Source organism: Henckelia pumila, chromosome 1 (assembly GCF_033568475.1).
Source record: "Henckelia pumila isolate YLH828 chromosome 1, ASM3356847v2, whole genome shotgun sequence".
Taxonomy (NCBI): Eukaryota; Viridiplantae; Streptophyta; class Magnoliopsida; order Lamiales; family Gesneriaceae; genus Henckelia; species Henckelia pumila.
Genome location: NC_133120.1, coordinates 114,825,027 through 114,897,115, shown reverse-complemented (window position 1 = coordinate 114,897,115; position 72,089 = coordinate 114,825,027). Strand labels below are relative to the sequence as shown.

General features: G+C 33.4%; 5 protein-coding genes and 1 long non-coding RNA gene across 10 annotated transcripts; 3 read left to right on the top strand and 3 right to left on the bottom strand.

Annotated features, from left to right (window-relative positions):
- Positions 1 to 1,345: 1,345 nt before the first annotated feature.
- LOC140889063 (ABC transporter F family member 4-like) lies at positions 1,346 to 5,343 on the bottom strand. Of its 3 annotated transcripts, none has more exons than XR_012152106.1 (5): positions 5,191 to 5,343; positions 4,988 to 5,057; positions 2,413 to 4,600; positions 1,840 to 2,022; positions 1,346 to 1,373 (listed from the first exon to the last, which is right to left on the bottom strand). XR_012152106.1 is itself a non-coding variant. In XM_073296765.1 (4 exons), the coding sequence occupies exon 3, from the start codon at positions 4,590 to 4,592 to the stop codon at positions 2,430 to 2,432; it is 2,163 nt and encodes a 720-aa protein (XP_073152866.1). In that variant the 5' UTR covers positions 4,593 to 4,600; positions 4,988 to 5,057; positions 5,191 to 5,343; the 3' UTR covers positions 1,436 to 2,022; positions 2,413 to 2,429. The 3 variants fall into 3 exon arrangements, 1 of the variants encoding a protein (XP_073152866.1); XR_012152105.1 differs by lacking the exon at positions 1,346 to 1,373 and adding an exon at positions 1,436 to 1,741; XM_073296765.1 differs by lacking the exon at positions 1,346 to 1,373 and having other exon boundaries at positions 1,436 to 2,022.
- An 8,394-nt stretch (positions 5,344 to 13,737) lies between these two features.
- On the top strand, positions 13,738 to 16,516 carry LOC140875273 (uncharacterized). 2 transcript variants are annotated; one of them, XR_012148388.1, is made up of 5 exons: positions 13,738 to 13,981; positions 14,083 to 14,208; positions 14,317 to 14,369; positions 15,087 to 15,146; positions 15,589 to 16,516. It is a non-coding gene; the product is annotated as an uncharacterized lncRNA (long non-coding RNA). The 2 variants fall into 2 exon arrangements; XR_012148387.1 differs by lacking the exon at positions 15,589 to 16,516 and having other exon boundaries at positions 15,087 to 15,384.
- Positions 16,517 to 24,802: 8,286 nt separating this feature from the next.
- On the bottom strand, positions 24,803 to 27,181 carry LOC140873184 (uncharacterized). The gene is made up of 6 exons (XM_073276202.1): positions 26,665 to 27,181; positions 26,565 to 26,623; positions 25,841 to 26,466; positions 25,481 to 25,730; positions 25,376 to 25,435; positions 24,803 to 24,982 (listed from the first exon to the last, which is right to left on the bottom strand). Exons 1-6 carry the CDS (start codon positions 27,179 to 27,181, stop codon positions 24,803 to 24,805), a joined length of 1,692 nt encoding a protein of 563 aa, XP_073132303.1.
- A 9,711-nt stretch (positions 27,182 to 36,892) lies between these two features.
- Positions 36,893 to 41,426, top strand: LOC140874945 (uncharacterized). Its single transcript, XM_073278450.1, has 7 exons — positions 36,893 to 37,448; positions 37,915 to 38,178; positions 39,341 to 39,857; positions 40,150 to 40,349; positions 40,434 to 40,546; positions 40,617 to 40,757; positions 41,050 to 41,426. The coding sequence occupies exons 1-7, from the start codon at positions 36,924 to 36,926 to the stop codon at positions 41,126 to 41,128; spliced, it is 1,839 nt and encodes a 612-aa protein (XP_073134551.1). The 5' UTR covers positions 36,893 to 36,923; the 3' UTR covers positions 41,129 to 41,426.
- A 7,412-nt stretch (positions 41,427 to 48,838) lies between these two features.
- Positions 48,839 to 49,849, top strand: LOC140873176 (F-box protein At3g44326-like). Its single transcript, XM_073276190.1, has one exon. The coding sequence runs from the start codon at positions 48,839 to 48,841 to the stop codon at positions 49,847 to 49,849; it is 1,011 nt and encodes a 336-aa protein (XP_073132291.1).
- An 847-nt stretch (positions 49,850 to 50,696) lies between these two features.
- LOC140875366 (DEAD-box ATP-dependent RNA helicase 45-like) lies at positions 50,697 to 54,986 on the bottom strand. Of its 2 annotated transcripts, XR_012148423.1 has the most exons (3): positions 54,847 to 54,986; positions 51,002 to 54,673; positions 50,697 to 50,821 (listed from the first exon to the last, which is right to left on the bottom strand). XR_012148423.1 is itself a non-coding variant. In XM_073279036.1 (2 exons), exon 2 carries the CDS (start codon positions 54,601 to 54,603, stop codon positions 51,277 to 51,279), a length of 3,327 nt encoding a protein of 1,108 aa, XP_073135137.1. In that variant the 5' UTR covers positions 54,604 to 54,673; positions 54,847 to 54,986; the 3' UTR covers positions 50,767 to 51,276. The 2 variants fall into 2 exon arrangements, 1 of the variants encoding a protein (XP_073135137.1); XM_073279036.1 differs by having other exon boundaries at positions 50,767 to 54,673.
- Positions 54,987 to 72,089: the final 17,103 nt, after the last annotated feature.

Here is a 72,089-nt window from a genome sequence, read left to right as displayed (position 1 = left end):
TTATGTATCATCTTATACTTAACTTAATTGAAATCCAAAAGCTAGTTAATAATGCTTTTGATTTACCAAAAATGATTCTAATAAAAAAGTTGATGCGAAAATCACTACAAATAATTTATTTATCAACACCACTCAACTTTGATTTTTAGTTTTTCACTTTTATTTTCAAACACCACCAACTTTTGATTTTTCTTCACTTTTTGACAATCTATAAATTTAATCACTTTTATATATATATATATATATATATATATATATATATATATATATATATTTGCAAAAAACATCCTAAATAGTAATGAACACCATCATCTTAACGTCGTTAGGGCATCCACAGTGGGAGCTTTTTCAAGAAAAAGCTCCCACTTTGCCATTTGGCAGGCAAAGGACGCTCTTGAATTTTTTTTTTTTAATTAAAAAATATATATTTTAATTATTTAATAATAAGTTTTTTTTTTATTTCTATTATTTAATGATAAGCTTTCCGGATTTTTTTTTTTTTCCTTTTTTTGTTTTTGTTTTCACTTTCACTTATAATGTTATTTTTCTTTTGTTTTTTGTGTTCTTTTTTAAAAATATATGTATAATCGTTGTAATTTTTTTTAAAATACACATAAAGTTTTTTTTAAAAAATATATTAATTTCAACTAATAAAAATAATTATTATTATTTCATTAATTATAATTAATTAATATTAAAAATATACCCATGATAAATATGGATACAAAAATATATTAAATGTATAAATTGATAATATAAGATAATAGTGTGTTTTATTAAATAATAATTGAGATATTTGAAATGAGTGTGGAGTCCATAAAAAAGTTGTTTGAGGTTTTTATTATAGTGGAGAGTTAAATGAGATTTTTTGTTTTCGATGTGACGTTGATGTGGCGGGGTTGGGACCACAAAAAAGTGATGGTGGGTGGTTTACCATTGTAGATGCCCTTAAATTGCCCTAAATCTATGGGTCGATGCTCGCTCCCTGAGAAACGAACTTGTTACAAAAGTTACTTGTTCAATTAGAGACTTGTCCTCAATCCTTGGCACTTAAAACAATCTCAATGGATCATAGTTTGACGAGCACCACTCGACTTCGATTATCTGCTTGCTCAAATACTCTCCCTAGAATCACACCTTCATCGCTCGAGAAATTTATCAAGGAACACGATTTGATGAACGCCTATGCACATATTAGTCTGCTTTCCTCTTTTTTATATTGCCATTCATATAAAGAGAAAAATCCTTAAATTGTCACAGAAATCTGATCTGCTTAACAAATTAATTGGATATAACTATTGCAATATCTTCTCAATTTTTTGCCATATTCCTTCACATAAGAAATATTTTTCGGTATCTGCATAACCAAGCACCTAATCGAAAATATTTGGTTAAAAATGAATCAGCAAAGATGCAAATCATGCAATGCCAATCAAAACACAACTCAGAGATATTCCTTTTTCGGTGAAAATATTTGAAATCAAGAGAAGGATGGCGAGTACAATTTTATAATAATGATAGTAGAATAATTTGAAACCCGTCACATTTAAAAACAATCAAACAAGAAAAATTATAGCAACACAGAGAACAAAAATCTAGTTTATGAACATTTGCAGTTTCGGGTTTCTTCAGTTGCATGCCTAGCAAAATGTGATTTTTCAACCAATTTTTCTTGTACAAGAGTGCAGAGATTATCTAGCTGATGCATAACTTGGTGTCGTCCTCGTGCTATACTAGATAACTGATAAAGAGTATAGTGATTAGATATACTTTTGAGGCAAAACTCTCGTCAATAGTGTAAAGACATTGTGTGCTCTAGATCAAGAGACTGAATAGTACCTTCTCGATCAAACAACTCTCTTTTGTCAACTGTGAGGAGATTAGGAAATTTTCATAACTGGTCCAGTTGAAGAACCATTTCGTAAACCAGATACAATTACATGATTTTTTGATTTGCCTTGCAATGCTATGTTCTGTGAGCTTGAAGAAGCTAACTTGGTATATAGCTCCTCAATACAAGACCTGAAATCATCCATTTGATACATTAGAGTCGAACTTTATTGTGCAAGCTGTATGAATTATGATAGCTCCCTGTATTTCATGCACATGATAATATGAACGAAATCAACAAGATGTTCCAGCATGTAGGAAAACCGTGAATATTTTGACTGACTATTCAATCTGTTACCTGATTATTATATGGTAAATTGAGACAAAAACTGATTGGCTGGGATTTTTTGTATTCAATGATAAACAAGGATGTCACCATGTTGACTACAATACCATGATGCAGAATGTGTGCAGTATGGCAGTATAATGAGGAAATTCGATGATCTGTGCAAAAGCAGTGCAACTAATACATAAATTATCAAGCAAATTTCATGCCAATAATTTATTTTATTAAAAATATACCTGTGATATGCACCAAATTAATCATCAACCTCAGCTCTGATTTCCTTGACAAGTTCCTCCTTGTACTCCTCAAACGTGCCTGGGAAAAACTCAACAGTTCCATTCTCCACCACCCATATTTCACTTCTTTCTTCATCTTCACAAACACGTGATATAAGCCGAGAGTCATGACTGACTAGGACAACACCGCCAGTAAACTCATCGAGTGCATCTGCTAATGCATCAATACTTTGCATATCCAAATGATTAGTTGGCTCATCTAAAAGCAGAATATGAGGCTTAGACATGGATATGGAAGTGAAAACCACACGGGCTTTCTGCCCTCCGGATAATTTAACAATTGGGGTTAGATGGTTGTGGCTGGGAAGTCCAAACTTTCCAAGCTTCGCACGAACAGCCTCCTGTTTGCTGAGTCCCTCTTGATCGGGATGGAGGCGAAGCAGATACTGAACTGGTGTTTCATCCATCGTCAAGAGATCCACAAAATGCTGGGAGTATCGACCAATCCTCAATTTTTGACTCCTCCTTACTTCCCCCGTTGTTGGAACCAAATCCCCAGCAAGAAGGTTGAGCAGGGTAGATTTCCCAGCTCCATTGGGCCCTACAATTGCCACACGAGTCCCCATATCAATACCAACATCCACATTAGAGAGCTTGAAATCTTCTCGATTTGGATAGCTGAAAGTGACTTCAATTAGCTGCAACAGTGGTGGTGTCAGCTCAGTGGGTTCAGGAAAATGAAACTCCACAGTGTAATCTCTCCATTTCTGAGGAGCCTCAGGAAGAGCCTCATCTTCGTCAATCTTGCTTTTACCCTTGTTCTTAGAAGCTTCCTTGGAAGCGGTAAATTTGGCTTTATCTTTTACCTTTTCTTGCTGAACCCGACTCCCAGATCTCTTAGCAGCTTTTATCTGCTTGTCATAAATCTCAAACTTCTTGTTCATCTCTTTGCGACGCTGTTCATAACCACTTTCAAAAGCATCAAAATTTCCACGATAAAAGTGGAGTTTCAAGTCATGGAGATGAATGATTTCACTGCAAACTGTATTCAGAAAATCTCGATCGTGTGAAACAACGATGAGAGTTTTCTTCCATCTGCACAGGTATTCCTCCAACCACAGAACAGCCCTAAGGTCGAGATGGTTGGTGGGTTCATCCAAGAGTAACAGAGTAGGCTGAACAAAAAGTGCCCTAGCCAAAGAAATTCTCATCCTCCAACCACCACTAAAAGAACGTGTAGGACGGCCTTGCATATTTTTAGTGAAACCCAACCCAGCTAAAATTTTAGACGCCTGAGCCTCAGCAGCATCTGAGCCCATAAGTTGCAACTTTTCATACAACTCAGCAAGCTTCTCTCCCACATCGGCCCCATCAGACTCATCATCTTCATTCTCACCAGTGGATACAGCAGATGCATTCAAATATGCAACTTCTTCCCTAATTTTGATAAGTTCTTCATTGGCTGAAACAACAGCTTCAAGGGCTGTTTTATCATCACCAACGACCTCTTGTTCAACCAAAAGCACATCAATATTTTTGGGTACAGGTATTTTTCTCCAAGCAAGAAGCTTCAAGAGAGTAGATTTACCCTTTCCGTTGGGTCCAACCAAACCATACCTCTTCCCATGTGAAATCTTCACCGACGCATTTTTCAAAAGTTCTTTCCCACGAGCAGCCACAGAGAAGTTATCAATAGTTATATCTTTGACATTGGCGTCTGCATCATCATCACCATCAAGTACAGAAGCTCGACTGCCAATCACAACAGTAAAAGCATCATGATCATCCTTGAGGGCCTCATGTTTAGCAAATTCAGCAGCCTGAGCAGCAATCATGTCCTTCTTTTCTCGTTTCTTCAACTCTTTTTCACTGACGGCCATATCGAAAGTCTTTGTAGAACTTCTATTTTGTCTACTTAGCTGTTTGTTTGCCTCACTGAGCTCCAGCTGCTCCTCATCATCTTCCTCCTCTGAGGAAGGAAGATCAATGTCATCGGTGTAAGATGACACCTTTGGACCTGCCTTTGGTTTGGGCTTAGTAGATGTCAAGCTTGGTCCTTTCTTTGGTTTTTCAGGTTTTGAGTCCATACCCGCAAGCATCGCGGACACAGATAACTTCTCTTTACCACTTGGCTTAGCCTTTGTATTAACACCACCCTCATCTGGTTTCTTCCTTCCCATGTCCAAATCTGACAATTCATACAGAAAATTTGATGATGACCATTTACTAGTCAGATCCAATTACACAGAAAAACAATATGAACTGATTACTGTCATAAAAAAAGTTAACCATATTCAATTAGATTTAATGTTTGATGCAACGCATCGAAATGACCAATAGGGAAATTATATAGTCCCCATATCAAATTAACCACATAAACGTATCAACCAAGCTCTAGTAAGAATAAAAAGGAAAAGGGAGAAGAAACGCAAATTTCGTAAAACAGACGAGGTTTTAAGCATACCTAGCCATGTATCCACTAAGTCTAACTAATTCACATTCACAACCATAAAATCGAATCATGAGGCGACATCTATCAGAACTAGCAACAAGAATTAAATAAAAGAACACTCACCAGTCAAAAATAAGATCCCGCAAGGCTCCTTATTACACCAAAATCGTCAGATGTTAGGTATAAATCAAATCTGCAACGAATTGACAAATTACTCCGAAGATTAGTAGGTAGTAGGTACTAATACAAATTCACCTGACTTCAGATAATGGTTAAAAAACTTAAATTCAAAGTGACACGAATTCCGTAAGACTAATAAAAATTACCGCCGGAAGAGTAAGTTGCCACCGATTCCGTCGCCGACTAATTTGTTGATAATAGGATTACGTTGAAACTTGAGGGATCAATTTATAGATCTTGAAAGATGGAACCAGGGGGATTTGTGTTGCAGGAGGAAACAAATGGGGCTGCATTTTCAATTCAATACGAACAGATACTTTTCGCCCAAAAAAGTCCCATTGGGCCAGTTTATGAGCCCATGCCATAACAAAAGTTGCTTAAAAATTTCTTTACTACCTTCTTCTTCATCATCATCGTTGTATTATATCCGTGCGATTTGCGGATTATTTTCATTTTTTAATAATTCTTTTAAAAATATTGATAATAATTTAATAAATATATTTAAAATTTAAATATTATTATAAAAAAAATTAGTATACATTAAATGTTTATGAATTATTAACTTTTTAATAATTATTTAAAAATATTGATATAATTTAATAAATATATTTAAACTTTAAATATTATTGCAAAAAATTATTATAGAAAAAATGTTTATGGAATATGGGACAACGTTTAAATAGGACTAACAATTTTGTGTCAAATCCAATTTTTTATACCGGCTCAATGACTCTTACTAAAATAAAGAATAAAAAAATTATCTAAAAAAATCTTATATTATTTTAATATCAACATTTTAAAGTAAAAAATATTTTTCAAAAATTCAACATTTTTGTCATTTATTAGATGAATAAATTTAGGTTATAAATTTTAGTTATTTTAAAAAAATTTATATCCAGGTTCTAATTAAGATAGATATGAACGATTTAAAAAAAATCAATATATCAAATATTCACAATGATAATATTTTATAAAGATAAAAAAATAATATTATATAAAAAAATATTTATGCTCATTTAATATGAATATATGATAAGAGTGGTGAGAACTAATTATATACATAAGTAATACAAAACTTAAAACCATAACATAAATAAAATAAAATGGTAAATCAATATAGTTATTTAAATGTAGATTATATTTTTCAGGTGAGTCGACCCATAACATCGGTTATGTTAACATCATATCAAAATTTGAACCAAAAATTAGTATATTATCATACATGTGCTCTTGTGAGACAGTCTAACAGATCTTTATCCATGAGACGAGCCAACCTTGACCATATTTATAATAAAAATGAATATTTTTAGCACAAAAAAGTAATAATATTTAATGGATAACTCAAATAAAAGACATGTCACACAAAATTGGCTCATGAGACCGTCTTAGTGGAGTTTTTGAGATCATATATCCTATTTGTGGAAATTTTCACATATATATGAACACAAAAAAATTAAATGCAATTAGTTTAAACAAAAAAACAACAAAATTAAAAATAGTGACAGCTTCCTATCAAATTTCAATATTGAACTAAAAATTTGTATGTTATTATATATATCATTTTGAAAATTATTTCATATATGCACAAAAAATTAAATGAAACTACAAAGTAGTGATAACATCCTATAATATTTCAAAATTTGAACAAAAAAATTGGTATATTATTATAAACAATATTTATGAAAAATTTCACATATATATAAACATAAAAAATGAAATGAAATTAAAAAGAAGGATTTTCTTAAATGGCCTCTACCAAAGTTTCATAATCAATATTAGCCTTCAATTAAGTTAATTTTTCAAATTAACCTTTTAGTTATGTTCAATGTCGAGCTCACATGTAACCTTTAAATCTTTCTTCCTTCTCTCACCATAGATATCTCATTAGATTGCCTTGCAATAATATATGTTGAAACCACCATCATTGATTTTTAATTAAATGTCTAAAAATATAAACACATGCATTGCATTAGGGAGTCGCAAAATATGTTAATAATTATAAAAAAAATAATAATACATATTATTTTCACTATTCGATCAATAATGTAATTAATTATTTTTCTAAATAAGTTTTTAAAAAATTATCTTAAAAAGATGTTATTTTGAGTTTAGTAATTTTTTAAAAAAAATTCAAACCGTTATTTACTATATTGACCAGAGTATATGGATTGAATTGATTTTTTTAATCTAGGTTTAAATTTCTCTCGAAAGTTTTCATGATTTTTGCGTTGTTCGATCGTAAGGGCTACGATCGTGTTCTCGGAGTCCGGATTTCCATACCAAGCAAGAGAAAGACAAGTTTTAAATGCTTTTGAAACCACCAATTGAGAATATAAATATTTTGATATGGAAAAGATGTATGTTGATGTGTAAGTTATGTATATTGTATTGATTCTATGAACTTTTTATGAACATGATATAGAACTATGAAACGTGAATCGTTCTTGATGTTTTGGTTAAAGATTTTTGAGAAAGATGTTAAAGATTTTTGAGAAAAGATGTTTGTATATGAGAAATTTTGATGTTTGTATTTTTAGTTTAAATATTTTGAGGTTGAGGTGTTTTTGATCGAACCCTTTAAAGTTTTTAAGATTTTTCATGTGATAAATCAAGGTTTCAATGATTGAATGGTTCGTCTAAAGATTTTTAAGATTTGATGAAAAGTTAGGCGAATATGAGAATTTTGGTGTGTGTATTTTGAATGAAAAATTTAAATGAAAATCTTTTGAAGATGGTTGTTTTCGGATGAATCATTTCGAGATTTTGAAGTTTTTCATGTTTTTTATCATAATTTTCAATGAGTGAGTGAATAGCTTCGAAAAAGACCGAAAAGAGAGCAAGTTAGCGAGAGTCGCGCCCTGCCCGTGCAGGCCACAACCACACTAGCGCAGTTGCACTAGCGTAGTGGCGCCCCTGCACGGGCCATGCTTCTCGGTTTTATTCTTACGCCGTTTTTAACTCGTAAATTTATTTTTATGATATTTTATGATGTTTTAAGTATTTTAAAGATGTTCTATGCAAAAAGTTCCAAGTTCTAGCGCAGTTGCGCTGCTGTTGCACTAACGTAGTGGCGCCCCTGCACGGGCCATGCTTCTCGGTTTTATTCTTACGCCGTGTTTAACTCCTAAATTTATTTTATGATATTTTATGATGTTTTAAGTATTTTTAAGATGCTCTATGCAAAAAGTTCCAAGTTCTAATGTCAAGAACAGAAAGAACGATTCACATGGATCGGTTTAGTTTTGTAATGCATTATATGGTAGTATGTTCTCAAGAAAGCTATTTTATCTATGAAAACATGAAATGTTATGAAAGATTTATGGACGTATTCATCTTTATTTTATTTAGCATGAATGATTTTCAAGCATGAAAGAATTTCAAGAGCATGACATATCAAGTTTCAAGTTATTTTCAAGGTTCATGATGAAATGAAGATTTTAAGATATTTTTTTAAGTATGTTTCATGAACGATAAGAAGTTTTATGATGATAATGATGAAGTTTATGACCATGAAGTTTATGATAAAAAAGTATGATGATGAATGTTATGATGGCACATGAAAAATATTTTGATGTTGTATGTGCTTTTGTAGTGGCAATACGGGAGTGGTACTCCGAGATGAGCTCCGGAGGAGCCTTTCCAAATTATGTGCTCACGAGATAGAATGATACGGGGCTGGTACTCCGGGATGATTTTCGGAGAGGTCTTTCTAAATAATGAAAGTTTAAGGGTCAATGTCATATGCTTGCTGTACAACGATCGTGGTCCATGATCACGAGGACCAATTATGTGTTCTTATGATGATAGCCACAATTGCATGTATCTCATCACTTTTATATGACAAGTTTTTACTGTATGTTTATGTTATGCTATTACATTAAGTTTTATGTTTTTCCTATACGACATATGTATGTATATTCTTGTTGAGTCTTTAGACTCACTATACTTGATTGGTGCAGTTAGATTTGAGATGTAAAAGAATTAAAAGCTTTGGTGAAAAGACTGAATAGTTCTAGAGGCGAAGATATTGCATGACACAACAATTTCAAAGCTCTGACGTTTTAAAACAAGAAGTTTTTCATATGTTTATTGTTCTTTCGTTATTAAATTATTTGATGCACGACTGTTACGAGTCAGTGTTAAAGAAAAGTTTAGATTTTAGTATTTTCAACGATGATCTTGTGACGATGAGTCGGAACGATTTTAAGTTTTAACCCTTATTGTTTATTATTTTATTTGATAGTTTATGCTTTGTTTTCATGAATGTTTTAAAAATTATTTTTTCGCATTAATTTTATTTTATCGAAACTCACATTTCGTTTACTTTCCTAAGATTTTAATTGTCGGTTTATGTTTTCTTCGTTAGTAGTAGTTTTGACGTACCCGTATTGGAATCGATGGTTGAATGTAGGGTTGCATCATTTGTTCAAATATTTTTATGCACGATAGAGTCATTAGTTTTTTTTAAGTGTTATTTATAGAATTTAATTTCAAGCACGATTTATTGAACTTGCAACCGCGGTGCATGCTCTGCAACTTTATATTAGAAAAATTTCTCCACACTTCTCTGCATCCTATTTCTTGACACTCTTTAAAAATACGGGACGTCACAGAGATATTAAAATTTACCAAGTAGTAGTATTGAATTTAGATTGAGATAAAGGTAGAAAAAAGGGCACTTTAGGATTTTATAATTATGCAAGGCTATATTGTATAATATTTAATAAACAAGGCTATTTTTTAAAATAAAACTATGGAGTGGACTAGAATAATTAAATTCTCAATTAGAAATAGGGATATCATCCGATTAACTTTTAAATTTTGAACAGAAATTTTTTAATTATTATATATAATATTTATGAAATTTTACACAAATACATTTAAAAAAACAAAAAATTAATTGAAATTTAAAATAATAATATCATCCGATCAATTTTAAATTCTACAAAAAATTAGTACATTATCATACATAACATTTATTAATTTTTTTTAAATATATATGAATACAAAAAATTAAGTGAAATTAAAAAATAGTGATAATATCGATCAAATTTCAGGTTTTAAACCAAAATTAGTATATCATCATATCTAACATTTATAAAAAATTTCACATGTATAGAACACAAAAAATAAATTAAAATTAAAAAACAATAATTAACATCCAATCAAATTTCAAAATTTGAACCGAAAATTGATACATTATCATATATAATATTTATGAAATTTTTAATGGACACAAATTGGAAAAGGAATATTTTTAAATGAATATGGAAAATAACAAAATTAGATATTAATTGCATATTTATTAGCAATTATCAATTAGTGTGTAAATATTTTCCCATCGGATAATTAAGACTATTTATAGAAACTGACTTCAGGCATGAAATTCTTATTTTAGGCAAAAACTCTCTCTCTCTCTATATATAAATATATATGAGTATAATTTTGTTCTTCTGAGCAACCAACGTGAGCATCTATACGAAGAACGACTGACGTGACATTCAATCCTTGAATATACAGGATGTCACGTCAGCCGTTGCTCATGTAGGTATCCACGGTGGTTTATGAGATAAAAACTATATATATATATATATATATAGAGATTTGATCTCCCGCATCCTAGGGTGCGGGGAATCCGTGCACACCCGTGCTCAAAACAATTTCGATTGACTTAAAATTTTTACGGTATGATCGTTTCAAAAATACGAATCCAACGATATATCATATGCTACAAATTTCAATCTCGATGGTCGGAATCGTGAAGATGGTCGGAAATAAGGTTAAATGTGCAGTTTTTTGTCATCTTCACGATTTCGGCCATCGAAATTGAAATTTATAGCATATGATATATCGTTGGATTCGTATTTTTGAAACGATTATATCATGAAAATTTTAAGTCAATCTGAATTGTTTTGAGCATGGGTGTGCACGGATTCCCCGCACCCTAGGGTGCGGGGGATCAAGTCTATATATATATATATATATATATATATATATATATATATATATATATATATATGAGTGCCACCTCAACGGTGGACACATTGGTTGGGTAATCCTGTTGGGGGAATGGCTAAAGACTTGAGGCCAAGGGACTGAGGCCTCCAACAAGGGAGTGTATACGAGATACAAGTTTATTGATAAATTATTAGAATATTAATATTTTAATACTTTATCATTCCCTGTAAGCTAAGCTTGATGGACGACATTACACTTAGCTTGGAAACACAACATTAGCTTGGAATGTTTATCAAAATGTGGAAAAATTTATATCTCTAGGCATGTTGTTTTTAACGAGTCTTGTTGCACTATATATATATATAGTTTTGTTATTATGGCCACCAACCGTGTCAACCTCTGTGTCCACCAATGATGTGTCATTCAATTATTGGATGTACAATTCATCACATCCAATAAGTGAGTGCCATCTCAGCGGTGGACACATTGGTTGGGTAATCCTATTGGGGGAATGGCTAAAAACTTGAGGCCAAGGGACTGAGGCCTCCAACAAGGGAGTGTATACGAGATACAAGTTTATTGATAAATTATTAGAATATTAATATTTTAATACTTTATCATTCCCTGCAAGCTAAGCTTGATGGACGAAATCTAGAGCCGTCAATTTGGGTTAGGCCCGCCGGGTTGGCCCGGCCCGCCACACAATTTAAGTGGGTAGGGTTGAAATTTTTTCAACCTAACAAAAGGTGGGCCTAGATGGGCCAACCCACCTAGGCCCGCGACCCGTGCGGGTTGGCCCGTCGCGGGCCTGGGTTAGCCCGCGGGCCTAGAGAATTAATAATTTAATTTTATTTTTATTGTTATATATGTATTTTTTAATAAAAGTTGTGAATTGTTTTTGTATTAATTATTTTATATAAAATTTACACACCTGAAATCAATAATTAAAATTTTTATTAATATGTTTATATTAATATTTATTTATGAAATGATTTTTATAATTAATTATAATATTTTTTATTTATTTTTATTTGTTGTGATTCAACCCGCGGGCCGGCCCGCCTAACCCGCAACCCACCTTGGGTTGGGTTGGGTTAAGGATTTTGAACCCGCCAGGATGGTCGGTCGGCCCGCCATCGACCCGCTAAAAAGTGGGTTTTTGGTGGGCCGGCCCGCCCCGCCATGGGTTGGCCCATTTGACAGTTCTAACGACATCACACTTAGCTTGGAAACACAACATTAGCTTGGAATGTTTATCAAAATGTGGAAAAATTTATATCTCTAGGCATGTTATTTTTAACGAGTCTTGTTGCCATTTTTCCAACTCTAATGATACTTCCTCATCTCCAAAACAGTCCCCTAGTTGTTTTACAAGAGCTGATCCAGATTCTATATTGCCAGAAACACAACAATATTTTTCAAAAAATAATACTCCTCCACAATCTATGTTATCCAAGGATGTTCATCCCTTGACACCCTTTACTCACTATTCCTTACTGTCTAGTGACAGTATTCCATTATCTCCACAGCTTATCTTTAAGTCAAATGATCCACCATCACCTTCATCTACATTACCCATGTTCGAATTACCAGTTGTAAAACAAAATACTCATCCAATGATTACCAGATCTAAACATGGAATTTACAAGCCTAAGGTGTGACTTGCTAATCTTTCTGAAGTTGACCCTCAAATTGTCATGCAGCCCTAGGTCATACTGTTTGGAAACAAGCCATGCAACAAGAGTTTGATGCTCTTATTCACAATCAAACCTAGACATTGGTGACTCCACTTTCAAACAGTACAATTGTTGGTTGTCGATGGGTGTATAAAATCAAACGAAATTCTGATGGTTCTGTTGCTCGTTACAAGGCACGTCTTGTGGCCAAATGCTACCTTCAAACAACAGGTTTGGATTTCAAAGAGACTTTCAGCCCCGTAGTGAAACCTATCACTGTTCAAAGTATTTTATCTTTGGCCATTTTTCGTGGATGGAAGATTCAACAGCTTGATGTGAGCAATGCCTTTTTACATGGTGTTTTGAATGAAACGATGTATATGAATTAACCACCTGGTTTTGAGGTATCTTCCTCTACTGGCCAACTTCTTGTGTGCAAATTTCATAAAGCTTTGTATGACCTTAAGCAGGCCCCTAGGGCATGGTTCGAAAAGTTAAAAGGATTTCTTATCTTCGAAGGATTCACAAGCTCTCAGGCCGATCATTCTTTATTTATCAGAAGTGTTGGCTCTTCTTGTATATATATTCTAGTGTATGTTGATGATATATTAATTACCGGAAGTGACCCAATCATGATCAGGCAACTCATTACCAGACTCGGTCATATTTTTGCATTAAAAGATCTTGGAGAACTTCATTATTATCTTGGTGTTGGGGTGAAATATACTTCTGATGGTGGCTTACTTCTTACCCAACAAAAATATATGAGAGAGCTTGTAAGACCCAGAAGTTAATTATTTGGTAATTTGGCATAATTAAAATTATTATTGAGATGCTAAATTAAAATAATTATTTATGCCAAATAAATTAGTAAGTGTATTAAAAATATGTATTTTTGAATATCGAGATTTAAACGATATAAAATACATATTAGAGCTAAAGTAATACACAAGAGTTGAAATATCCAAATCGTGTGTCAAATTGCCCAAATAATAATTATATAGGGTCAAACACACACCCTTATACATACATACTTCACGCATAAAGCAAAAGAAAGAAAGAGAAAAGAAAAGAGAAGCCATCCCCAAATCCTTTCATTCCCGTCACCCTTGCAGCAGCTCCGGTAAATCGCTCATAACTTTCTCGTCCGGAGTCCAAAATTCAATTCGTTTGTTGGGTTTTCTTCCTTACATCCGTGGCTTCGATTGAAGCTAAGAATCGCTGATTTTGGTCCACGTTTATGCACGAATCGACCCACTTTTAGAAGCTGGTCGTGCTGCTGTTTCTGCTGTGTTTCTTCAAGGTAACTAGCTTCGATCTTGGAGTATTTTAGACAATATTTCTGCTGTATTTTGAAGCTTAAGGATAGCTGAACCTTCCCCTGTTTGTTTGCCCCTTTTCCAGCCATTTTCCGGCGAGCTTTCCGGCGAGTTTGAAGGTTGCTACGGTCCAGCTAGTTTAGCTTCGAGTTGTGATGTTTTAATCCCTTCTTCCAGCCTTGAGCATGAGTTTTCAACTGGTTTAGTTGAGGTATAGTGGGCTGCCCGATATTGGGATTTTACCCGCTTGGATTTAATTTGATTTCGTTGGTTATATCGCATCATTTTGATATATATTAGAATATTAATTGGGTTGTAGGCAGAAGCATTGGGATTTAGATTGAGCTTTGGATCTTCGTTGAATTGGTATAGGTATGTTACGGTTGGTAACAAACAACGGTAAAAATATAAATATTGTTTCGCCAATATTATGTTGTTTACGTGAACTATATGGATTATGTGAATTTAAATGCCTCGTTGTTTATATGTTAAATTATTTGACATATTTTGTGGCATTTAGAATAGGGCATGATATTTATGACATCACATGTTGAGCCCTATCATTCTTGTTACCCGTTATCATGTGGTATTGAACTCTGAGCACACATATTGTTATTTCGGAAATCAGCTGGTGGCTTTTATGCCTAGTATTCCTGAGACCGAAATTATGATTGTCTATTCCTTGATGCATTTTCAGTGTGATATGCACTTGGAATCTTGACATCGTATGTTGTTCGTTATTGTGCCTATCTGTTGTATCGTTATCAGCTGTATGGAGGCCGAGTCATGGGTGTTTAATTTCACCCAGCACGACATACCTCGCATACTTGGCAGGGCGGTTTAGTTACATGACGATGTAGCTCCCCTGTGTTCTAGCTCGAGCATTGTTCCAGTTGTTATCGTACCGTTTGTTGGCTCCTGTTATCCCGTTTACTTTGAGTCCAGTTTATGCATTGCATACTACATTTTATAATATGTTTATGTATAGTTTATATGTTTTGTTGTTGTTGCCTAACTGTTTCATACCAGAATCTTAACCTCAGTTAATTTTGGGGGGGCTACTGTGGCTGCTGTTTGGCACCATGGTAGGCTACCCAAGTGACTTTTCAGCACCAGGCGGAGGGTCCGCTAGCGGAGCTCGTTGAGGAGGTTGGATCGTGTCTTGTCTCCCAGTTATATTATGTATTATCGGAGTTATATTATGTATTATGTTAGAGTTATTTTTATATTCTCCGGGGAGATGCCCTGATGTATTTGTGTTGTATTTGAGAGTTCCTGCTATGTTTTAAATTATTATCAAGCCTTGTCGGCTCAAGTATGTGTTAACTGTTTTAATTTGTTTTCGTGTCTGGCCGGCACATGGTTGTGTGATGTTTAAGTTTGTTGAGGTCCTAGTTTTAGTTATTTTAAATAAACTGTTGTCTGTGTATTTTGGGATGTCCTACTTACGGGGAGGTCATGCCGAAATTTTTATAGGCCCAAAATTATTTTAAATTATTTTTTCGCTGCTTTGACTTCTAATTACTTGTTTGTATGATAATTAAATGTAATTAGAGTAACCGGGCCTCACAGAGCTTCTTGATCATGCCAGTATGGATAATGCTAGACCTTTGCCTACACCAATGATCACAAATTATTATTTATCTGCGCATAAGGGAGAATCATTCTCAGATCCTTCTCTGTATCGGAGTATTGTTGGAGCGTTATAGTACCTTACTATCACAAGGTCAGAGATTTCTTTCTCGGTAAACAAAGTCTGTCTATTCATGCACGCCCCTAAATACACTGGAAAGCTGTAAAAAGAATTTTATGATATTTGCAAGGAACTTTTGATCATGGGTTATATTTTCCCAATTCTGCTTCTCTTGATCTTGTTGGGTTCTCTGATGCGAATTGGGCCACTGATCTCGATGATAAAAAATCAGTTTCAGGTTTTTTCATTTATTTAGGCAAATGTTTGATTGCTTGGAGATCAAAGAAACAATATACTATCTCACGATCCAGCACTGAAGCAGAATACAACAGCTTAGCAAGTGCTGCTGAAGAAATTACATGGATCCAATCACTTCTACATGAGCTTCAAGTTATTTTGCCTTTAATCTCTTGTTATTTGGTGTGATAACCTAAGTACGGTGATCTCCATGAGTGAAAATCCAGTTCTACACTCTAATACCAAACACAGCTCGACTTATACTTTGTTCGGGAAAAATTACTTGCTGGAACCTTACTTGTTCAACATGTTTCAGCTCTTGAACAAATTGCGGATATACTTACAAAACCCCTCTCATTTACCTCCTTTGACAGATTGTGTTCCAAGCTAAGTGTGGTGTCGTCCATCAAGCTTAACTTGCGGGGGAATGATAAAGTATTAGAATATTAATACTAATTGTATTGTTTTGTAAATAGATCATTGTAGAAGTTACAGTTACTTGTTTGTTAATAGCTGACCTCATTAGAGGGTTCTCAAATGAATCCTTTGGATCTATATATTGTACAGTACACAATGATGTAAATTCATTCAATAATATAATATTTTCTTCTCACCTTTGTTTTAACTTCGTATCTCAGAGCCATTACCTTACAACTTTTATGAATTCCACTATTTCTTTCACTTTGCCTAACCCACCGCCGCCGACGCCTACTTCTATTTCGAATCTCATCAACCCGGCATGCAAACCAACTAGCTACTGTACGCGCGCTTGGACATATGGGATGTGTGAATTTGTTAAACACATAATAAAATTGATAATGCCATATCAAATTATTAACGCTTCAATTTCTAATTAACATGAGGAATCCGCTTATGTGCTGGTCTTCCGCACCGCACGACTAGTGAGCGCCTAGCAAATTTTAGAATTTTCGTATTTTCTAAAGCCACTTTATTATTTGTCGGTGTCACGTCAGCAATTTTTGATGACAGGTTAGCAATTAGACCAAAATAACCAAAATTTAAAGGTAATATACCGTAACTATAAACTTTGAAAACTTAGTTAAACAAAACCGAAAAATTGAACAAATTAAGAGGGGGAAAAAAAGCTATTTTCTCCTTCATTACCTGTAAGTTAAGAAAATTCTATGGCCGTCATCGATCCGCAGACCGCATTTGCGTACACATATATAAAACAAACAGATACCCAAAACTAAGACGCGTTTGAAGACAATTAATTTTAGTTTTCGATTACTTAATTTTACGAGTTTGAATTATATATATATATATATATATATATATATATATATATATATATTGAGAAGAAGGTTCCAGGAATCGTGGGTCAAAATAACATCATCTTGCATGTGACTGAACCCATGATATGAGGAGAGATATGACGTTAACTATGTCTCTCTCTGTGTAGGAATCGGAATACATATATTCAATTGCATGTCAAATTCTCACGTTAGCTAATTTCTTCTAAGTTGGCGAATAAAAATGACTGAAAATGAAACAAGGGGAAGGAGAAAGACAAGAATTGCCATGTTTTTTCTGACGGGATTTTTATTATTCAACGCACAGTTTTATTTCTCCTCTTTTGCAGAAGACGGTGGTTCACGGCGGCCGCCACCGGCGAGAAAAACGCGCCGCTTGTTTGGCACGGCGGAGCACAATGCAAGTATTCTATCAGATAAGTTTTACGAAGATAAGAGATTAGCGCACACAGGTCCTAACCCTCTTCACAACTGACGTGTGAAAGTTACAAGAATCTTTGCATGATACCATGAATTCTAATGTTACCTCGTAGATTTCGACTCGAGAAAGAAATGCGCAAGCTTTATAATTTATTAATAATTTTTTAATGATATTTTTGCGTTTGTTTAATATTTGAAATTTTAGAATATTTGATTGCTACAAATTAATTAAGTTAGTACTTTTGTTTAGTTACCGATCGATAATCGATTGCTGGCCATTTTCTGCGTATTCTTAATCGTCTCTTCTTAAGCATCTTGAAGTGTTGGAGATATACTCCATGCGAAACCTGCTAAAATAGTGTTTACGAAATTTAAAAATAAGTTATTATAAATTTTTTTTTTAACAAAATAGGAAGGACACCAACTTATCCTATCGTTGTAACAAAATAAGTAATTCAATATATACTTCATGAACGTTTTCACTTATTCGAAAATTGAATTTTTTTCATCATATATACAAACACATTAATCACTTTACGATTTTTAGTCAACTATGCTTTATATTTCAACATTAGAAATTTTAGAATTTTTTTCACATGACGCTAATGTACATAACACCGATATGGTTTTGACACGGGGTTGACATGTGTACTGTCACAACAACACTCTCGATTAAAAGTATCAAAATTTGAAATATATAAGAAAAAATTACTTTTTGGTCTTGTATGTTTGCCACTTTGCGATTTCGGACCTCTATATTTTCATATTTCAGTTTTAGTTCGTTATCTTTGTTTTATTGACAATTTTAGTTTTTTTTCCGATGTGGTGTTGATGTGTAACAAATGCGCGCAGTGTTAATGTGGAGCTGACGTGTATAGTGCCATATAAGCATTTTCGTAGAAAAAATAAATAAAATTGTCAAAAATGAAAACATGCATGACTAAAACTGAAATATGAAAATATAGAGGACCAAAATTGCAAAATTACAAAGATATAAGACTAAAATTATATTGTATTTTTTTCTGTACTTAATGCATGATTTAAATTAAAATTTGATAATATAGAGGACCAAACATGTAACACAAATATTATGCTCACTTTTTCCTATTTATGTCCACGAAAGTCATGGAATATTCTATACGTTCTAGAACATAGTATCTTTTGAAAAATGATAAATTCCAAAATGTATCTTAATTAATTAATTCGAGTAAAAGAAAGTAACATGAACGGCTAGATTGTCCTACGGTATATGTCTTATACATGTTCTATGGACAGACCCATTAAATCACGGGAAATATTCTATATATGATTATGTTCTATGGACAATCTGAAATTTGAACGGAGTTATGTTTCGTATTTTTTGTTCTAATTATTTTGTAATTACAACTTAATTTTTTTTAAAAATAAAATATCTTAATTATAAAATAGATATAACTATCAACAAAATTGTTACTTTAAAATAAAATATTATTGATCAGATTCATAGAATTTGGTTGTCATTAATATATAAATTAATATAAAATTTCTTATTATATTATGACGTAGGATGTCTCAATTTATACATGAGATTAGCTATACAATTAGGCACCGTTCTGTTCACGATATTACTAATATATGTATAACTTATCTCATCTCATCCCACGTTCTTCTCATCGTATTATTTATCTATATATTAACTATTTATTTTATATCAATCAAATCATTAATTATTTATCTCACATCAATCAAATCATTGAATTCAAATTACTATATTACCCCTTATAAATAATATAATTTTTATTTTATTTATTGTTAAAAGGACAAAATAGTAATTTAACATTTTTATATAAAATTTAATCAATCAAATCAAATAAACCATAATCTATCAATCAAATTCAATACAATTTTAACTATCATTTCTTATTTATTTTTTATTACATTATACTATTTATCTATATATTACTTATACCATATCTCAAACCAAACGGTGCCTTACTTGATCGAGCAACACTGAAAATTCACGAGCTTAGATATATCATACATGAGAAGTCATGACAATGAGTTAATTCGAGTCTAATGGATATTTTGATACCCCATGGATGAGTTCATCACATGTTTAGGCCCATTTGGAGTCCATAACCAAGACACAAGGCCCGGTTCAGGTATAAGTGTTAAGATTGAACCATGGAGGTAGGTAGTTGAGGCGAGAGATGTTGGAGTTGGAGTGAGGGTGGGAGTTGAAGCTGAGGATGAGCCTACGAGTGGAGGAGTAGAGAGAGGTGAAAAGGTGATGAGGTGAGGTGTGAATGAGCCTAGGAGTTGAGGATGACGATGGCGAGGAAGAGTAGCCAGGGTAGAACATACTTGAGGTGGGTGAGCTCTTAGCCTAAAATTCATCTCAAGGGCAAGACCTCTTAGCTTCATTTTCTCCTTAAGGGCGAGTCCCGGATGAACAAGCGCGTGAGTCTCACTCACGTGGTACCCTACAGAATGTGCGTGGTCCCCTACCTTATACTCTATAAATATCAGGTTCGCCTACGAACTTGGAGCTTTGGGATTAGATCGGACTCGGGTCATCAAATTTTAGTGAGTCATATTACAATCTCAACTTGACATTCGATCGAGCCGGTTATGTTTATGAAAAAATTGGTAACAGGTCATGTCATGTACGGATATTTGTGTGAATGTGCTTTTAAAATCCTAACTGGTTTATAAGACCCGGCCAATTAGGGTTTTAATATTAATATACCAGTGTTTTAAAAAGCATATGGTTTCTTCATTTTAAAAAAAAACAAAAGGTAGATAGGGGCAACCCGCATCCTAGCTTACGCCTAACTTTCTAAAATATTCTTGTTCATCTCCATATTTCTTCAACACTTTCTCTTTATTAATACAAACTCAAAATTCATGCCATCTTTTTCTTCTTCACCCGATACAATTTCCTCGAAGTTCTATTTCATAATGGAAAAGAGGTGATATAAAGAGAGATATATATATATATATACTAGGCATAAGTATGTGCGTTGCACGTGACAAAGGAATGAAATCGATATTTCATATTAATAATTATATTATAATATATATATACTAGACATAAGTATGTGCGTTGCACGTGACAAAGGAATGAAATCGATATTTCATATTAATAATTATATTATATGTTACAAGAAATAAATTGATCAACTCTAATTTGAATTCAACCGAAAAAGACAAGAGTTGAATAAAAAGAGAGAGAGATATAGAGAAATAATAGCACAAAAACGACATGAGTTTTTATTAATAAATTAGACATGTGCTAACATATCTACTATGTATATTTCAAGCAGCATCAGATATTTTTGTTGTAATAATAAATAATATTTTTTTACAATGTTAAAGAAATAAAGACAAAGAAGTCTTTTTAAAATTAAAATCATATATTTATTGTAATGTCCCAATTTCTAAAATCGAACATCGGAGCGTTACTCAACATACATACTTAAAATTTGGTAAAAATAAAAATTTTGCGGAAGCATAATCTTCTTTAATAAAAAGAGCGTATAATAAGTGCACAAAATAAAATAGCATTTAAAAATCTTTGCCAAACATGGCCATCGACATAAGATTCAAAATTTGTTTAAAACATTTTCCATTTTAAAGCATTCGCACTCATGCATTGCCCGTTGGACCGACCCCTGCCTCTTCTTCATGTCCGCCCAGATAATCATCAATAAAATCATTTACATCCTCGTTACATGCACCATTCAAGTATAGTGAGTCGAAAAACTCAGCAAGAAAATGCATAAAAAGGATTTTCTAACTTTAAAAGAGAAAACATTAACTTAAGCTTTCATGCAATATCATCTCGTATGTGTAACAATAACATAAAATATTTGGGGTGATGAAATATGAGTAGTGTGGTAACCGTCATAACGAGCCATTCATAGTTTCTTGTTGATCAACAAGCATATGACATTACTCCCGTAAACTTTCATTCTTTGGATAGCCGCTTCGGAGCTCATCCCGAAGTGCATATCCCGTATAACCATCTTGTGAGCCATATTTGGATAGCCGCTCCGGAGCTCATCCCGAAGTGCATACCCCATGTAATCACCACAAGACACATAAGTCATCAAAATATTTTTCATACAACATAACATATCATGCTTCACACATATCATCGTCATTCTTCCATAATCATGAACTTTCATAAAACAATGTCGTGCATGCATAAACCAATGTGAGAACACTTCATGCATAAAATACTTCCTACATTTCATGATTTTCATGGAAAAATAGTTTTCATGAAGGTTGAAAACATAACTTACATTACAAAGTATATTTGGTCCACGTGAGTCGTTCCGTCCATCACGGACATTCAAAACTTGAAATGTTTGCATAAAACCTCCTAAATATACTTAAGACATCTTAAAATAACATGAACATGAATTTAGTACCCTTAAAACGAAGGTTAAAAATTTTGGGACAGCGACATTCCGGACCCTTGTTCGAACCCTGACACGGACCCGTGTCCGGATGGGGCACGGACCCCGTGCTGACATCCGTGCACAACAAAATTTTGATTTTTAGGGACAGAGGGCACCCGGACCCCCTTCCAGGGTCTGGACATTCGCGAAATAAAAATTCTGGCCTGCGAACAGCTTTCACGAAAATCAGAATTTTGGGTTCCTAATTTGGCCAATCTTCTTGAAGCTTAGAAAAACAATTCAACACTCTGATAAACCTTCAAATAACACCTCAAAACTCATTCATCAATCCATTGATTCAAAGATTTGAATCAAAAATCCATACCCAACACACTCAAACTCAAAACTTGGATTTCAAACATCTAAGCCCTTACAACTCATCAAACTTGTACCAAAAACATCAGGAACGCCTCACGTTTCACAATTAATCATATATATTCATGAATCATCAAGAAATATGCATAGATCATCAATCTTCAACATAAGTTATAAATATTTAAAATAGCTATATTCTTGAATGAGTTTCAAATCGATGAAAACTTGCCTGAATAGATTGATTGGAATTAACTTGAGCGGTAGGACGATCTAGCCTCGAGACTCTGAAGAACCCTAGTATTGATGCAACAATTGAGAGAGAGATTTGAGATAAAAAGATAGCGTTCAAATGAGAGAAAAGATAAGAAATTCTGAACACTTAAATCATTTTGTGACTAATGGGCTCCTAACACGGCCTTTAGTTACAATTAAAAGTCCCTTCAAAATTTTACTCTTCTCTCAATAAATAAAATACACTGCATCCCATCAACTTTATTTTTAAAAAAATATTTTTCTTGACTCTATCCAAGGCTAGGCTAGTCCCTACGACCCAAAATTAATACCAACTTGAAAACTTTAAAATCATGCATATCACATAACATTTTCGGAATTCGAATAATTCACATAATTAAACATAAAAATTAAGCATACTAAATAACATGCATTAAATCACACAATTTAATTATCTTAACGTGATTAAGCTAGTGGACTTTTGGACCTTACAACTCTACCCTCTTTAAAAGAATTTCGTCCTCGAAATTTAACTTACCAAACAGTTTCGGATAGCGTGATCACATATCTCGGTTTCCCATGTGGCTTCCTCAACCAATTGGTTGCGTCATAGGATCTTCACCATCGGAATCTCTCTGTTCCTCAACTTACGAACTTGTCCGTCCAAAATTTGAACAGGCATCTCCTCGTAGGACAAGTCTGGCATCCATTACACTGGCTCGTGGCGAATAACATGAGAAGGATTTGCCACATACTTCCTTAACATGGAGATATGGAAGACATTGTGAACACCCTCCAAGTTTGGCGGTACTGCCACTCGGTAAGCTCGAGCCCCAAATTTTTCTTGGATATCGAAAGATCCTATATATCTTGGACTCAATTTACATTTCTTTGCAAATCTCATAACACCTTTCCATGGTGACACCTTTAAAAATACATGGTCACCTACTTCAAACTCCAATTCTCTATGTCGCTGGTCGGCGTAACTTTCTGTCGACTTTGAGCTGTCAACATTCTGTCTCTGATCTTGGCTATTACATCTACTGTTTGTGTCACTATTTTCGGTCCCAAAATAGCTCTCTCTCCAACTTCATCCTAGTGAAGGGGAGTTCTACACCTTCTCCCATACAATGCCTCATAAGGAGCCATGCCAATAGTTGCTTGATAACTATTGTTGTAAGTAAACTCTACTAAAGGCAATTTTGATTTCCAATTACATCCAAAGTCGATCATACAAGCTCTCAACATGTCTTCGAGTATCTGAATCACTCGTTCTAACTGACCATCTGTTTGGGGGTAGAAAGCTGTATTGAAAGCTAGCTTTATTCCCAATTCTTTATGTAAACTTCCCCAAAAGTTTGAAGTGAACTTAGGATCTCTGTCAGATACTATCCTCGCTGGTACTCCATGCAATCTGACAATTTCTAGAATGTACAACCCTGCATACTGATTCATCGAGAAGTTATTCTTGACTGAAATAAAATGAGCTGACTTATTTAACCTGTCAACTATCACCTAAATCGAGTTCATCCTTCGCGTTGAAACTGACAATCCTACCACGAAATTCATAGTGACATCTTCCCACTTCCATGTGGGTATTGGCAATGGTTTCAGGAGTGCTGCCGGTCTCTGATGCTCGATCTTCACTTGCTGACAATTCAAACATTCATTCACAAATTTTACAACATCCTTCTTCATACATGGCCACCAATATAAGGATTGTAGGTCCTTATACATCTTTGTACTCTCTGGATGAATAGAATACAGAACAGTATGGGCTTCAGTCATCACTTTCATTCTTAATGAATCTACTGCTGGCACCCACATTCTACCTCTGTGATGCACAATGCCGTCTTTGATGGTATACAGTGTACCACCCTTAGCCTCATCTCTTGTTCTCCAGGTTATCAACTGTTCATCAGAAACTTGTCCTGTTCGAATCCTATCGAGCAAATTAGGTACTACTGTTATTGCTGATAGCGTGCACACATCCCTTGGTCCGAGTACCTCCAAGCTCATCCGTTCAAAATCAACAATCAACTCATGTTGGACTGTCAATTGGTTCAATGTTGCAGACTTGAGACTCAATACATCTGCTACTGCATTAGCCTTACCTGGATGGTAGCTAATGTCACAGTCGTAGTCCTTCACCAATTCCAGCCATCTCTTTTGCCTCATGTTCAACTTCTTCTAAGTGAAGAAATATTTTAGGCTTTTGTGATCAGCGAAAATCTGACACCTTTCACCATACAAGTAGTATCTCCATAGCTTCAAAGCAAAAACAACAGCCGCCAACTCAAGATCATGACTCTGGTAGTTTCTCTCATGGACCTTCAGCTGTCGAGATGCATATGCTATTACTTTATCATCCTGCATCAATACAGCTCCTAATCCACTCTTAGAAGCATCGGTATAAACCACAAAACAACTCGTGCTTTCGGGAATTGCTAGCACTGGCGCTGACCTCAGTCTTTCCTTCAATTCTGCAAAGCTCTTCTCACATTGTTCTGATCACACAAACTTCACACCTTTTCGAGTTAAGGAAGTAGTGGTAGAGCTATCTTGGAGAAGTCTTGAATAAATCTCCTGTAGTAGCCTGCTAAACCAAGAAACTTCGTATTTCTGTAGCATCCTTTGGAGCAACCCAATTTCGAACCGCTTCTACCTTAGACGGATCCACCTCAATTCCCTTAGCTGAAACTATATGACCAAAAAAATGAAATCTGCTCCAGCCAAAATTCACACATACTGAACTTAGCATACAGTTGCTTTTCTTTCAGAATCTGCAACACTGTAGACAAGTGCTGACGATGCTCCTCTAGACTGCGAGAGTAAATCAATATGTCATCTATGAAGACTATGACAAACTGATCCAATAAGGGTTGAAACACCATGTTCATCAAATCCATGGACACAGCTGGTGCATTTGTCAACCCAAACGACATTACTAAGAACTCGTATTGGCCATAGCGAGTCATGAATGCTGTCTTCTGCACATTTACATCCTTTACCTTCAGCTGATTGAAGCTTGATCGTAGATCGATTTTTTAGAACACCTTTGCCCCTTGCAATTGGTCGAACAAGTCGTCTATTCTTGGCAAGGGATATTTGTTCTTCACTGTAACTCGATTCAGCTCTCTATAGTCAATGCACAACCTCATTGACCCATCTTTCTTCTTAACAAACAACACCGGTGCACCCCATGGCGATACACTCGGTCTGATGAACCCCTTATCCTGCAACTCTTGCAATTGATCTTTCAGTTCTTTCATCTCAGTCGGTGCTAATCTGTACGGTGCCTTAGAAGCTGTCTTAGTTCTAGGCATCAGTTCTATCTCAAATTCGAATTCCCTGACTTGAGGCAATCCCGCAACATCATCGGGAAAAACTTCTGGAAAGTCCTTCACTACCTCCACTTCCACAAGTTTCGGTCGCTGCACCTCCAGCTCGCCAGTTAGACTTGCAAGAAAGCCTGTACACCTATTACTCAATATCTGCCACGCTGTTTCTGCAGAAATCATACCTGATGAGCTCCTCTTAGATGTAGCGCGGTACACAAATGGTTTTCCATTCTGATCTTTTAAAGAGACAGTTCTCCGTTTGCAGTCAATAATAGCCTCATGCTGAGTCAACCAGACCGTCCCAAAAATCGCATCGAAATCCACCATTTTTAAAACAATAAAATCTGCACACAACACTAGTCTCTGCATCTGAACCTTACAATTTCTTACCACACTACTACTTTTCAGTTCTTCTCCTGAGGGTAACGACACACAAAATTCCGATATAGATTCATTCGGCAAGACCCTCAATTTTATCATAAAACTAATAGACATAAAAGAGTGCGTAGCTTCCTGTATCAATCAACACGAAAGCAGGTAAATCAGCAATACAAATCATACCTGTGACAATTGTAGAATCTGGGTCAACCTGATCGTGAGTCATAACAAACACTCTTCCCTTGATAGGATCCTTTGATTGTGGGCAATCCTTGGAGAAATGCCATGGCTTCTAGCAAAGAAAGCAAGTATTGGTCCCAAGCATGCATTGACCTGAGTGTGACTTCCCATACTCCTGACAGATAGGTGCATTCGCCGGCCTTGGAGCATTGGTGTTCGGCTGATTCTGTCCCCGAGGTCGCGCCTGATTGGGGTTTTGGCGCTGCTGCTGCTGTTGCTGCTGCTGCGGTCTCCTCTGAGCTGGCGCTTGGTATGGCCTCTTCTGACTAGACCCTTGCTGTTCTCTCCCCTGGTAACTGATTCTCTTTGCTTGCGATTCTTTGATAATATCATTCCCATATTTTTTTGACAACATAGCCTCATCGACTGCTGCTCGGTAAGTTTTTGCCCCACTCAATCTGACATCACGACAAATTGTGGCATTCAGTCCCTTCGTGAAATGCTTCAACTCCTCTGCAGCATTACCCGAAATCATGGGCACAAAGTACCTTCCCCTCTCAAAATTCTTCACATAATCGGCAATGGACATGCTCCCTTGGCGGAGCTCCAGAAATTCTTTGGCAAGTCTAGTTCTGGTGCTGATAGTGAAATACTTCCCATAAGAACACATCTTTGAATCCATTCCAAGTCAACGTAGTCATATCCACAGCAGAACGGGCTCCCTGCCACCAAACCCGTGCATCATCACGGAACATGAAGATGACACACCTCACACGGTCTGCATCAGTGAGCTGCATGTAGTCAAAAATGGTCTCCACTGACTGCACCCATTCCTCGGTTACAATGGGATCAACCCCTCCTTTAAACTCCGGTGGCCCTAGATCCTTAAACGGCTTAAATATCGGATCTGATTGTTGTTCCGCCCGCCCGCTTGTGCTTGAATTAACTGTTGAATTTGTTCCCTTTGGGCTCTACTCTGCTCTTGCAACAGAGTCGCCAACCCAGCCAAAAACTGGTTATTCTGATGGTTAGCCATGATCCTGATGTCCACACAGTCCACTTGTTTAATTACGTTATTTAAACATAACATCATACTCACCATGCACAAATTATCAGTCGTAAATATTATCATGCATCTTAAACAATCCATAACATAAACTTACAGACATGAAGACAAAGCATAGGATCGTGGCAAGAATGCATGCGTGCAAACAAACCCAGAGCAAACTGCTCTGATACCAAGCTATAACGTCCCAATTTCTAAAGTCGAACATCAGAGCATTACTCAACATACATACTTAAAATTTGTTAAAAATAAAAATTTTGCGGAATCATAATCTTCTTTAATAAAAAGAGCATATAATAAGTGCACGAAATAAAATAGCATTTAAAAACCTTTGCCAAACATGGCCATCGACATAAGATTCAAAATTTGTTTAAAACATTTTCCATTCTAAAGCATTCGCACTCATGCATTGCCCATTGGACCGACCCCTGCCTCTTCTTCATGTCCGCCCATATAATCATCAATAAAATCATCCACATCCTCGTTATTTGGTCCACGTGAGTCGTTCCATCCATCATGGACATTCAAAACTTGAAATGTTTGCATAAAACCTCGTAAATATACTTAAACATCTTAAAATAACATGAACATGAATTTAGTACCCTTAAAACGAAGGTTAAAAATTTTGGGACAGCGGCATTCCAGACCCTTGTCCGGACCCTGGCACGAACCCGTGTCCGGATGGGGCACGGACTCCGTGCCAACATCTGTGCACAACAAAATTTTGATTTTTAGGGACAGAGGGCACCCGGACCCCCTTCTAGGGTCTGGACATTCGCGAAATAAAAATTCTGGCCTGCGAACAGCTTTCACGAAAATTAGATTTCTGGGTTCCTAATTCGGCCAATCTTCTTGAACCTTGGAAAAACAATTCAAAACTCTGATAAACCTTCAAATAACACCTCAAAACTCATTCATCAATCCATTGATTCAAATATTTGAATAAAAAATCCATACCCAACACACTCAAACTCAAAACTTGGATTTCAAAAATCTAAGCGCTTACAACTCATTAAACTTGTACCGAAAACATCAGGAACGCCTCACGTTTCACAATTAATCATATATATTCATGAATCATCAAGAAATATGCATAGATCATCAATATTCAACATAAGGTTTAAATATTTAAAATAGCTATATTCTTGAATGAGTTTCAAACCGATGAAAACTTGCCTGAATCAATTGATTGGAATTAACCTGAGTGGTAGGACGATCTAGCCTCGAGACTCTGAAGAACCCTAGTATTGATGCAGCGATTGAGAGAGAGATTTGAGAGAAAAAGAGAGTGTTCAAATGAGAGAAAAAAGAAGAAATTCTGAACACTTAAACCGTTTTGTGACTAATGGGCTCCTAACACGGCCATTTAGTTACAATTAAAAGTCCCTTCAAAATTTTACTCTTCTCTCAATAAATAAAATACACTGCATCCCATCAACTTTATTTTAGAAAAACATTTTTCTTGACTCTATCCAAGGCTAGGCTCGTTCCTACGACCCAAAATTAATACCAACTTGAAAACTTTAAAATCATGCATATCACATAACATTTTCGGCATTCAAATAATTCACATAATTAACATAACAATTAAGCATACTAAATAACATGCATTAAATCACACGATTTAATTATCTTAACGTGATTAATTAAGCTAGTGGACTTTTGGACCTTACATTTATAGATAAAATAAAATAGAAGGAGGAGAATAGATAGATAGATTATGCTATAGACAATGAATAACTTAAAATTTTAAACTAATAATAATAATAAATTTAATTTACAAATTGCTATATATAAATGTGTCTTAAATTTTAAGAGAAGTTAGCACAATGATTAAAATTTTTAATAGCAAAATGATACCTACAAGTTATTTTATCCATAAATTCCATGAACCAAATTGCATGAGTAGGAGAAATAAATGCAAGAATTAAAGTGTCTTAATCAAGCTATGCAAAATGGCACTAACATCCCCATAAATTTTTTAACAATGCTAAAGAAATAGGGACAAACAAGTCTTTTCACAATTGAACTCACATATTTATATATGTAATTGGTCGAGCAAATACTACCACTGAAAATCAACCTAAATATATATATATCAATTAAGCTCGAATATATCGCAAGTGCACGAGTCAAGTAATAATATAGTGTACAAAGTACGAGTATCGTCCCACAGAGATTGATGTCTGACAAAATTACTCAAGTATTATTCTTTAGTTAATTAAGATAACATGATAATAAATTAATAAACTAAAATAAAAGATGAAAAAAAACAAAATAATAAAATTAAATTCAGAAAATAAATAAACGATTGTTAGGATCTCGGTTCACCTACCCCTTTTTCTTCTCTAATGATTGAAATTCAGTTCTCAAGTCATGCTTTTGACGGAATTCCCTAATCTATCAATATACTCTGTCGAGTTATATTAATCTAATTAACAAATTGCAATAACCGAGTGTCCTTGTGTTATTTAACAATTGCAATTGCATTACGATTTGTGGAATCCTCTAGCTTTCGACCTATTGGACTATGACTATCAACATGTATCCAACCTCATATGTCTATGTAAGTTGTAGATCCATGGACTATATTACCCTATCATGTTATAAAATCTCCTTTCAGTATCAATTATAACACATAAAATCAATTCAAAGTTGATCAATCTCCAAATAATCAATAAAAACAATAATATAATCAAGAATGCATAAAAATCAAATTCAATCTTCAAGAAGAAATCAAAACAAAGTTTTGGGGGTAGGATCCCCTAAATCCCAATAAATATAAAAGAAAGAAGAGAAAACTAGTGTTGCGATTCTTGAGTTCTTCAAGTTTCCTCCCTCTTCACGTTCTTCTCCTTGGATGGCCGCCTCCTCCCTTGCGTTTCTGATGTGTGAAACTTCGGAACCCTTTCTCACGTCTGATATGTCCCTTTTTATATGTGGTTGGAAAGCCCATCCAATAAAGCCCCAAAAAATTGCAACTTTTAATGTTAGAAAATTAATATTTTTTCAGTCCGCGTCGCGCCATGGCGCAGAAAAGTCACGCCATAGCGTGAAAAGTTCTGTTTTCACTTCTTCAAAATCCTCGGTTCATGCCACGGAAAATCACGCCATGGCTTGAAAAGTTCTGCCTCCAGTTTTCAGCGCGCAGTTATCTTGCAAAAATCAATTACATGAGTTCTAATCGTCGGATTGAGCTGAAATTTTGGCAACATCTTCAAAACATCTTGAAATTTAATTTGAACGGTGAAGATTTGATTTGAAGCAACCAAAAATTAAATTAGAATTTTTTTTATCAAGGCTGCTCCGTAATTCATTCTTCAAAAACCCATTTTCCTACAAAATTAATCCGGAGAGTGAAATTCACACATAAGCAATAAATCACACAAAAAAATACATAAAACAATATGAGACCAAACATATGCATGCAAAATAGACATAAAATAATGCACACAAAATGCACTTATCAACACCCCCATACTTAAATCTTGCTCGCCCTCGAGCAAGACATGCAAAAATAATATGCAAACACAAACATAAGTAAGAATGAATCATGAACGTGCACAGCCTCCGAAAAGTTCCCACATTCAAAAATTTAAAACCACAAACTTTTGATTGCTCACAATACACTATCAGTTTAACGTAAACGTGTGTGAGTGTGCCATGTTATTCCAGTTTCATGCAACTTCAAAAGAATTCATCCTAAGAATGTTTAGCGACCTATGACAATTCAATGCAAGTATCACAATCCAGCACTCCTTCATCCCAACAATCCCAAACAAAACATGCATTCTCTTGAGAATAATTACGTACCTCCGGATTTTGCACCCGGTTTTTTTCTAAGCACCAATAATTACCCGCAAACTTAGCTATAACTAAGATAGGATTCGAATTTCAATCCCCTCGTCTATAGCTTAGATGGAACTACAATCCCATTTATCCCACAAACTTAGCTATGGAAAATTGATTAGGATTTCAACCATTTTTCAATCCCGGATGGAATTGTTATTTTAAAATTTGTTTAAAAATTTTGTATTAACCCCATGGACTCCGCATACTTAGTCAAAAACAAGGGATTAGGATTTCAATCCTTCACTCGTAACCCGGATGGAGTTAACTTAATTTTCAACAAAAGTTTTTTTTCAAAAAATTTATAGGTACGCCCAAGATCATACATACAATGTCTAACAATCATCAAGAATCCAAAGACACTATCATGATCAACAAACATCTATTGTTGTGCAATGATCAAACAAACACGAACTTCATCAATTACTTCGCGACACTACACCAACCTAACATGCGTGCTTAATATGATTCACGATTCAACCAACAGCTTCTCATGTTCAATCAAAAGCAACATTTTTTCAAGAAATTTTTTTTTCAACTCTATCATCATCGGCTAACAGTCATCATTCTACTTATTCACATAACACAAACACAAAATATAATGATATGCATGAATACGAACTATATGCAATAATCTAAACCATATGAATAAAAAACATAATGACGAACGAAACAAAACTAAATAACACCCCCTCATACTTATCCAAAGCATTGCCCTCAATGCTCTAGAATAATGAACAAAATGAGAAACGAACAAATGCAAAACAAAAATAAACACAATGAAAACAAAATAACACTCCCCTGGTCAATCATCGTGGTGTATATCCATCTGCCGCTGCTGCACCACATTTCTTAGGCCATCAATATTCTTATATATTACCTTGAAAATCCAAAAATTGAGGGATTAAACATGATCAACTCAACACGAAACGACACTAGATAAAAAACTGAAATTAAATAAACAAAACAGAAAGAATTAGAATTCTTGGGTTGCCTCCCAAGTAGCGCCTGATTTTCAGCCCTTGGCTCGACCCTCAGAAGCACTCATCAAAGAGCAGTTGACGCCCAAAGTAAGTGTCATATGACACCACCAATGGGTGTTTGTTCCATGTGCCCTCAAGCTTGGCCAGATAAATGTGATTTAAACTCATCACCTCAACAACACCCCATAACAGCTGGTAAACATGGGAAGAGAAAATCTCTGTTGGCTCTCCATGTTGTTGGGTAAAACTCGTGAATACTTGTCGATGAATCATCTCAAAGTATTACGCCAGATGAATTCCTGCAAGAATAGAATATACAACGATAGATCATGCAGAAATAAAATAAAATAAATAAAAAAAAGAAATTAACTAAAAAAAATAACAAAAAGTAAAATTTGTCTATTTCAATCCCCGGCAACGGCGCCAAAAACTTGGTCGAGCAAATACTACCACTGAAAATCAACCTAAATATATATATCAATTAAGCTCGAATATATCGCAAGTGCACGAGTCAAGTAATAATATAGTGTACAAAGTACGAGTATCGTCCCACAGAGATTGATGTCTGACAAAATTACTCAAGTATTATTCTTTAGTTAATTAAGATAACATGATAATAAATTAATAAACTAAAATAAAAGATGGAAAAAAAACAAAATAATAAAATTAAATTCAGAAAATAAATAAACGATCGTTAGGATATCGGTTCACCTACCCCTTTTTCTTCTCTAATGATTGAAATTCAGTTCTCAAGTCATGCTTTTGACGGAATTCCCTAATCTATCAATATACTCTGTCGAGTTATATTAATCTAATTAACAAATTGCAATAACCAAGTGTCCTTGTGTTATTTAACAATTGCAATTGCATTACGATTTGTGGAATCCTCTAGCTTTCGACCTATTGGACTATGACTATCAACATGTATCCAACCTCATATGTCTATGTAAGTTGTAGATCCATGGACTATATTATCCTATCATGTTATAAAATCTCCTTTCAGTATCAATTATACCACATAAAATCAATTCGAAGTTGATCAATCTCCAAATAATCAATAAAAACAGTAATATAATCAAGAATGCATAAAAACCAAATTCAATCTTCAAGAAGAAATCAAAACAAAGTTTTGGAGGTAGGATCCCCTAAATCCCAATAAATATAAAAGAAAGAAGAGAAAACTAGTGTTGCGATTCTTGAGTTCTTCAAGTTTTCTCCCTCTTCACGTTCTTCTCCTTGGATGGCCGCCTCCTTCCTTGCGTTTCTTATGTGTGGAACTTCGGAACCCTTTCTCACGTCTGATATGTCCCTTTTTATATGTGGTTGGAAAGGCCATCCAATAAAGCCCCAAAAAATCGCAACTTTTAATGTTAGAAAATTAATATTTTTTCAGTCCGCGTCACGCCATGGCGCAGAAAAGTCACTCCATAGCGTGAAAAGTTCTGTTTTCACTTCTTCAAAATCCTCGGTTCACGCCACGGCGCAGAAAATATCATGCCATGGCCTGAAAAGTTCTGCCTCCAGTTTTCAGCGCGCAGTTATCTTGCAAAAATCATTACGTGAGTTTTAACCGTCGGATTGAGCTGAAATTTTGGCAACATCTTCAAAACATCTTGAAATTTAATTTGAACAATGGAGATTTAATTTGGAGCACCCAAAAATTAAATTTGAATTTTTTATCAAGGCTGCTCCATAATTGCTTCTTCAAAAACCCATTTTCCTACAAAATTAATCCGGAGAGTGAAATTCACACATAAGAAATAAATCACACAAAAAAAATACATAAAACAATATGAGACCAAACATATGCATGCAAAATAGACATAAAATAATGTACACAAAATGCACTTATCAGTAATGTAATATTTTATTATATTTTAGTATACTTTACTATGCTATAAAGAAGGAATAACTTGAATTTTTAAAGTAATAATAAATAATAATTTTTGATAATGTTAAAGAAATAGAGACAAGAAGTATTTTTAAAATTAAAATCATATATTTATAGATAAAATAAAATAGAAAAAGAAGAATAGATAGATAGATTATGTTATAAACAATGAATAACTTAAAATTTTAAACTTATAATAATAATAAATTTAATTTACAAATTGCTATATATAAACGTAGAAGTTAGCACAATGATTAAAATTTTTAATAGCAAAATGATACTTACAAGTTATTTTATCCATAAATTCCATGAACCAAATTGCATGAGTAGGAGAAATAAATGCAAGAATTAAAGTGTCTTAATCAAGCTATGCAAAATGACACCAACATCCCCATAAATTATTTAACAATGCTAAAAAAATAGGGACAAACAAGTCTTTTCACAATTGAACTCATATATTTATATATGTAATAGAATGTAATAGATAATATATATATATATATATATATATATATATATATATATATAAAATTTTGATACCCTGCAACCCTAGGGTGCAGTGTAACATGGGCACCGCCTATGTGGCGGTCCATGATTGATCAGTCGTTTTTCGTAAAAAAAAAAAAAAAAAATTTGTGTGGTTGTGGACGCGCCACGTTGGCAGGCACCTACAGGGTGCAGAGTAAGGGTGTACGTGCAGGGTATCATTTTTTTATATATATATATATATATATATATAGAGACATACAGCCGTCTTCTAGCTTTTACCAATATAAAAGCATGCATACATTGCCTAAATAAATTATATGTATATATATAGTATTCTAGAAGGTGCGGCCTAGGCACCGTCTCGATTTTTGCAAAGACGTTGCCACGTTAACTAATCGATCCCTTATGTGGTTCGAAATCCGCCTAGGTTGATATATATATATATATATGATTCAGAGTATCCTTTCCTATTTGATCCCTTTGAATTCCATATTCGAAGTTGCGATCGGATCTATTCATTAAAAAGACTCGATTCAATACATTTCTTATGTACCCATAGGTACTATATTGGATTTGAATCAGATTTCGGATCAATCTATATATATATATAGTTTTCCTTTCCTTGTCTTATGCGTTAGTTGAATTTTTTTTGCAATATTTTCAGTTTATATTTTCGTCAAAGAGATCATCAAACATGATGAGAGCTTTATGAACTACTTAGTTTATGTTTTACTATGGTTATATTAATAAAAAAATTTGAGTGCCAAAATATAATGTAAATATAATTATCTCACGGGTCCAACCTGTTAAGCAACGGAACCTTGGATATCTCCACAATGGTATGATATTGTCCAGTACTTTGGGTATAAAGCTTTGTTTTTGGACTTCACCCAAATGATATTGTCCACTTTGAGTATAAAAATTTATTTTTGGACTTCACCCAAAAGACATCATACCAATGAAGATATCATTCCATATATTAACCCATGATTTTTGTCTTGATCTTCCAATATAATGTGTGACTTGGTTGCATTCCCAGCAATCCTTCTCTCAAACGACCGGCTAGGCCTCCCCTCAATTCATCCTCCAATCGAAGCTACCCTCAATCAGTCCTCCAAGCTAGTCTTCAATCTGTACTCCAATCAAGGCTACTCCACTTCACTGCGTTGAGGCACACGTCTTACATGAAATACAAGGTGCATCATCGTCTCGAGACCATATTCACGGTTTTTTTTATCGGGAGCCCTAATCTCATTCGTTCAAGTCTGCGAGGATTTCACCCAAATTGGCTCGATGAGGCCATGACTCTGATACCACTTGTTAATGGAACCTTGGATATCTTCATAATGGTATGATATTGTCCACTTTGGATATAAAACTTCGTGGCTTTGTTTTTGGACTTCACCTAAAAAAACCTCATACTAATGGAGATATCATTTCATATATTAACCTGATCTTTCCCTTGATCTTTCAATGTAAGACTTTGATTGCATTCCTAACACAACCCATTAAACTTTGAGTATGATGAGTCAGGTCGAGTACGAGTTTAATTTTTAATGTGTCGAATAAGATATGACTCGTCAAAATTAATTTTAAGAGGTCGAGTCTAGACTAGTCAACGCGACTCATTTGGATACGTATGAGCACAAAAAATTTGTTAAGCCCATCTTGATCAGCTGGACCCTTTAATAGTCCATTATATGTTTCTACTTGTATTTGGGTTATATCCTCATTAATTAATTACATATATGCGTGCCTCCTACTTCAATTGTAATTATGTTTATACATATATAATTGACATAAGATCATGAACTAAAAGCTAGATGATGTTTCCTTTGAATATTTTACGTGATATATAAATAATTAGTAACAAATTAATCATTACTTAAATCGAAGTTTACATATGACAGGAAAACATTTCTGGATATGAAATCAAAACATAGAAACGAGATAAAAATCTGCATGGATTTTGGAACCTTGTAGCCGCAGATATTTTATTTTTTGGCTAGAATTTATGATATGTAAATGTAGGGTTCTAATTAATCCATTTACCAAAAATCTTATCTTCTTCTCCTTGAGTGTTCTAAAATCTTTGAAATGGTTCAAGAGCGCCAAAAGCATTTGCATATCATAAATGGCGGCGGCTTCTTCTTGTACGCCCGGCCAAACCCTCAACTTCCATTCATTTTCCAAATCCAAAACACTTGTTCACTCGAGCACCAAGTTCCCGTATTCTCCGCCGAAATTCCCGCCGCCGCTTTCAGTTTCATACAGCTCCACAGGGTTCAATGAAGCCGTGGTGGTGGATGAAGACGTGGAGAAGATCAAGAGATTGCAGAACGGCTCCGACGTTCGTGGGGTGGCGGTGGAAGGCGAGAAGGGCCGGACAGTCGACCTCACGCCGCCTGCCATGGAGGCCATAGGGGAGAGTTTCGGGGAGTGGGTGACGGCTGACTTGGGGAGAACCAACGGCGGCGGAGAAGCCGTTTCAGTGTCCGTCGGTCGGGACCCGAGGATATCGGGGGCTGCGTTGAGTGTCGGCTTGTTCGCCGGACTTGGTAGGGCTGGATGCGCTATTTTCGACATGGGACTTGCCACCACGCCGGCTTGCTTCATGAGCACCGTCCTACCTCCATTTCTATATGACGCTTCCATAATGGTTGGTAGGCGTATGTAAAATCGAAAATGAGAAAATAAGTTTTTGGTTTATTAATTTTTCATGTTTTGGTTTTGGTCCATTAATTTTTTTATATGGATTTTGGTACACTAACTTTGCATTTTCAGTGTTTTTTGGTCCAATTGCATATGTGTTAACTTCTGATTGGTCCAAAATGATGACGTGGACAAATCAGAAGCTTACACATATGCAGTAGGACCAAAAAATACTGAAAATGCAAAGTTAATGTACCAAAACTCACATCGAAAAAGTTAATGGACCAAAACCTAAAAATGATAAAGTTACTGGACCAAAAAACTTATTTTCCAAAAAAAAAATTTATGAGAATATTTTTTTATAAAGAATTTTTAAGAGTACGATCACATTGACAAAAAAAATTTATTTATTTAATTTGTCATGGGAAAAAAATATTATAAAATGAAGTATTAATAGTAAATTGCATGGACAGATGACAGCTTCACACTTGCCATACACACGAAATGGATTGAAGTTCTTCACCAAGAAAGGAGGCCTCACATCGCCGCAAGTGGAGGAGATATGCGACCGGGCTGCCCGGAAATACGCGAACCGCGTCGCCAAAGTGTCGACGTTGCTTCGGATACCGCCCACGAGAGTCGATTTCATGAGCGCCTACGCGAACCATCTGCGTGAAATCATCAAGCAAAAGGTCAATCATCCGTTGCACTATGACGCTCCTCTTCAAGGATTTAAGGTGCGCACATATATATAACTAATATAAGTGGGAGTCTCTTGTACAATTTTCAAATGGCCTGTTTCTGACTTGTCTTTTTCCCTCTTTTTTCATTTTATATTATATTATATTATTAGTTGTACGTGTTGTATTGTATGTTTATCCATTTTTTTTTCAAACTTTCATTTATCAAATAATTATTAAAAATTGACTAAAGAATAAAATGGTAATTATAATATTGCAAAGGCTAAAAATATAACTAATTAAAATTGCCAGTAAGATTTGTGAAAATTGTTAAAGGGTGAAATTTTACATATCAAAATAAAATGGGGTGATTTTGCAATTAAAAACGAGGTCATATCAAACCTACAAAAAAATTTATCGATGTTATGCTAATACTTATAATATAAATATAGTATTCGTGAGCAAGCGTTGCATTCTTATGCAATACGTTTTTTAAAAAATAAATAAAAAAAAATAGAGAACAATTTTGAAAAAAAATTATTTGTAAATAAATAAGTTAATTTTATAAACGTGGCACTTTCATAAATAAGTAGTTATAAATTAACAAAATAAAATGGTGGTTTGGTAATTAAATATATAATAAAAGGTAAAATAAAGAGGAGCTGATCATACCAACATAACAATTCCTCAACAATAATAAAATAGAATAGATAGAATATAGGAGGACTACCCCTTCTAGTTTTTCACCAACTGAATTTAATTATTATTTTTTATTTTTATTTTTATTATATATTTTTATTATCTTAATTATATCCGTTTCATGGTAATTTACAATCAACTTTTTGGGATATTATTATATTGAATATTTTTGTTTTACTTAAAATTTTCCAAATAATTATTAATTATATTTAATTTAAAAGGTACAATAAAGAAATATAAAACACCAAATATTAATGTATTTTCAGCCATTTTAAATTTTAATAATTAATACACACACACATCAACGCTAGCTATTATTGGTGTCATATCAAGATCAAGTGGGAAAATTATTAATATTGGGGGGAAAAAAAAGCATAAATAGTACTGGACTTAAACTGAAATGCCATAATATAAAAGACTCAAAAATGACATTAAATTTCCGGGGTAAAAAAAAAAGGTATCGATGGACACTTGGCTTGTTTAATGTTTATGCGTGATGGAAAAAAGTAAACAAATGCAGATAATAGTAAACGCTGGAAATGGATCAGGAGGCTTTTTCACATGGGATGTGGTGGACAAGCTTGGAGCAGACACATTTGGCTCTCTCAATCTCACCCCTGATGGAATGTTCCCAAATCACATTCCCAATCCAGAGGACAAAAAGGCCATGGCCTTAACACGAGCTGCCGTGCTCGAAAACGACGCCGATCTCGGGGTTGTCTTCGATACAGACGTCGATCGTAGCGGTGTGGTTGATAGACAAGGAAATCCCGTCAATGGAGACAAGCTTATTGCTCTCATGTCCTCCATTGTTCTCAAGGAGCACCCAAGCACGACTATCGTCACCGACGCACGTACCAGCATGGCCTTGACAAGGTTTATCACGGACAGAGGAGGCCTGCATTGCTTGTACAGAGTTGGCTACAGGAATGTGATTGATAAGGGCCTTCAGCTTAATGAGGATGGAATTGAAGCTCATCTTATGATGGAAACTTCAGGCCATGGTGCCCTCAAAGAGAATCATTTTCTTGATGATGGTAAATCTTTCATTCTTTCACATTTATGGGACATATTTCAATTTTACTCCGCCATCTTTATTTTTTTTTGCAATTTTAGTCTTTTTTTTCGATGTGGCGCTGACGTGTAAAGTGTCACGTAAGCATTTTTGGAGAAAAATGACTGAAATGGCCAAAAAAATTGAACATTTAAACATGCAGGACTAAAACTGAAATATGAAAACTGAAATATGAAAAAGTTTTTCCGGATTTATATTCACAAGAATTTTCGCTATAAAAACAAAGATTGTTTTATATGGTGCCATCTTTTCAGGTGCTTATATGGTCGTAAAAATCATCATTGAAATGGTTAGGATGAAGCTTGAAGGATCAAATGAAGGGATTGGGAGTCTAATAAAAGATTTGGAAGAGCCACTGGAATCAGTGGAGTTGAGAATAAACATTGTTACAGAGCCCAGACACGCCAAGGCCAAAGGCTCTGAGGTGATTGAGGCGTTCAGGAACTACATTGAGGTATGTATATGTACAGCTAACAACTCCTCGAAAGCAAACGACGACGACAAGAACAATAACGACTTATCAAATATATGATCTTAGGAAGGAAGGTTAGAGGGTTATGAACTGGATTCTTGTGGGGACTGTTGGGTGAGTGAAGGGTGCCTCGTGGACTCCAACGACGCTCCGTTTCCGATCGATGCCTATATGTACAGGTATCCATTCAAAATACCAACCTCAAACAACAATCTGAAGCATACTTGTTCTCACTTGGATCATGTATAGGGCCAAAGTTTCTGATTCCAGAGGAGAAGAAATGGGTTGGATACACCTCCGACAGAGCATTCACAACCCGAATATAGCTGTTAATTTGCAGTCTACGTTCCCGGGAGGTTGCCAGTCCATGACCAAAGCTCTGAGAGATAAGTATGAAGATAACATTAGGCCAGTATGGTATCATAGAATACACTGAATATTGATGAACAGATGAAAACCATCCGAAATAGACCGTCGTGGGCGAAAATGGTGGATAACATTAGATTTCTCATATTGGTTTTAGGATAAAGTGTGAAGTGATTAACAAGTTTGAGAGGCTCTCCCACCTATGATCTAGTTTTCTGGATTTTGGTTCAAAAGTTTCAAGATATAATTATATAACTTGATATCATTTTATGTCTCATATGGTCTCACTTTTTTTTTTATTTGCCTGTGTTGGCAGGTTTCTTGTAGAGAGTGGGTTGCACAAATTTCTTGACATTTCTCAAATTGACAAGTACGCGAGAGATGGGAAGATATGAAGACCTGAAGAGCATATAAGAATAGAAGGAAAATACACAAGTATATATATACCACCAGTTTGCATTAAAAAAAATTTGTATAGTTCAATTGTTTTGCAATAACGTCAGCTTACGGGTAAATTGCCTTTAAATCTCTTAACCCAAACACGGGTTTGGGTCAGGACTCACTCTATGTCAAGAAAAATGTTTTTGTGTCATTTGATCTAAGTAGAGCCCGTGTGTTTTTTCATTAACTAGTAAACAGCACGTGCGATGCATGTGGTGTCATTTTGTTTATATAATATATTTATTTATTATTTTTTATAATTATATTTAATGGAATTGTCATGGCCTCATAATCAAATCATAAATTTGAATTATTAATTACGAAAATCAATTGAAATAATACAATAATCATTAAGAAGTTTTCATAATTTACGTACCATGATTAATTTTATTGTGATAAAAATAATGAAATATAACTTAAACATGATTTCATAAATTGTTTTTGATAATTTGATCAATAGTTCTCATAAATCATCATAATATATAAATTTCCATACCATGATTAATTTTATTGGAATCGTACATAATCTTAAATGAAAATATACCATAACAGTAAATAATCATTTAAATTTTTTTATAAATAAATAAACTTAAATTAAATTACATAGTTCGCATGTTATTACATTAATTCAAAAGTTTATTTCATGTGCATCAAAGATAAGATTGTGGTTCTCACGTCATAAAAAAAATACATTGAAGTACATCTCAAAATTAAATTAATTCAATTTTATTTATGATGCATCAGTTATCTTTCTATATAATTGATCTAATATTGCATGCACACGATCAAAACGTTTTTAGTGATTTTAATTTTCACCCAATTGGAACTTGTCGGTTACATACGTTGGCTTTCATTTAATTTTTAGTTAATAAATAACCAATTTAATTTTTTAATTGTTAATCAAATCAATGTAATATATTAGCAAGTCATAAAGGTATAAACCACATTTTTTTATTTTTTTTTATGCCCCAACTAATATCTCATTTTTACATTTATATCCCAAAATATTTTCTATCCAGTAAAAAATTATATAGAATAAAAACGACAAATTTTTTTATTTCACAATTTGAAAATTGTTCCACTCCATTCACAATTCAAATAAAAATTGATGGTAAACAAAAATATAATCATGAAATTACTAAATTATTTAAATTCTAATTTTTTATTATTTCATCCGTGTTTTAACTTCGTTTCAATAATTTTTTTAATGAATTGCTAAATTATAAAAAAAATTTCTAAAAAAATAAATCTTATAGAAATAACCAAATAAAATTCTAATTTTACTTCTAATTATTTAATTCAAAATAAAATTCTATAGCACTATTAAAATAATTTTATTATTATTTATTTAATAGTCCTCATAAGTATATGAAATAATTTTTTTTTTTTTATTTTTGAAAATGTCTAAACTTTAAAATTGTGTCTCTAGGCTTCCCGTTGATATTAATCAATATAGTTATTACAAGTCATAAAAGAATAAATCACATTTTCTTCTTCTTTTTTATGTTCCAACTAATATCTCATTTTTATATTTAATTATATCTCAAACTATTTTCAATCCAGTAAAAAAAACTATAGAATAAAAATAAAAAACTTGTTATTTCACAATTTGAAAATTTCTCCCCTTCATTCACAATTTAGAATTTTTTTTCCTCTCATTCACAATTAAAATAAAAATTGATGGTATACAAAAATATAATCTAAAATTACTGAATTATTTAACTTCTAATTTTTATTATTTCATCCGTGTTTTAACTATCTTTCAATAATTTTTTTTGTAATGAATAGTTAAAGTATAAAATTAAATCCTAAAGAAATATATAACCAAATAAAATTCTAATTCTATTTAATTCAAAATAAAATTCTATAGCACTATTAAAATAAATTTTATAATTTATTTAAAAGTTCTCATAAATATATGAAATAATAATTTTTTTTTTGAAAAGGTTTAAATTTAAAATTGTGTCTCTAGGCTTCCCGTCGCTATTTTAAATCATAAAGAAATAACCAAATAAAATTCAAATTACAATTATTTAATTCAAAATAAAATCATATTGCACTATTAAGATAAGTTTTTATAATTTATTTAATAATCCTCATAGGTAAATGAAATATTTTTTTCATTTTTGAAAAGTTCTAAACTTTAAAACTTAAGTTTTTTGGTTTTACGTCGCCATTTTTCTTGAAATATTATAGTAGTGCTATAAATAAAATATTTGAGTGCAAATACATAGGTAACAAATCTTTTTTAATTTTATAAACTATTTAAAAATGAAATTCTTGTGGTTTTTTAGGTTCTTAAAAATTCAGATTTTTTTGTTTTTAAATTAAATGAGTGTAGACAATGTGCAAATATTTAGTTAATATGCAATTAAAATCCACTAATTGCAATATATTTTATATGGCCGATCTTACATAAAGTATAGAATAAAAAGGAAAAATTGTTATTTATTAATCGTAAAGCTTTGTATTTTTATCCACTTTTAGATAGGTAATAGATAATTATTTAATTCAAAATAAAATCATATTGCACTATTAAAATATGTTTTATAATTTATTTAATAGTCCTCATTGTCAAATGAATTAACTTTTTATTTTTGAAAAGCTCTAAACTTTAAAAATTAGGTCTTTTGACGTCGCTATTTTTCTTGAAATATTATAATAATATTATAAATAAAGTTTGAATGCAAATGCATAGGTAACAAATCTCTTTTAATTTTATAAACTATTTGAAAGATGAAATTGTTATGGTTTTTTAGGTTTTTAAACTTCAAATTTTTGTTTTTAAATTAAATGAGTGTAGAAAATGTGGAAATATTTATTTAATATGCAATTAATATCCACTAATTGCAATTCAATTAAAGTCATTAATGTATTCATTTATATTATATATATATAATAGAAATATATATTTACTTTTATACCCTAACTAAAATTTGATTTCTACTTTTATATCCCTATATATTTTATATGGTCTTACATAAAGTATAGAATAAAAAGGCAAAATTGTTATTTCACAATTGTAAAATTTTGTATTTTTATTCACACTTTTAGATAGGTATAGATATAAATATAGATATAGATAGATGAAAAGCTCTAAACTTTAAAAATAAGGCATTTTGGCTTTACGTCACTGTTTTTCTTGAAATATTATAGTAGTACTATAAATAAAGTTTGAGTGCAAATACTAGGTAACAAATCTTTTTTAATTTTATAAACTATTTGAAAGATGAAATTTTTATGGTTTTTTAGGTTCTTAAAATTCAGATTTTTGTTTTTAAATTTAATGAATGTAGACAATGTTGAAATATTTAGTTAATATGCAATTAAGAGATATTTGTTTTTAAATTAAATGAGTATAGAAAATGTTGAAATATTTAGTAAATATACAATTAAGATTCACTAATTGTAATTCAATTAAAGTCATTAATGTTTTCATTTATATTATATACATATATATATATATTTACTTTTATACCCTAATTAAAATTAAATTTTATTTTTATATCTCTATATATTTTATATGGTCTTACATAAAATATAAAATAAAAAAGCAAAATTGTTATTTCATAATTGTAAAATTTTGCCCTTTTATTCACATTTTTAGATAGGTATAAAGATATAGATATAGATATTTGAAGATGGAATTGTTATGGTTTTTTAGGTTCTTAAAATTTAGATTTTTGTTTTTAAACTAAATGAGCGTAGACAATGTTGAAATATTTAGTTAATATGTAATTAAGAGACTTTTGTTTTTAAATTAAATGAGTGTAGACAATGTTGAAATATTTAGTTAATATGCAATTAATATCCACTAATTGCAATTCAATTAAAGTCATTAATGTATTCATTTATATTATATATATAATAAAAATATATATTTACTTTTATACCCTAACTAAAATTGAATTTTACTTTTATATCCCTATATATTTTATATGGTTTTACATAAAGTGTAGAATAAAAAGACAAAATTTTTATTTTATAATTGTAAAACTTTGCTATTTTATTCAAATGAATTTTAGATAGATATAGATAGGTATAGATAGATATAGATATAGATATAGATATAGATTATATCCCTATATATTTTATATGGTGTTACATAAAATGTAGAATAAAAGGGCAAAATTGTTATTTCACAATTGTAAAACTTTGCTCTTTTATTCACACTTTTAGATTGGTATAGATATAGATATAGATATACATTTAGATGAAATTGATACAAAATATTGAAAGCATAGTAATATAATAATGTATTATTTTTAAGTAACAACCGTTTCGGTTCATGCATTAAAAAAAATTTGGCACGTTAATTTATGGAACTTTACGTGTTGATTTATATATTTATGGTAGCAATTTATTTAAATTAGATACAAAATCATGATTTACACTTTGAGTTTCAGCGAGATGAAAAGTAAAGCGCTTATATGTCATGTCAATCTTTTTATACACCAAACACTTATTTTTGTACCAAATGTAAAATAGTTGATACTTCCGTAAAAAAAAAAAATTAGTATGCACTTAATAAATTTATTCTATACATTCAAGTGATGCATAAATACTTTTTTTCTTGAGAGATTGCATTCAAGCTGGATGCATAAATAATTTTTTTCTTGAGAGAGACTGACCCAAAAGACACCAAAAGACAAATATTCTTCGGGTTCAATACTTTTTTTAATTGAAAATTTGGATTTGATGGGGTATTTGAATGAAGGATTTAAAATAACTCAATATCATAGTATATTTGAAATCTACCCCAATGATCCAAGTCATCCAACAGATATACTAAAATATGTAATATAAATCATGGAGTGGTACACTAGCTAGCTAGCTAATTTTTTTCTTAAATCAATATTACATTCAGGGATGTTTGCAATAGATCGTATTTTTATAAAAGCGATTAATTTATATATTATAAAAAAGTTAAAAAAAATCAAAAGTTGGTAGTGTTTGAAAACAAATGAGAAAACCTAAAAATCAAAGTTGGGTAGTGTTTGATAAATAAGTGATTAAAATATTTTAACAATGATATTCTTATTAGAATCACTTTTGGAGAATCATAATCATCACATGACTAGCTTTTGAATTTCAATTAAGTTAAGTATAAGCTAACACATAATCTAGGTTTAGGAAACACACAAAAATAATTTTTTTAAATCAAAAGCTAACAATCACTTTTTTTTAGTGATTGCAAACACTCACTCAATGTATTTAGGTCGCGTTAATACTATGAGTCAAGCGACTCAAGCCTGTTTTCAATGCAAATCGGGCATTTGATTTACATGATGTATAGGCGCAAGCGAGAGTTTCTTTGTCAAACACCTTCATATAATGTAGCATCATATAAACGAACTCATGATTTAACTTTTCCTTCCAATGTGGAACAAGTTCCACTTTATAATTTATAAATACTCATCTCACTCAATTAAAATGAAATAATCTGCACAACTCCATTTAATTTATATTTACTTTACATAGCCCAGTTAAGTTTTCGTTCAACACTATAATTGTTATAGCTCGTCAAACTTTTTTTAAAAAATAACTGGGAAAAATTAAGTAAGTGATCTCAATTTCCATTATTATCTTCGTTGAAAATAATGTTAGGAGCCTTATAATGATCACTAATGGTCATTACTACGATTTAGGTAGTGATTTGGGGAGTTTTTATGAAACACTTCTCAGCTTTTATGAAAGAAAAAATTGAGAAATATTTCTTAAAAGATCTCTCAAAAACCACTTCAATTTCGTTTTGGAATTCCGGAAAGATCAAAGATAGGGCATAAACAGGAATAGTAGGGTGTCGATAGGTGGATTGGCTCCCATTTTACATCATTTCATTTCCATTTTTCATTTTAGAAATATATAATGTTACTTTCAAGTTTCAATACGATTCTGTTCTTTACTAAAAGTCTAAAGTAATTCGGTTTAAACAATTGTTTAAAACGAATAATTAAGATATATTATAGGTTTTCTTGTATGACGTATTATTCATATAACGGTTGAACCGACACATATCTACAATATAAAATAATTTTTGAACATAAAAAAATTAATTTTTATGTGTCGGGTTAAATAGGATATTTATTTCACAAAATTAATCAATAACACTCATGCTTCACAAGAGTTTTTGTGATTATCATTTTAGTGGAATGTTTTTTTGATAAAAACCTTTAAATATAAAATCTAAATGAACTACACAAATAATAATCAATTAAAATTAATGTAAACAATACGTACACTAAATTATATCATTTATAAAATGCATAGTATAAATAAAATTGCTAATCTAATTAAAATTTGGTTTATTTTTTTACATATATAATCTAAAATCAAATTAACACAACTTCGGTTTTAACATTTGTATCCAAAATAATTAAAAAAAATCGATTTTCATTTTGATTTCATATTTTTTGGTTTGAATTTCCTTTTTTTATTATTTAAACCAAAATTTGAATACCTCTAAAAACAAAGAAATAAATTTACTTTTTTTTTTCTTTTGCTAAAATATAATGAGTAAAATTCTAAAAAGTTATATATTTTTATCTACATTAATCACTTATTTTTAAATATTACAAATACGAAATGAGTTTCACCGTTCATTTGCACATGCAGCAGTTGATTTTTTTAATCGCAATTAAAAAAAATGGTCAAAAGAGCACAAAATCTACCAACCTGCCTAAGCCTAGCTTTGGTATCTTCCCCAAACTTATCCCCAAAATTTCCACGGATTCTTGATGTTCAACGAGTGCGAGCTAGCACAAATTGATGGCAATAAATGGATCCAAGGGGCTATTTTCCCCTACTAGAGAGATAACAAGTAAATTGGTGGCTGGATAAAATGTGAATACGAGACGTCAAGGTTTGGATGCATGAGCATGATTCGAGTCGGTAGTAAGTTGGAACATTTTTAAGGAAAAATGATATCTTGAACAAGTTTATCAACTTATTTAATTTGAAATAATGATATAGAAATAGTTATTGCTTGGAACAAATATATATAGATGTCATATCATATGGGCTCAGAATTATTGAAGTACTAGTCGAAATATTTAATTTTATTTTAAATATAACGTCGCAAGTAATAACGTAAAATATCTTAGTTGATTGGTTGAATTGAGGTAAGATGATATATTATAATTTTGTCCTTTTTCCAATATTTAATACTCTATAATTTTAGATAGTATAATATAATACTCCAATATTACAATTTGTCCTTATTCCAATATTTAATACTAAACATTTGATGGAATTGGATTTATTAATCCATCAAGCCAGTCAAACGTGACATCAGGGACAAGGCAAAGCTAGTGAATATCAATATAATATATTTTATTTTACATAATAAATACGGCATGCAGATTTCACAAATACAATAACTCCTACAAATTTTTTTAAAATTGTCCTTTAATATTAGTCACCCTAATACTATTTCCAGCAGCCACACTTCAATATGCAAGTTTTTTGCCAAACCTCAAGCTCATTTAATTTCCTTGATCCCTACACTTGATAAAACCATTAATCCAAGGTCCCAAAACTGTTCCAAGTGCAGAAATCTTTAGCTCTATCATAACATGAAGTCGGAGCAGAATTGCTTCAAGGGGGTGAACAGGGATGTCTTAATAGATATCATGTCTAGACTCGACGGGTGCACCCTCGCGTCCATGGCATCTTCTTGTAATGACCTCCGTGAAGCTGCCGGAGACGAGGGCTTGTGGAAAAAGTTGTGTCACGACACCTGGCCGTCGACATCAGCCATCCAAACAGCAAGTTTCAAGTGTTTGTACACCGATGCTTTTCCATTGATTTTGTACGAGGAAGGAAGAAGTGAAGTACCTCGACAACAAATGAATTCCGAGAGCACGCAGCCAGATTGGTTTTTATTGTCATCTCCTGGTGATTTCACTTCACTGGTGGACATATATTACAAGGGCCATTGCATTTTCTCTAAAGTTGTAGATGGCATGACCACAAGAAACGACTCCGAGTCTTCTGAGGGTTTTAACAGGTTTTTGTGTCGTCCCTTTTCATTGGACTTGTTGGGCATTGGACGTACCGAAACATCTGATCATGTTTTTGATCAAAATTTAGGCATCATGGGTGACGTCACAATGAACTCGCTCTTAGCTGCTTTCACCGGATACAATAAAAGAGGAGGCATATGCTCTGACATTGCACAAAATATACGGCTAAGCTGGATTCTGTGTAACACGAGGACAGGAAGGGCTGTAAACATATCGAGCTGGAAACCCCGATCCATCTGCAGGAATAACCCTTTCCTTTATGAAGATTTTTATCTTTGTTTTGGTTGCATTGTGCCTGCAGAGGACAGTTCAATGAAGCACAAGCTAACCGAATTCGAAATAATGGTAAAATGTAAACTGCTGATAGAACAAGGATGCATAATATGGAAGGAAATTTGCCTAGTGATGAAGGGCATTGACGGGTTACATCTCAATGGCCAGCAAAGTACGAGAGCATTGAATCGAGCTCTCCTTTGTTCGCGCAGCATCAACCATGGCAGAGTGGAAAAGGGATATCAGCATTTTCAAAACCAGAAAATACTACATAGATTAAAGATTGACCGAGAGGAACTGATATCTAATATACTGTCGGCAACGGTAGCCATTGCATCACTCCTTGGCATTTGCTATGCTTGTGGCACACTATTGTAGCTTATTTCAAGTTTGTTGACGAAAGAGCTTGGCTTCAATTGTGCACCAAATCCCAAGAACAATAAACTTGCAGAATAAAACTAAATCTGTAATTTGAGATCGAGTTTCTGCCTATTAATGGCAATTATATGGTTAAGGACTTAAGGTTACGACTTAATCTGGATAGTTGATTTTAATCTTTCGGTTATGTGATGCATATACCTCTATTTGTGAAAACACAAGTCTTCAATATTCTTTTTGTTGCAGTGAAATTTAACCTTTGCACCAAAACCATAGGTTTGACTACAAAAAAAGAAAACACCTCTTGAACTTTCATTTGTACCTTTAAACATGTACTCTTACAAGAGATTTGCCTCAATTTTGAAAAATATATGAAGGCGATGCAATGCAATTGCCATTACCGCAATTGTTTTAGGTAGTGTTTGGACTTTGGGTAGGCTTCTAGGAAATTTTGTGACGAAAAAACTGAAAAGTGTTTCCTAGAAACTCTTCTAAGCAGTGTTTGGGAGAACTTCTAGGAAATACTTTTCATCTTTTTTTTAACAAAATTACACAAAATTTCAAAATTTTGTTAACAAAAAGCAGATAATTGCTTTTTAAAAGCTCTTCCAAACACTACCTAAATACTACCTTATAACCAGTAAGGTCAAGTATATTGAGAAACTATATTGAAGTCTCTAGACAACTAAAGAAATGTTTTTAGCCAGACTGATCCCATCAAATTAATTTTCAGGAGTTTGAGTATTTTACAGGTTTGCTATTCATTCGCATGTTTCGGTCTTCATCAACAACTTTTTTTAGCCGTTTGAACTTCTTATAATGGTATTTACCAAATTCAAACTGTAATATCTTGGACTCCATGTCACAATATCACATTCTTCAAACCCATTGAATAATGTTTCCACAGTATACCAACCAAGCTGGGAGATAAATTTACCTGTTGCACCAGCAATTACTAACCATTCGGAGTACCTACACAGGAGTAAGCGAGCAAAGTAAAAATCTTGATGTTGGATAAACGATTAAAAAGTCATCAACAATGCATTTCCTGATTTAAAAATGAAATCAAGACCGAGTAAAACAACTTAACCACAGAACCCCAATAAGGTTCAATCTCCAATAAGAAATCGAAAAAATATCCAAGTTTCTTACCAGAAAACGGATTGATTAGATTCGGCAGTCCACCCATCGAAACCATGAAATCCAATTGCATACAAAATTACAGCTAAGTTTTTTGATTCATAAAAGGGAAGAAAAAAATCGCCAAAATACCAGAAAATAAGGAATTCTCACAATAAATAATCTATTAAATTTCCGTAATAGGAGCTACAGTACAAGTGGGCAACCAATGACACCAATCAGCCTCAATTCAAAAAGCCCAATGAAAAAAGAAAATCTGTCAGCATCTGGACCAGCAACACTTGCTCTTAGACAACAGAATATCGGCCCGGTTGTGCTGATCCTGGAAGCGATAATGCATGAGAAGTGATATCCTCCAAGGCACGCTTGAGTTCTGCTTTTGCCCTCTTGACTGATTGTTCAGTAGGGCCTTCAATGAACAAGTAGAGTTTTCTATCCCCAGGTCCAGCAACCTTGCCTGGAGGAAAGTATTGCCCTCTGGTGGTAATAGCAGCCCCGGTCCAGTCAGAGATTGGGCCAAGAGTTTCCTTGTGTGTCACCTTCCATCGAGCATTTTGAGGAAAATCATTTATCTCCAACTCTGCTTCATAGTGTTCAGGCATGGCATCAGCCTGAATCTTTGCCAGGTTATGCTGTAAATTCATGGCAGCTGCCAGAGCAGCTGCCCTAGCTGCCGCATCATTGCTGGTAGCAGGCAGTCCAGTTCCCTGGACCGCTGCAGGAATACCCAAACCATGAACACCAGGCAACGAAACAGGCAATCCACCATTTGAAATGAGCTGAGCTGCTGAGATAGGTGTCGGGGCTGGAGCAGCATTTGCTTTGGTAGCAGCGGCAAAAGCAGCAGCCTGGGCGAGGACAGCCTGGTGAGAAATGTCACCACCTGCTTTTCTCACTCCTTCATCTTCATCTTCTGAATCCGATTTATCTTCCTCAAAGCCATATTCTTTTGCCTGTGCTTTCTTCGCAGCTTTCCTCACTTCATCCTCCTCTTCATTGAATTTAAAACCACTACCACCATAACCAGTTCCATGGGCTTGCTCAAGCCCCTGATTAACCTTTGCCATAAACCCATTCGCAAGCGCCTTAAGATCATCAGGAACACTCTGTTCAGATAATTCTAGGGCTTTTAAAAGATCTGGTGCATATCTTGCATCTTCCTCAGATATAAACGTGATAGCGCAGCCTCTTCTACCAGCCCGTCCTGTTCTACCAACACGATGAACATAGTCTTCGTAATGATTAGGAACATCGAAGTTAATAACTAGTTCAAGCTCCTTCACATCTAAACCTCTAGCAGCAATACTTGTAGCAACCAATAAATTGCACACGTTACTTTTAAAATCAGCAATAGTGGATTCACGATCTGTCTGATCCTTTCCCCCATGAAGTGAGAGACATGGATACCCAGATCTAATCAAATCCTTGAACAAAGCATCACATTTGTCTTGTGTATGGACAAATATTAATATCTTTCCTTTCTCGTACCATTCTCCAAGTAGTTCTAGGAGTCTAAGGAACCTTTCACTTTCAGGTCTCACCTCAACAAGTTGGGTTATATCCTTATTCACAACACTTCTCCCACCTACCTGTATTTCGACAGGTTTATTCAACACTTTGCGTGCCAAAATTTCAACTTGACGTGGGAAAGTAGCAGAAAAAAGCACAGTTTGACGATCTGGTCGTGTATTTTGGACAATTCTAGTAATCTGCGGTTCAAAACCCATATCAAACATTCGATCAGCTTCATCCATGACCAGGTAAGTGACACGACGCAAATTTGTAATCTTACCACCACTGGTGCATAGAATGTCGATCATTCTACCAGGAGTACAAACAACGATCTCAGTGCCTCGCTTCAAATCACTAATTTGCTGGGCTACCCCAGAACCTCCATATACAGGCACGCAGCTGAGAGCCATCACCTTTGCAAACTTCTTGATATCACTGTGGATTTGTTGTACAAGCTCTCTTGTGGGAGCCATAATGAGCCCAATTGGCCCATCTCCAGACATCAACGGAGATTGGTCCTTGATATGCCTCAACATGGGGAGAACAAATGCTAGAGTTTTGCCAGAGCCTGTTTTTGCAACACCAATGCAGTCTCGACCACTCATTATGATAGGCAAGGCCTGACACTGAATAGGCATTGGCTTTTCATAATTCATTTTCTTAATGGTATCCAGTATTTTAGTTGATAGCCCTGTCTGATGCCAAGTTTTGATTGGCTTTGGGACATCCTTCCCATGCATCCTCAGTTCTAGTTCTTTCCTATATGTTGTGACCTCTTCGGTAGTCATCCTATTAATTTCCTTCACTTCAATATAAAAGTTTTTCCGAAAGGAAGGATAATCAATTTTTGAATGGTCGACTATAGAAAGCTTCTCAACTTTAGTCTTCTTCACCCGTTTCATGAATTCTTCATCATCTTCATCTTCTTCAGGATCTTCATCGTCTTTGAGATCTCCATAATCTGAATCAGACTCTTCTCCAGGAATTATTCTTCCCATGGTTTTGGTTGTACCTTTTTTAGATTGAACGGAGTTTTGTTTTCCAGTTGTTTGAGCCACATCAGGACCCAAGTTGTTGGAAGACTCCACTGCATTGTGTAGCCTCTCAACTTCTGGCAACACCATAGAATTCATAAAAGCATCTAATGGATCAATTTCATCATCCTCAGCAGCTTGATCATTATCAGTCAGCAATGCAGGTGTGGACACATTCTCATTATCAGCGGACTTCCCATTGGAATCCTCAATATCATGCTTGACAGTTTCATCTTCATCCATCGCTGATTTTTCCTCAGGGGCTGCTTCTTCATCATCTGATTCCCCTTCAAGGGTCCATGTTTTTCCAGACAAGGGTTCATCTGTATTGACTGATCCTCCAAGTGTTTGCACCTCAAGTTCCTCCTTTCTTCTTAATTCCTGCCATTCCTGTACTCTCCTTCTTCGTTTCTCCATCTCCTCATCCAGTCTCTTCTGTTCTTCAGCAAGATCTTCTTCCCGAGAGTTTCCTTCAACGATTACTGACTCTTCATGGCTTTCTTTCCGTTGGTCATTCTCTTGACTGCCATCCCTATGCCGGTTCTGCTTGTTACTCACTTCATCTCTCTTTTTGTAATCCTCCTCTTTCCTGCGCCGTTTTCCATGGTCCCTATCATCATCACTACTGCTGTGCAACCTAGAAGACATATCATGGTTTTTATCCTTTTCGTTGTATTTGTCCCTCTCCCTTTTCCTCTCCCTCCCCCTTCTCTCCCTCTCCTTCTCACTTTCTCTTTCCCTCTCTCGTGCCCTATCCCTATCCCTAGCTTTCTCCCTCTCTTTGTCTAACTCCAACTCCTCGGAGTCCTTTTCTCTCCCTCTGGACTTGCCTCGGGTTCCTTCTTCGTCCCGACTCCTTCTCTTTGTCCTCTCATGGTCCTTCTCACGGTGCCTATCCTTGTGCATGTCTCTTTCCCTGTACTTACTTAAATCACTCTTTTCTTTCTCATGCCTGCCCTTATTCCTGTCTTTTTCAGAACTTCGATCTTCTCTATCACGGTTACTTTTCTTCGTTTCTTCCTTCTCAGAAGCATCCCTCCTCGATTTACGAGGTTTCGGCTCTTCCATTGGATCGATCCTCAACAGACTGGTCAATTCCTGACTTCAAATTCAAGTCTTCAACGCAGAACACAGGATCCTGTAAAACATCACAACTCAACATAAAAATAAAATAAAATAAAATAAAAAATCGACTTTTACAAGACACTCAGTAACAAAGAATGGACTCATGAATGAATCATAGTGTGATTATTAAGACCAAAACATAGTGTTTCTCCAGTACTAAGAATTCGATGTATAAGGAGCCCAAACCTGATTTAGCTAAGCCTTCTTCTGTATGGAGCAATTTTGGAAACCCTAGAATCGTATCGTTGGATGAAGCAGGAGAAGGCTCTGTCCCCTTTTGTCCTTCCGTTCGATTGGAACTCGTCTCCGTGATATTTTTAGTTATATGTCCTCTGCTTTTTATCTTGCTTTTTATTCTATTTTAGCCGCTGTGTATAATTGGTTAAATTTATTAAAAATAACATAAATTTTTAGAATTTATAAACTATTGTAGAAGTTAATAAATAAAAAAAAAAACGGGATAATTTCCAATTTGGTTCCTCATTTTAGACCATATTCCTGATTTGATCCTCCGTTCTTACATCGACCCAATTTAGTCCCTCGATTTTCGTCGTTTTTCCGCAATTGGTCCATCCGTTTAATTAAACGTCAAAACGAACGGAATGACCTGCTAAGCCGAGGGACTAAATTGTGTCGATGTAAGAACGGAAGACCAAATCAGGAATAAGGTCTAAAATGAGAGACCAAATTGGGAATTATCCCCCTATTCTAGCATTACTTTTGACTAAATGATTTTTTTTATCAGTTATATTTATAAAAATATTGTTTACCTAAATAAAAATATTTTATAAGAATTCAACACATACCATATTAATATTATTTTTAAAAATTTAAACAGATAATAAAAAGTCTCGTTTATATATAATTAAAATGTGAAAGTTTAATTTTAAAAATTTAAAGTATATTTAGTAAAAATAAATAAATATTTGTTAATAAAAATCAAAATTAAATAAATATTAATGATGACAATATGTTTTAAATATACATTTTTTTTTCAAACATTAAATATTTTTCGAATGAACTCATCTAGGTTTGTTAATATAATTGAAAAACCTTTAATAAATTCAAACAAATTAAAATAAGTCAACAACTGATATAACAACTTTGTAATTAAAAAATAAAATTTATAATAAATAAAATAAAAAATAATAAAAATATATTTTTATTTATGTTAAGAAATATTTTTATAAATATTTATATAATTTATCAAAAAAATTTTATTTAATGACTCTACTTTTCTTATTTTTGTCTCCTTAATAATTTTTAAAATGGACATCAAAATCAAAATTTAAAATTAAAATTTATCAATTTTGAGATAAAAAAATCCACAAAAATATTTTTATAAACTTATAATTTATTTATTATAAATGTGGAATTTTGTTTCTCAAAATTGATAAATTTTAATTTTAAATTTCGTTTTTGATGTCCATCCAAAAAATTATTAAGGAGACGAAAATAAAAAATTAAAGTCATTAAATGAAATTTTTTTGATCGATATATTTATAAAAATATTGGTTAACATAAATAAAAATATCTTTTTATTATTTTTTATGAAGGTTTTCAATTATATTAACAAACCTAGATGAGTTCATTTCGAAAATATTTTATGTTTGAAAAAAATGTATATTTAAAACATATTGTCATCATTAATATTTATTTTGTAAAATTTTGATTTTTGTTAACAAATATTTATTTATTTTTACTAAGTATACTTTAAATTTTAAATTAAACTTTCGCATTTTAATTATATATAAACGAGAATTTTTATTATTTGTTTAAATTTTAAAAAATAATATTAATATGGCATGTGTTGAATTTTTATAAAATATTTTTATTTAGGTAAACAATATTTTTATAAATATAACTGATAAAAAAATCATTTAGTCAAAAGTAATGCTATAATGGGGGGATAATTCTCAATTTGGTCCCTCATTTTAGACCTCATTCCTGATTTGGTCCTCCGTTCTTACATTGACCCAATTTAGTCCCTCGGCTTAGCAGGTCATTCCGTTCGTTTTGACGTTTAATTAAACGGATGGACCAATTGCAAAAAAACGACAAAAATCGAGGGACTAAATTGGGTCGATGTAAAAATGGAGGACCAAATTAAGAACGAGGTCTAAAATAAGGGACCAAATTGGGAATTATCCCAAAAAAAAACTATAGTAGAAGTTATAAACAGTCATGATGCTAAACTATTTCGATAAATTTATTTAAATAATTCAAAGATGTTATTATTTTTTATTATTAAAATTATCTTGAATGATATAATGTAATTTAAAAAATTATACATATATGAAAATAGTTAGAATGAACTTATATTACGCAAATAAAACTATTTTACATTTCTTCAAAAAAAAACTATTTTACATTTTCATTTAGAAAAATTTATATTATTTGGCAAAAAGTTTTAAAATAATATTTAATTGATGGAGAACATGATGAAGATTTATGAAAACATGTAATGTAAGGATATTTTGAAAAAATAAAATGTTAAAATAATTTTTTTTTAAAAAAATCCTTATAAACAGTCAAACAACTTATAAGTTGTCTTAAAAAAAATTCATTGGATAAATTTTAACATCTTATAATTTGTTTTATAGAACTTATAAATTCCACAAAATAACCTTTAAAAAAATATATCTAATTAGCTAAAATATAGCTAAATATTAGCTATCATACTAGCACAATTTAAATGGGAGAACCTCCACCAATGTCTTCTTGATCGAGTGAGTATGTTTAGTTATATAAGTGAGAGGGTAAGTGTGGGGCCTCGGCTTGCTAATCTTAAATTTTAAGGGCATTTAATGAATAAGCATCATTAAACTAATAAGGAAAGAAAAGATCTAAAAAAAAAAAAAATTTTTTTTTTTTTCAAAAAGGGGTGCGCCCCCGCCGCCAAAAACTACCGCGGGGCGCCCCTGTTTTTTTCCAAAACAGTAGGCTAATCTCCAGGCTGCGCGCGAGCCGTCAAAAATGACCGCGGGGGCGCTTCCTGGAGCAGAAAATTGCCCTGCTCTTTGTCCGCAAATTTGATCCCTTCAACTCCTTCCAATTCATCAAAAGTCTAAAACATGATATAAAAGATCCAAATCATGCATATTAATATAAACAAGGTCAAGCATCTATACATGTATTTATTACATCGTACAAGTCACTAAAGAAACGATAAACGACAACGACACAAACTATCTCAAGTTTGATACATGTATTCCAAAACCAACTAAACCAAAGTTTCATGCTTCTAAATTTCAAGACCTCATCTACAACCCGAGCCCTCACGTGCTAGACTCTCTCCCAGCTGTCAATGACGTCGATGATCAGCTCCTGCCCTCTCTGTTGTCATGCACACATACAAAACAAGACAACAGCCGGATAAACTCCGGTGAGATATAATTCTCAGTATAACCAACATATCGAAAGCGTTAAATAAATCATATTAACTCTATTTCAAACTCGATTCAACAAATAGAGTACTCAAACACTTTAAATACGAATTGATTCACATAACTTCGAAGCCATCAAGATTCATAAATGATCTTGACATGGATATCCATCTAACGAATTCGTAAACGACTCGCAAATAAGGTTAACCGCAACCTTGGCTTAGATTCAATTCGATATAACATCATATCAACTCAAATTTAAAGATCCACTACCTGAGATGGATCGACAATGCCACAATCAAATCAAAACATAAACAAGTATATGATTTTTGCGGGCCAACTCAAAGATAATCGTTCTTGAGTTTCAAAGTCCCTACTTCGCGATGTCGTCATTATACTTTCGTTTATTGAGGTTCTGAACTCTTCAAATCTGCGAGATATAATCAAAATACATATATCAAACTTCATAACAATCTATCATTTCAGAAACGAGTCAAAACCATCAAGAATTCATCAATCAATCGCATTTCAAACCTCAACTCTTTCTTCGTTCGTTCAAGTCGGCGTCTTGTGTCGTTAAGCCTTCAAACTCAACTGAAACTGAATAAGAAAAATACTATAACATTGATAACATCTCAATAACAACTTCAACTCAGAATTCGGCTATCAAAACAGTTCCAAAACTCGATTAAACGACGTAACGATTTCAATTCGGTAACCGACGTAATCCCGACTTCGAAATCATTTCTCTTTTCAATATCATTTCAAACTTATAGATATATTTCACAAACCAGCTGATATAACTCATTCAAATCGTCATTGAAATAGCTATATTCTACAATCATAAGCTGGAGATCATATTTGGACACAATAACATAAGCTCATCAATTCCGGTGTTGCATATTCAAACGATAGAACACCAAGCACAATTCCAAAATTTCAGAATCTGATCTTTGCCACATATCAATTTCGAAATCCATAAAACATAACATAAATCTTACACGAGATCGAAGCCCTCGTCGTAAGAATTCCAGAACACTTTTCGGAATCGAAATCGGACAACCGGAACAAAAGTTATGGCAATTCGAAAATCAAACTTTCTAAAGAAAAGAGGAAGAAAGACGGGCTCTGCTTCAAAAACTTCTGAATTCTCAATATCATGCACGTGTACATGCTGAATCAACAAAACAAATCTGATAACTTTCAATAGAAATTGCAATTTAGTCCCTAGATTCTTCAATAATTGCAATTTGGTCCTCGACCCTTATTTTAATTCAATTTCAATCCTAAATAATTTAAGAATATTAGAATTTAAATCAAAACTCTAAATATTCCCAAATTAAATATACACGGATTAAAATCAAATTAAATTTCGGATTAATCTCTAATTAATCCCGGGCCTTACAGTAAGTATTATTTTTTATTTTAAAAAATAATTTTTTTAAAAAAATATTGCATTGTATATATTTTTTTATAAAAACTTTTTTTATAAAATACTTAATTAAGTGGTCTTAAAACTTAATACATGTTTGGTACGAGTGAATGAGGTGGCAATTGAATGAGTATTCTCATCTCATTCCTTATACACGTGCTTGGTTTTGCCATTAGAATGAGAATTCCGAATTCTCATTACCATTGAAATGGTTATTCCCGTGAACATAGGAATAGTCATTCTATCAATTTTGGATCAAATAGTCATTCTCATCTCTCGTTTCCATGTTTATATACAAATAGTTTTCATATTTAGATTATTTAAACTAATATTAACATATATAATTATAATAGTATATTATAATATATATATATATATATATATATAATTATAGTTTTATTTTATAATTATATTAATAATAATAATTTTTTATTATTTATTAGTATTATGATTTATTTATTATTATTATTCATAAAATTATTAATAAAAATATTATTATTTATTTATTATAAAAATATTATTAATTAATATTATTTTGAAAATAATAAATAATATTATTTATGTAAGGAATAATAGGTTACATATAAAATCATATTCAGATATTGTTACTAGGTGTTGTCAACATCTTCAATAACATGCATGCAGCAGAAACTTATTAAAAACGTGAATTAAATAAATAAGCAACCAACTCAAATATTTAAGCAAGAGTATAAAATACTATTGCAACGCCTCAGGACAAAATTTTCACTTGAAAAATAATCAAATGGTTTATAAAACCCTAAAATTAGTGAATTATTGTAAAAAAATATAATTTTCTCAAAACATGAGAGAAAATAAAGAACAAAAAATCTCCTAAAAAATTTCTATGTGAAATAGAATAAGAAAACAAAGTAAGGAGATGATCCTTGATGACTAAAACCAAGAACAACAACAACGATCCAATATTTTATGCTCTCAAAACCTTCAAATTCAATTAAGTGAATTAATACGGACGAGGTCGAATATCCGAGCTTTAGAATCTTCAAAGTTGTTCGCTCAAAATCTCAATCTCGGCTCTCAAAACTCTCCCTCGTTCGTGCAAGCCTCCACGCCTTTTTATAAAATCCTCATGATTTGCTTTCATGTAGATGTGGATTCTTATCTCCAAAATTAGCATGATCTTGTTTCCTTCGTCTCAAAAGTGTATCTACAAAGATTAGGTAACAAGAGATTAAGATATGAAAAATATAAAATAATATCATAAGTGTACAATATATCATATCTTATCAACTAAAGAAATAATTCTATTGAAACTTTGAGTCCAAGAAAGCTAAAAGGCTTGAATAAATTTTTTTAACGCTTAAGTGATTTTAGAAAATAAATATTCACTTCAATCTCTCCCTTTTTGTCTTTCTGGACAAAACACATATAATCAGTTTAGCTCATATCAAGACTTCCCCTAAATTAAAAATCTCCCCCTGAATTTAAAAACATCTTCCCCTTAATCTAAAGCAGAGGTGTTGACGGAGATGTTGGTAACATCTGAATTTAAGAACATTTCCCCCTTAATCCAGAAAAAATTTTGTGCAAATTTACATTTCTGCATCATATCATATTTTCATTATTATCCTCTAGTTTAGTGAGAGTCATTTCCGCACTAATCTTAGTAGCTCTTATTCATCTAAGAAGCTAAGGAAAACCAGTTGACAGGACTAACATCTTCTTAACTTCATCACGATAAAAGCAATATTCTTTAGAGTGTGTATTCACCACCCCTCTAGACACACAACCGATCCCCAACATATTCTTACATGTCCAGATGTTTTTTGTCATTATCAAAACTTAATATGTGTTTGTTTATCTTATGGTCTGTCCAATATTGTTTATCTTATTATAGTTACTTACAGACTATATTAACTAGGCGATTTTTATCATTTCTAATATAAACATATTTGATATTGAATCCGTGAACATACTGCCCAAAAATCCTCATGAGATTGTCTCATAAAATATAAAATATTGAATGAAATTTTCATGATCTCTTACAGTCTTATGCTATCTCTTAATCTCTATCTCTATAATTTCTTACTCTATCTCTATATTTGTATAATATCTACACTTCTATAATAATATATGAACTCCTTAGAATAGCCAGATTGCTCAAATTAATAGATGGACAAAAATTCTCTTACTACTTGTAACCACGATCTTATAACTTTGTGTTCTCTAATTTTTTTCGTTATAAAAATGGACTATATAAGCACGCAACACGTGTACTCGAGTACTAGTATCTCTTATACTTTGATAAGTCGGTATGACCGTAATCATATTGTAATTTAGCCCACATCAAATTTGCAACGTCCCAAAACTCAAGAACGCTACTAACATACATACTCTAAAACGTTGGAAAAAATTTGCGGAAAAATAAAAATCTTTAATAAAATGTTTAATTGTTCACAAACATGGATAAAATAGTTCTCAACAACAATGCCAACAAGGATCAACATTAAAATAAGTAAAACTTGTATCAAAACCAACAAATAGCATAATTAAAACTTGTTTTCCTTCCCCTAGAATAAAAGTAAACTTGGGCACAAATAACGGTTCAAATGACTCAGCGCTCATGCATCTCTCACCGGCCCGACCATCTGTTCCTCTTCATGTCCGACTCCATAATCGTCCATGAAATCATCAAGAACATCATTACCTGCATCATTCAAGTATAGTGAGTCTAAAAATTCGGCAAGAAAATGCATACAAAATTCGTATATAAAACTTGAAACTGAATGCAGAGACATATCATAAAAACTTGTCATTTTTGGAGTGACGAAATACATGTAATTATGGTGATCATATCTTATCATTGAGTACATAGGGTTCTCGTAATCACGGTTTTACAAAAAACATATTGATTTATCATCCCTACTAGCCTTGGTCATTATGTGTAAGGCCCGGATTATTTAATTTTAATCCGAGAATATTTAATTTGGGAATATTTAGAGTTTAGAATTAAATTCTAATATTCTTAAATGAATAAGGATTGAAATTGAATTAATCGCTTTTCCGGGGACTGAATCGCAAATAGCCAAAAGTTCAGGGACTAAACTGTAATTTAGCTAATATATATCTAAAATCACACTTATATTCAACCATTTTTCACGTGAAGAGCAGAAAGAAAAGGGAGAAGATCAGATTCCAAACCTCACGTCATTTTTGCTCCGTAAAAGCTTCGATATCTCGTGCTCCGATCGTCAGAAATTCGAAATAAATATATATCTCCGATCACCGCTCCGAGAGCTAAGTTTTGGTACAAGTTTCATTCATTTTTATCAGATTTTATTTTTATGTTGAAGATGGGTTGTTCTTATTTTTGATTATATATGTGATTGAGCTAGTACCGGTTATGTATTCGCAGACGGTTCGAAAAAAGACTGTCGTTCGGATTTTGTATGAATTTAGAAGCAAAATTCGAAATATATCAATTCTGATATGTTGCTGAACGTGTATATATATTGATGTTTTGTTGAAAATTATGGTTGGTATGGATTGGTAGATTGATTTGGATATCGTTTGGATTGCTGGTTTTTAGCCGTTATGCCGTCGATTCGAAAAATGTCAAGACTTTGATATTGTTGATTGAAAGAAGCATGGTTTGAGTTGTATCTGATCTTGTTAGTCACTTTACATTTTATTTCTCAGCTTTATATCGAAGTTGCCGAACTCGAGATCTCTGATTCGAACCGAGAAGGATTTGAAGAAGGTTTGAAGTTGTTGCATTGAGCAAGTAGCCATGACTTGAGCAGATTTTAATATATGTTCATCATGTTATGTTTTTAGATTTGAAGCATTGTCAGACTCGACATTGAAAGGTATAAATGATAGCTAATTCAGATGGGATAGAACACTCGAAATAGCTATTGTTTTGAGTATTTCCTTGTTAATCACATACTTGTTTGAGTTTGTATTCTATGTGATTTAGATGACTTTGATGCTTTGTGTGCTTATGTGCTTATATGTTCAAGATAGTTTATAGTCTTTAATGCATACAGATTATGTTGCATTCATATTGAACTCCAGCCTGACAAGCACAGAGGGTTGAAAAGCCTAGAGTGCATTTGACGTTTGGAGAACTGTAGTTGAGTGGCACGAAATGTAGAATTACTTTCAGAGCCAGAAGACTCACTATAGTTGCACCAAAGTCAGAGGAAATAAAGTATTTGACTTCACCTCGATTGGGTGAGTTGGTGTTCGTTGAAGATTTTATTTCCTCGGGATCCCAAGAACTATTATCCTATTGATATCAAATTGATAGCCTCTTTTTAACACATGCCTTGCATTCACGTTTATTATCTCGCACTTTATGTTGTTTATACTGGGATTTTATTCTCACCGAAGGTATCCGGCTATTGCTTTGTTTTGTATGTGTGCATGGCAATAGGTGGGGCAGGAGCTGGTTAGAAAAGACAGGGATAGCTCGAGATAAAGTCTTAGCATGTAAGACCTTGGGTTGTAGCAGAACTACTTGTACTTTGAGTGGTTAAACATGTTGGAAATGATACAAGAACGTTGTATAATGTTGTCAAATACATGTTAGCTTGTGTATCATGTGTATGGAAGTTTATAAGAGGATATGAGATAGCATGTATATTATTTTGTAGCTTGTACAAGACTAGATGTTTTCATGTTCCTCATTTGACAGCAAAGTGTTTGCAGCAGAATTTCCAAAATTTAGAGCCCGCTCGATCGGATGAGTTCATCCGCTCGAGCGCGGCCTGTTCTTGCAGAAAACAGAGAAATGTATTTTTGGGCTCGCTCGATTGGACGAGTTCATCCGATCGAGCGCGGCCAAAAATACTTGGACCCGAGAGCTGATACTTTTGAGCTCGCTCGATCGGACGAGTTCACCCGATCGAGCGAGGCACTGTTTGTTAAAAAAAAATTATTTTTTTTTTTTGGTTAGCTCTTGGTTTTTAATTTCCTTTTAGTACTTGATTAGTTGTTATTAATGTTAAATTGCCCCAAGATAAGATTAGCAACTCGGGTCCTCACATTATGCATACAAAATATCGTCCATATTGGCCTTAGCTAATAGGCGCGCCATCTCTGTACCTTCCATACTGGTCTTGGCTAATATGCGAACCGAATACCGTCCATACTGTCCTTGACCAATATTTGTACCTTTATTCTTTGGAAAGGTCCCTTCGAAACTCATCCTGGAGTACCAATCCGTACTTCTACCACAAGAACACACATAACATCAAAATGTTTTTCATGCATCGTGGAAAAATTATCATAAACTTCTCATAACTTCATCATTCATACTCTTAGTAATTTCGTGATAAATGTCATGCATGCTAAAACTGATGTAAATTCATTCATGTGTATAATAATTCATAAGATTTCATATAGTAAAATATCTTTCATGAAATAATATATCATTTACACACATTAAATACCTTTATCGTGGATCCCGAACATTAAAACTTGAAACTTTTTGCATAGAAACTCTTAAAAGCACTTAAAACATCTTAAAAGGTCATAAACATATATTTGAAACTCAAAAAAATCAACCTAAAAAAGCTGGGACAGATCAATACGCTCTGATAAGTGCATTTTGTTTGCATATTTTGGTGTTGTTTTTATATTTATTTTTCATGCATTCATAGTGTTTTATAAGTTTTATTCATGATTTATTGCATGTGTGTGCATTTCACTCTCCGGATTGATTTTTGTAAAAATATTGAAGAAATCATTATTTTTGGAGCAAGAGAAGAGCCACAAGCATGAATTACGGAGCATCAATGGTTAAAAATTTATTTTTAATGTTAGAGAGATCCAAATTGGATCTCCACCGTTCAAGTTCAAGATTTTTTGAAACTGCTGTCCAAATTTCGGATCGATCCGACGGCTAGAACTCAAAATATGATTTTTCAAGAAAACTGCGCGCTTGTAGGGAGGTAAGCACGGACCTCGTGTATGGGTCTTGATAAGGGTTCGTGCATCTGCGTAAAAATTTGGCGTTCCAGTTTAATACACGGACCCTTATCCAGGGTCCGTGCATTGTCGCAGAATCATAAAAATAAAATTTTTGGAAATTAAAATTCTTAACTTTTTGGGATTTATTTTATGGGATTTCAAAGACATATAAATAAGAGAGTTGAGAACGTGATTAAGGAGTTTGAATCGCATTAGAGAGACGGCAACTAGGAGGCTTGGAGATTGAAGAACGCTCCATTCGAGTTTTCTTTCTTTCTTATTTAGATTATTAAACTTTTGTTGAATTTTATTTTCGTTATTGAGTAGTTTTTCTTCAACCAAGACCGCGAGATTGAGCCAGACAATTTTATGTTAAATATTTGAATGTTTATTTAGGATTTAGGATTTTTGTTAATATTATTGATTGTTGGATTTAAATTCTGTCTTGTGAATAACCTGATCAACTATTTACTTGCTTGTTAATTGATTCCAAGTCGACAGAGGAGGAATTGATTTCGATCACTCCAATAATTGACATATGGTTAAACCAACTAGAAATAGTATTCAGTTTCAGTATGCGGTTTTAGGTGAAAACTGAATTATCACAAATATTGAATGCATTCATGTTTTATTAGAATTATGAAAATTAATCTGTCATAACTTGAATAGGTTTAACTGTTCTAAAAATATACTTTTAAATAATATAGGATAATTCACTGTGATTTAAGATTAAATCTGAATCCGAGATTTGCCACTTGTTTGCATGATTTGTTTGGTACATGCGCGTGTCTTGGTTGGCTCGTTACCTTTCAGCTATTTTATTTCTTAATTGTTTAGTAATTGAATTTTCATTCAATTTGAATCCCTCTTTATTATTTTGTCTAGATTAAGCTAAATAATTAAATCTTGAGAATTGACTACAGTCTTTGTGGGATCGACACCTGGACCCTTGGTCCACTTTCTATAACTTGACCTGGTACACTTGCCAGTATTTATTTAATACTGATTTAAGCGGTCATGTTTTTTGCGCCGTTGCAGGGGACTGTTTCGTTAATATTAGGATATATTATTTACTTGAGACTAGACTTATTTTTATTATTATTATTTTCATTTTGTTTATTTAATTATTTATTTTACCTTGTGAGGTACTTGGAGATGGTTAATCGACGGGTATTCATAAGTTTTACCCAACAGCTCACATGCGAAGATGAGCCAAAAGTGAATTTTGATGATGAAAAGGAATATCAGTTCATGCCGAGTGTTGTTGGAGTGACGAGCTTCCCATGCCAATATCACGCCAAGCTTGAGGGCGTAGGAAATCAAGACTCATATGTAAAGTCGTATGATTCTTACTATGGGCGAGAACCGCTCTTTGATGGTTGCTTCTGCATAGTCGGGCTATAGACTATAACTTTAGCGCTGACAGGGAGGCAACCCAGTTTTCTTTTCCTTTCTCTTTATTTTATTTTTGTTTTATGTTTAATTTTATTTGATTTTTGCTTCTTTTCTATGCCAGTTTTCCATGCCTGCCGCTATACCCAGTCTGCTGCTATCGCCCCAATTGATACTGCCGAGAAGAAAGCGAATGAATCTATAACCAGGGGAGTGTTATTTTTGTTTTCGTTCGTATTGCATGTGTTTGTTTGTCTTGAATTTTGTTCATTGTTTCTAAAGAATTGAGGGCAATGCTTTGGATAAGTATGGGGGGTAGACTAACGTTTATTTCATTGTGTTTTGTGTTTTTGTTGCATATAATTCGTTTCATGTATGTTTGCATCTTTGTCGTTTTTGTAGTTTGTTGCATGAGTGTTGAGTAGGATGATAATTGGGAGCCAATGATGATATGAAGTTATGATTTTTGTGGAAAAAAAAATTTGTTTTTACTCATGACTTGACATGAGAAACCTTATGTTGAACCGTAAATAATTTTAAGCACTCCTGTTAGACTGGTGTAATGTAGCGAATTAATTGATGAAGTTTATGTTTGCTTGATCATTGCACGACAATATGTGTCTGTTGATCATGATAGTGTCTCTTGAGTCTCGATGATTTTATTACATTGCATGTATGATCTTGGGCGCACCTAGAAAATTTGACAAAATTTTTTGAAAAATAATAAGTTAACTTCATCCGGGTTACGAGCAAAGGATTGAAATCCTAATCCCTTGTTCTTGACTAAGTATGCGGATTACATGGGAATAAAAATTTGAAAATTTTAAAATAACAATTACATTCGGGCTTGGAAAATAATTAAAATCCTAATCATTATTCCATGGCTAAGTTTGTGGGCTTAATGGAATTGTAGCTCCATCCAGGCTATACACGAGGGGATTGAAATTTGAATCTTATCTTAGTTATAGCTAAGTCTGCGGGTAATTATTGGGGCTTAAGAAAACCGCGTGAAAAATCTGGAGGTGCATAATTTATCTCAAGAAAGTCCATGTTTTTGTTAGGAATTGTTGGGATGAAAGAGTGCTGGAGTGTAACAGTTGCACTAATTTGTTATAGGCCGCTAAGAAATCGTAGGACAGATTATTTTGAAGTTGCATGAAACTTGAATAACATCGCCCACACACACGTTCACACTAAACCGATGGTGTATTGTGGAGAGTCGAGGGTGTTTTAATTTGGCATGTGACTTCTCTGATTCAAATTCGCATGAATTGTTCCTAATTTGTTGTTTGTTACATTGTTTGTCTTGCTCGAGGGCAAACAAGATTTAAGTATAGGGAAGTTGATAAGTGCATTTTGTGTGCATATTTTAGTGTTGTTTTTATATTTATTTTGCATTCATTTATAGTGTTTTATAAGTTTTATTCATGATTTATTGCATGTGTGTGCATTTCACTATTCGGGTTGATTTTTGTAGAAATATTGAAGAAATCATGATTTTTGGAGCAAGAAAAGATCCGCAAGCATGAATTACGGAGCAGCAATGGTTAAAAATTCATTTTTAATGTTAGAGAGATTCAAATTGGATCTCACCATTCAAAATCAAGTTCAAGATGTTTTGAAGCTGCTGCCCAAATTTCGGCTCGATCCGATGGCTAGAACTCGAAATATGATTTTTTCAAGAAAACTACGCGCTTGTAGGGAGGTAGGCACGGACACCGTGTATGTGTCTTGATAAGGGTCCGTGCATCTGCGTAAAAATTCGAAGTTCCAGTTTAATGCACGGACCCTTATCCAGGGCCCGTGCATGTCGTAGAATCAGAAAAATAAATTTTTTTGAAATTAAAATTCTTAACTTTCCGGGCTTTATTTTATGGGATTTCAAAGAAATATAAATAAAAGAGTTGAGAATGTGATTAAGGAGTTCGAATCGCATCAGAGAGACGACGGCTAGGAGGATTGGAGATTGAAGAACTCCCCATTCGAGTTTTTTTTTATTTCTTCTTTAGATTATTAAAATTTTGTTGAATTTTGTTTTCGTTATTGAGTAGTTTTTCTTCAACCAAGACCACGAGATTGGGCCAGACAATTTTATGTTGAATATTTGGATGTTTGTTTAGGATTTTTGGATTTTTGTTAATAATATTGATTGTTGGATTTAAATTATGTCTTGTGATTAACCTAATCAACTATTTACTTGCTTGTTAATTGATTCCATGTCGATAGAGGATGAATTGATTTCGATCACTCCAATAATTGACATATGGTTAAACCGACTATTAATAGTATGCGGTTTCAGTATGCGGTTTTAGGTGAAAACTAAATTATCACAAATATTGAATGCATTCATGTTTTATTAGAATTATGAAAATTAATCCGTCATAACTTGAATAGGTTTAACTGTTCTAAAAATAGATTTTTAAATAATATAGGATAATTCACTGTGATTTAAGATTAAATCTGGATCCGAGATTTGCCACTTGTTTGCATGATTTGTTTGGTACCTGCGTGTGTCTTGGTTGTATCGTTTTAATTTAATTTACCTTTAAACTATTTTATTTCTTAATTGTGTAGTAATTGAATTTTTATTCAATTTGAATCCCTTTTTATTATTTTGTCTAGATTAAGCTAAATAATTAAATCTTGAGAATTGACTACAATTTTTGTGGGATCGATATTTGGTCTCTTGGTCCACTTTCTATAACTTGACCTGATACACTTTCCAGTATTTATTTAATTCCGATTTAAGCGGTCACGCTCCTCGTGACTTCCTTGGTCCTTTTCGACTCTCTTTCACCCAAAAATTTTTAACAATTGAAAAATATTAACCTTAGACATGCAAAAGATTCAAAACTCAAAAAAAGATTTGCTTAAAAGCACTCACACCAAAAATCCTGATTTTTCACGTCTAAATCTCTAAACCTCAAAAAAATTTCATTAAAAACATCAGGAACGAATCACGATTCACGACTTCACATCATGTTCTTGAAAATCAATGAAAAGAAATACATATTCCCACCATAATGCATATTTTCATATCATAAATTACATATATATATCGAATGGTGGTTTAAAAACCATATAAAACTTGCTTGCTTGATTGGACGTTGGAATTAAACTGCACCTTGAGAGAGATCTGGTCTCGAATCTTTGAAGAACTTTCCTATCTTGGGTGCATTTTTTCAACGTGAAAGGGGAAATAGGGAGAAGGGAAATAGGCGGCGTGAGAATGAAAGCTTGAGAAATATCACGCTAACGTTTTGACTAATGAGCTTGATAATTGGCTCATTATTTGCAAACAAAACTTTTAAAAATTAATTCGCCCAAATCATAAAATAACACTGCCCCAACTTTAAATTTAATTCAAACATAATACATATTTTTTAACTTGCTCGAAGGCTAGACTCGTTTCTTCAGAACCTTAAAATATTAAACTAACTTGCAAAACATTAAATATCAGGCATAACATGACATCACATGAATTAAACATAAATTAACATACATAAAATTATATAATTCATTGAAAATTTTCATGATCAAGCTAGTGAAATTTTGGACCTTACAAAATTGCAATATGGTTTCTCATCAATTGTTTTTTGAAAATTACAATATTACTATTATTTTAATATAAATCAAATTAATTATAAAAATATGATCAATCTCAAAAAATTTCAAAAATAAAAACTCTACAAGCACGCAACGCTTGCGACGGACAGACCTAGGATTTTCTCTTAAGAGGGACTAATTTTTACATGAAAAACTATGAATAAAAATTATGGGGTACATCTTATGTATATGTTAATATTTATTATCTTCATAAGTATATGTGTAGTGATCCTTACCTGGATCACCTACTAAACAGAACTTAGGCATGCAATTAACTTAATTAAACGGATATCAGAATAAAACTGCGGAAACCATAAACACTATACAATCCCAAGGAAAGGAATCTGTAAATATCCAAATATTATACAACCAGATCGAACAGCTGAATCAATCTAATAGCAACAAAATAAAACCTAGGCGAAGCTCCAGCTGGCCAACAACTGCCTAGCCCCTTTTGGATCCACCCGCCTCATCCAATCGCAAACCTGCCCCATGGAATAGGGTGTCCAAAAACACAGAGTACGAGACGTGAGCATAAAACGCTCAGTACGAGAGTATGAGTATACATGCATGCAAAGTGAACTCCCTATAAACTCGAGGTCAAGGATCAGATAACAGAGACAGACTGGGCCCTGGTATATAGCATGCTGTGTCGTCGCTTTAGGAGGTGGCTCCCATACCATAATACCAGTGGATATGCCGAACCCAAATCGATGGAAGTCCAACCACTAACAGGATAGGGAAAAACCCTACTAACAGACATCTCGAAGGAGATAGCTCAGTGTGCAAATGAATGCAGCATAAATCAATGACATATAAACCATGCAGTCACATAATACATGCATACTCAGTCAGGATATCTCGAACAGTACTTTCGTACCTCAAATCAGTGCAAGCTCTACCAACTCTAGGTCCACGCCTATAGTCTGCTCTACACTGCCAAATGATACTACTATCATTAAAGTGCTCTAAAAGTCTTAACTAAGCTATTGCATACTCCTAAATATTTATAGGAAGCAAAAGCTATACCTTCGTCCGTCGTTAGCCCTTTGATGTCGATGCCTCCAGAACTTGGGCACAACTCTGCTATGACTTCCGAACGCCTCGAAGACTCCCGGGTCAAGCCGAGGAAGGCTAGAACAACTCGAATACGACTAGAGTAGAGAGGAAATCCGGAATTGGCAATTGAGAATGAATTCTCGGCCTTCTATTTATAGACAACGATCGGAGCCTCCGAACCTCGATCGGAACGTCCGATCCTGCCATCGGAGCTTCCGAAGATCCTGATCTGCCACGTGTCAAAATATCACTTGTTGACTTCGGATAGGGGTGATCGGAGCTTCCGATTCTGATCGGAGCTTCCGATCCTGTCACACGTCATGCCTGACGTAATACCATCGGAGCTTTCGATCCTGTTCGGAGCTTCCGATCCTGTTCGGAGCTTTCAAACTCACATTCGGAGCTTTCGAACTCTTCCCAAGTAATTATGATTAATTCCTTAATTACTGATTTTGGTTACGGGCTATTACAATATGTTTAAACTTATTTGTGTTTCTTTTAAAAAAATTGAATTCCAGTGATGCTAGTAATGATAGAAAATTTTAATATGTCAATGTCCTAAATTTGATGCTATAAATATTCTCTAAATCAAACTGTGA

Coding starts and splice junctions, on each gene's coding strand:
- LOC140889063 (XM_073296765.1), bottom strand. CDS start 4,592: ATGGGAAGGAAGAAACCAGATGAGGGTGGTGTTAATACAAAGGCTAAG.
- LOC140873184 (XM_073276202.1), bottom strand. CDS start 27,181: ATGTGTTCTTATGGGAAGTATTTCACTATCAGCACCAGAACTAGACTT. Junction 26,624..26,664: donor GTATGGGAAGTCACACTCAG/GTCAATGCATGC, acceptor TTTCTTTGCTAG/AAGCCATGGCATTTCTCCAA. Junction 25,731..25,840: donor CAAGAGTTGCAGGATAAGGG/GTTCATCAGACC, acceptor ATCGAGTTACAG/TGAAGAACAAATATCCCTTG.
- LOC140874945 (XM_073278450.1), top strand. CDS start 36,924: ATGGCGGCGGCTTCTTCTTGTACGCCCGGCCAAACCCTCAACTTCCAT. Junction 37,449..37,914: donor TATATGACGCTTCCATAATG/GTTGGTAGGCGT, acceptor TTGCATGGACAG/ATGACAGCTTCACACTTGCC. Junction 40,758..41,049: donor ACCAAAGCTCTGAGAGATAA/GTATGAAGATAA, acceptor CTGTGTTGGCAG/GTTTCTTGTAGAGAGTGGGT.
- LOC140875366 (XM_073279036.1), bottom strand. CDS start 54,603: ATGGAAGAGCCGAAACCTCGTAAATCGAGGAGGGATGCTTCTGAGAAG.
- LOC140873176 (XM_073276190.1), top strand. CDS start 48,839: ATGGCATCTTCTTGTAATGACCTCCGTGAAGCTGCCGGAGACGAGGGC.